Raw genomic sequence first — 72,089 nt, forward strand, 5'->3', positions numbered from 1 at the left:
CGCTTACCTATAAAAACGTGTCCTAACCCTCTGTGTTTGTTCTCAACCCCCACCATCCCCATCTCCCTCTTTTCTTTTCTTTTCTTCGTCTTCCATCTTTCATTTCAGGAACCTCTGCCATTGCCAGGCTACACGTTCTCCCTCTTCTCATGTCTTCCTCTCGACTCTTCTATATAATTCCCTTTTCATCCCTTTTCATCCCATGCCCTCTGATCATTTTCATCCATTCCCATCGATCCTTTTCATCCCATCCCCTCGACCCCTTTTCATCCCTTTTCATCCCCTGCCCTCTGATCATTTTCATCCATTCCCCTCGACCCTTTTCATTCCATCCCCTCGACCCCTTTTCATCCCTTTTCATCCCATGCCCTCTGATCATTTTCATCCATTCCCCTCAACCCTTTTCATCCCATCCCCTCGACCCCTTTTCATCCCTTTTCATCCCATGCCCTCCGATCATTTTCATCCATTCCCCTCGACCCTTTTCATCCCATCCCCTCGACCCCTTTTCATCCCTTTTCATCCCATGCCCTCCGATCATTTTCATCCATTCCCCTCGACCCTTTTCATCCCATCCCCTCGACCCCTTTTCATCCCTTTTAATCCCATGCCCTCCGATCATTTTCATCCCACCCCCTTCGACCTCTTTTCACAACTCTCCTTTGACCCCTTTCATTTCTTCTCATCACATCCCCCGAACATTTTTCCTCCCACACCCTTTGACAATTCTCATTCATTTCACTCACGACTTGTCTACCAATAAAATTATTTGCATCAGTTGAAGCGTGGTCTTTCTTAGACAAAGAAAGCTCAGAGGGATTGACTCCTTCTTGTTGAGGGTTGACCACCAAAGCATTAGCTGCTCGCTGATCTGGAGATATTCACTTTATCAACACTATTATAGCAACGTTTGTAGCAGATACAAAGCAAAACCAAAAACACTTGAAAGACTTGTTGGTGGGTTTCATGTCAATTTCTTCACTGGGCACTGAGAAGTGTTCAATCAGCTGACTGAAACACATGCAATTCTGCTGGCTTCTGAAAACATCTTGTTGCCTTTTGTTCTAAGATCGTAGAGGTGTAATTGTTATGAACCTGCTACCTGACTCAGAGAGGTAGAAACTCTCTGCGGCAACAGCTCATTAGACCAAAGACAGTGCTATAAATCCTACACAGGGCACTGAAGTATGAATGGAAATGCAATGTGGCTGGGAAAGATAGGCCCATCATTAACACTCCAGGATGCTCCAGCAGCGCAAGTGAGGCCCCTTACGAGACAACCGACAACCCGAGGAAGATCTCTTCAGAGTTTCCGAAACGTCATGTTTTTCTCCTTTCCCTGGGCAAGGAAACCAGCAGTGCTCTGCCTGTTTATGAGAGATATGTTTGTGGTTACTTTAATGGAGGAGGCCATAAAAATGCTGTTGTTTCGCATCTGCCACAAGCATTACAGCTGGGATTCCCTGGAAATTAGATCGCCTGCAAACCCCCTGGAATTGATTACACGGAGGGGAAAGCACTCTCACTCTCCTGGAAAAAAGTTACACCTGCGTGTAAAATCATGGATTCACCAACGTAAACGTTTCCTCTGCTTTAATAGAACAGCAAGAGGTGTGAGAAGGTTTCCCGTGCGCTACTACATCTGGAAAAATGCCATAAGGCCCTGGAACCATTGTAACATAACAAGCATTGCTCTTTTTGCGGTATAATGTTGTTGTTGTTTTTTACTGGGGTTTCGACAAAAAAAATGAAAAAATGAGCTCATATATTTACATGTTGTGCTCATCAAAATGACATATAAATCAGTCATCATATCTTGTTTACAACACACATGCTTTTCCTAAAACCTATAATCTGTCACTGCCAAAATGTTCATTTAACACAATAAATAGAGGGAGTGATCCATGGCCTTGGGAAACAGTGCAGGAACCGTTATGAACTCAAAGGCCAACATTCAGCCAGAGTTGAATGGAGTGGAAGGATGGTGCTTTATGGGGAAAGTATGGACGATAACAGAGAGGGGCATACAACACTTGAGTTAAGCCCAGAGAGACTGAGCAAGGGCCTCATAACTATTAGGAAATTTAACCAGAATCTCCGAGGGACCTATGTCTGTGAAGATTTTCAGTCATCCAGGTCATGGTATACCCAAAAATGTTAAAGAAGCAGCTAGACTTATAGAATTTCTTCAGGACGTTTCGCCTCTCATCCGAGTAGTTTCTCCAGTTATAAGGGACTGACGGGGAGTCCCATTTGCTGTTAACAGACACTAGTCGTGCAAGCATCTGGTTGTTAACAGACACTAGTCGTGCAAGCATCTGGTTATTAACAGACACTAGTCAAGCAGGCTTCTGATGGGCTACACCCACAGATGATCCTATTTAAACCTCAACTCCCCACCAGTCCCTTAGAACTGAAGAAGCTACTCGGATGAGTGGCTAAACATCTTCAAGAAACATCTACAAGTCGAGCTGCCTTTTCTTGAACGTTTTTGAATATCCTAGGAAACTAGTCACACAAGGAGTGAAAAAGTTCCCCATCATCAACTGGAAGGGGTCAAACAACGTCAACTGAATTACACCCATATAAAATCTCACGTGATTCAGGTCTCACATTTAGGGCAACATAGCTGATGAACAAATGTAAGGACATGAGTTATTAAGAATTCGCATTGTGTATGACAACGGGCCTGTCTCTATTACTTGTCTTACTAGAACTTTGAGCTGCATTCAGATTCACTGGTTACCATGTTTTACTACAGAGACTGGAACATGGGTTATACGATCTGCATTTGACTGATTTGAATCTCATGCCACTTTCACGTCTAGTTTGTTGTTCAGAAACTGGAAGTACCATTTAAATGTCGTTTCCTACATGTAGCCTAGATGCCTGGTCAAACTGAACCATGTTCATATACGGAACGTTGGTACACGACACACAGAACAGCAATAAATGACAACAACAATGTACACAGTTAGTTATTTCCTAAATTCCTGAAAACCAGTCCAAAAATCCAGTAAAGTTATATTCATATAAAGAGCACAAACCAAAACCAGATTAAATGCCACACTGTAACATATTATATCACATTACTCCTTGAATTGGAACAAAATACAGGTGTGAAATTTTCCAGTTTATTTATGTCAGTGATGATTCTTACACAAAAATTAATGACGGAGTTCCACAGGGCTCCCTACTAGTGTGCATACTTTTCACCTTTTACAGGCTGACTATAGACAATATTTTAGGGAACACTACAAAACACTGACAGGACCTAGAACGAAATATTTCTTTCTTACCCGAATGCCTGGTCTTTTTAGTGTGGAAACAACTGTGAAAAACTGTAATAATTCATCCTTCAGAGTTTGTTTACACAGATTTTAGGTTATTGAGGTGTTGCATCCTGGTCGTGTAATTAATTATTCAGACACGGGATGACAGAGCTCCAGACACAAAAAAACAAAACAAAAAATAAATTGAAATTCCGTAGAGCACTTTTCAATATTTATGTGTCACTGTTCAGTTCTCTCTTGAGTTCAGCGTCAGTCCACGCAATTGAGACAGCTCTGGTGTGAAGTGCTTGAAACATGTACAGTCCATAACATGCTTTTTTTGTACAATTAGTACAATTACAGTTATTATCTACCTTGACCGAGGAGAGCTGCACAGGCTTGCTGCCACCTATGCTGCAATATGTGCTGTGGCTGACAAGAATCAGTGCTACTGACACCATAAAACTATAAGCTAAATAAAACACGGCAAAGTATGCATCAACTCAACTCAACGTTCTGTTGGGAAACTTTTGGACCTGGCATTCGTGTGGATGTTACTTAGACATGTACCATCCACCTAGACCAGACCAGGACCTCACAAACACACACAACTAGGGGTTCAGTGTCTTGCTCAAGGACACTTATTCGAGGAATGAACCACTAACCCTCTGGTTCGTCGATACCTAGTGAGCTACTGCCATTCCCAGCAGGATGCAGCCTGACATGGCCTCCATATTCCCTAGATCCCAAACTGATTATGTATCTGTTGATCCACAGAGGCCCCTCCCCTCAACTCACAGGACCCAAAGGCCCCCCACTAACAACATTAGGTTGTCAGACACCACAGGACACCCTCAGAAGAATATGTACTTGAATGTGATGTCAAATATTCAAATTTAAAATAAAAAAATCTGAATAATTTTGTAGACTTCTACACTTTTTTTTTTTCTTTTCAACACATCGGAAAGTGTTGTCAATAAATCGCATCTGGTGCAGGCTTTGTCTGAGCTGTCAGTTGGGTTAACAGCAAAGGCTCACAGCATCCTGACCCTAATGTGTACGCCTAGATCTCATGGCTCCTCCCTTGGCTATATATATTTGCGGGTTCAGCTGAGCCTCCATCAGATTGCTCCCCACAGCGTTTTATTATTGTTTCACTCCTGAACACTGGGAAAAGAAGATGCTGACAAGAAGCAGCCTGGCTCCGTGGATTATTATTTTCCTCTACAGCTCCGGCGTGTGCGCCAGGAAGCAGCGCGCTGATCTTGATGGTGGTGGTGGTGGTGATGATGATGATGATGATGATACAGAGTCCTGGCCGGAGAGCGTTTACAGGGCGAGATGCGCATCGCGATGCCTGAGCTTGCACAGCGTAGCGGCGCTCTCCACACCTCTGCAGGTAAGGATGGCACCGGAGTGCGCATGTTTTGAACTGCTGCAGCTCAGTCACTTTTCCTCTTCCATCTCGTCGAGTTTGCATTCATTTGCATGACTCAACCTCAGACTTTAGAGACGCGAAGCTCGCTTAAACAGAAAATGTGCAGTGTTGTTGCGTAAATGGCGCTAAATGGTAAACAAGCAAAAAGAAGACATTTCTACTTTTTCAGACCTGTGAAAAGGAAGAAAGCAAACATGACTGACGTCCCAAGTAAAAATATATGAATCCTTCATGAGTGTGTTTCTGTGTTGAGCAACTGACTAAAATGATATAGAAGAGACATGTTGGCACAACTTATCAACCATGGCAGTCTCACAGTCTCAAAAACAGTGACATTATAGAGTTGATTTTTAATAATATTAACAACATTGGTGACTCACTCCTGTTTTGAGTAGAATAAATAAACCCTTGAGAGAGAGAGTCACTTATTTGCCGTCTTGCTCCAGGCTACAGACTGATTCCTATGCACTCACTTAGACCAATGATAACTGCACAGGATGATGGTCCAGTCTCCAAAAAAAAAAAAGAGAGAGAGAGAGAGAGAGAAACCATGCATGCATGCTGTGGTGCTGTCTTTTCAACTTTTTGACTTGTCTTCTGAACCAAGAAGACAACACTAAGACCAGCACCTCCTGGCTGTAACTAGGATTAATAGGATTTGAAAACTGTACCTCAGGCTGGCTGCGCCACCTGCCACTCTCAGCTCATTCGCGATTAGAAAAAGTCCCATTTGTGTGGGAAATAACTTTCACTTTTTAAAAGATATTTTTCTTAACTCCATGCAAAACCCCGTAAGCAAACTAACAACCCAAATGTTATTTTACTCAACGTCTTCTTTAAGCCCTGCACCTGCTGGGCATCCAACAACCAACCAGTGTTGCCAGATCCAGCGGTTTCACACCAAATTGTTCAGTTCATTACCAAATACCGCACTTCAGTTTATTGGTAGGCAGGCGGTGAGAGAAATAGATGGAGGGACGAGAAGGGCCGAAGGGTATGGGATGAAAGGGGGTCGGGGTTGCTTCTCGAGCCGCGAGAAATTATTTTGGAGGTGGTCATCACTGTGATGATGATGGACACAGAGGAACAGTTTACGGGATCTGTGTCAACTTCTCTTGCAAAAATCAGGTAAGAGCATTTTTTTCCTCTAACAAATTATTATAAATTATTACTTTACTTAGCCCTTTCTGAAAAATATTTAGTTTTTGACAAATAATTATGTGAACAAATGGAGTGAATAATGTTAAATATACAGTGTTTCATACAGTTTAGTAACGTTCACTGAAAATGCATGGTTGCATGGTTAAATCACAACCTAACCTTAAGTGCAGCCTTATCAGCTAATGTTACTGTGTGTTGCTCATATATGATAATATTGTCAGCTAGTTTCAAGCTTAAACAAACTCGTCACGAGGATTAAAGAAGCCTTGTAATAAGTAAATTTGTCCCGAACACAGAGGAGGACAGATGGGATCAGCTTGATCAACGCTGCTGGAAGGACAGAAGTCTAATCCAGTCACATCTTCTAGAATGTCCCAACAACTCATCCCTTCTTCATCATGCATCACGCACAGTTCCTCATCCTTCCACCATACTTCAGCCAACAACTCAAGCGATTTGTAAGTAATAAAGTCAGTAAGTAATAGGGTGTCAAGAAAATAATGGTAAATATCGGCATGGACATTCTAAATGAAGTTTAATCTTATTTGAAGGAATGTTTAAAAAGAAAGATTTCCTATTTTTTGAGAGTTTTGACTTTTTCCCCCCCAGATCCATCAAGGAGCATCTCATTACTGGCACTTTGGAGGAGGATTTTTCTTTATCCATTACGTCGCACTGCCACTTCTTCTGGTACAGATTTATTGAGCTTACTTACTGTATAGTTAAAATCTAGCATTAGAACCAGTGTGATACTTATCCACAATACAGTGTAGTATCAGAGCCATACAGACCATTCAGTGGACAGGAGATATTCCGGAAAACAATATGAGTTTTTGCAGATGGCAGCTGTTTGAAAGGTGTCTAACGTCAGCAGTGTACAGAAAGAAGAGGAAGGGAGCCAGAACAGTTCCCTGAGGGGCTCCCATGCTGGATATGACCACATTACATACACAATCCTGTGTCCTCACGTATTGTGGTGAGGTACTCCAATATCCACGATATGAGGTGGTGGTCCACTCCTCTGTACACCACCAGAAATGATACTCACAGTGCTCATAGCCTTTTCCAGGTGTGAGAGATAGAGCTTTCTAGGAAGCAGATGAACACAACTCACCTAGTCCAATGGCACAGTTACAATTTGTTGCTTTCTCCAGCTAGTAACCTGAAAAGACAAGACAGACACATGGAGAAGGGACATTTTTTATTTATTCATTCATTTTTTTGTCTGAACTGTTTGTAAATAAAAGGTTGATATTGTAAATTTACATTTGAGTATGTTAAAATAAGAGCTTTAGATAGACTGAATGTGTTGCTTGTGTCATTTTACAGTTTTAATCGCGTGTTTCCCTCTATTAAAGGTCTTTTATTGTAATAATTCTGAATAAATTTGTAAGATAAAGGTTTTCTCTAATAAAACTAACAAGTTTCTCTTGAGAGCTTTTAGTTCTATTTTTTTGTTAAAGTTTTTATGACTGAGATTTTAACAATACAGGAAAACTGTTAAAATTATTTTTTTAAATGCAAAACCTCAAATAGATATTTCTGTGAACGTATTGATTTTTCTAGATATTTTACTTTAATTTTATGGTATTAGTTCTATAGTCATTATGCCATTTTTTAAAGATTTTGTTTTTATTTTTTACAGTGTTGGCTACTTACTTTGACTTCACTGCTTAGATCTCCCGTATTATATATTTATTTATTAAGATTATTACATTTATAATTTTAACATTATTATCATAATATGATAATAATATCTATCTATCTATATTCTATATTTCACAAATCTATCACCCATATGCACCGATCAGGCATAACATTATGACCACTGCCCGAAGTGAGGTGAATCACTTCTTTACGGCACCTGTTAGTGGGCGGGATATAATAATAAGTGAACATTATGTCCTCAATGTTGTTGTGTTAGAAGCAGGAAAAATGAGCTAACATAAAGATTTGAGCGAGTTTGCCAGGAAACCTTGGGTCCTCCCATCCAGGTGGATGTTACTTTGACACGTAGCACCTACCAAAGCATTGTTGCAGAGCTTGTATACCCTTTCATTGAAACAGTATTTCCTGATGGCTGTGGCCTCTTTCAGCAATCCAATCGAGCATCTGCTGGACAAACAAGTCCTATCTATGGATAAACCTTGCAACTTATCGTACTGAAAGGATCTGCTGCTGACATCGTGGTGACAGATACTACACACACCTTCAGGGGTCTAGTGGAGTATATTAGGTGGTAGACATAAAGTGTATACTGCAGTGTATAACTGCTTGGGCAGGTTCAAAATTACTATTGACCAGGGGTTCATCAGCGTAGCGTGTTTTGTCCTACACGTGGGTCAGCATAAGTCACTTAAAAACCTTCGAGACTAAAGGCCTGCACTCTTCCTATCACTATGACATAGAGAACAGCTGTTCCTGCAATTAAAATCACTGAATACCCTTCAAGGTTTGTACATATTCATGAAAAACGGTGACATGCTGAATACTGAATGTAACCATGTGTTATCATTGATTTTCTTTGTGACGCCTACAGTGTCCTTGAGCGCATTGCTGACCTGTAATGACAAAGGCAATAGGAGCTTAGATTATTTTAGAGTCTGATGAAGACTGAGTGTTTTTTTTTTATATATACTTTCCACTGATAAGCTGTTTAAGTTACTGAAATACACAATTGTGTGTTTATTCCACACCAGTTGGTTTTTGGAGTCACGCTGAAAAATAAATCTACTGTACTACTGTCTCAGGGCCTGACCAGTGATCCTAGATCGACACTCATTATTTGCCAGCCTCAGGCTCTCAGCGGGGTGCCATGAGGACAGTTGCACAGACCGCAGAGATAAAAACAAAAAAACAGTAATTTGTCTTAATACAGAAAAATAACAGTTGAACTTGGAATGCTCTCTTGACAAGCTGTAATTATACTGCTCTCCTCTGAGCTGTGACTACTACTAACTGATAATTAGGGCATTAAAATGGTTTTCCTCTGTCCCCGATTCAATTAGACCAACTCATTCATTTGTGTTTGTCTTTTTTGTTTCCCTCTTTTTACTCTCCTCTTCAGAAAAACGGATCCTTGGGCTGGTGCCACAAGCATAGACAGTGCGCAAAGGTGGGTAACCTGCCGCCGTCGCCAGTTTGTCAAACACTGCAGCGCTTTCTGTTGCGAGAACAAATGACAGCATCTCTTGTCCCGGCAAATACCCTCCACATTTATTTGCACACTCTACCATATTGCCAATCAATTTGTTTCATATATGCAGTCTGTATGCACAGAAAGTGAACTAAAGTGCTTCATTCAGCTTTGCAGCCTAAATATAGGGAGCCACGTGGGACTGCTGCTGCTTTACAGTATAATAAATCACCGTACCGCTGTCTGAATTCACATTGTTCATTTGTGTGTGCCTCCTGGATGTGTATTTACAGGGATATGTGTAGGCCTTTCAGTGTGTGTGTGTGTGTTTGCGATTTTGCAGCAATAAATCATCCCACATGCAAACCGGTGACAGTGTGCTCCGTAGGTGTAGCTGTACATGTGCACACTCCTGCTATATTACAAATTCACCACCAAACATGGTTCTCTAAAGTCCTAAACATAATGAAATAGCTGGAATACAGCATCAACACTCATAAAAGAGGCATACTGGAATAGACGGAATGTATGCTTGGCAGGCTTTCCCTATGATATCATGTTCATTTCCAAGATTTCCCAGGGCAACATTTACGAAATGACGCTCAGATCATTTTATTTCACATCCGCTGTGAAGCTACTTTGTCCCGATATTTTTAGATATTTAACAGCGCCCGCGAGGAACATTGTCTGTCTTCCCGCCTTAGCAGCCTCTCGCTTCTGTCACCATGCGATCCTTGTGAATGGTAATTGCGATGACATGTTAGGGCATTAGACGTCTCACCAGCTGCATTATTAAGAGCTTCTAAAGGCCGTCTAATGAGTGATCACAGCAAGGAAATGTTTTCATGTCAGCAAGAGTTGGCTCATGATACTGAGAGCTGTCATGTTTTTTTTTTTTTTTTTTAATTCTGCTGATGTTGACGTTCATACATGTAATGGATGTATGAAATAATTGTACAATAGATGATGACTTTGTGTTACAGCCTTATGCCACCTCCTCTGACATTCTACATCTGCATCTCTTCCTTTGTCATCTATATAATAAAAGATGTATTTGGACCAATCTGTTCTGGGGACTCTATCGCATTCCACTACATGCTTCATATTGTAGCACAGTCACAGTCTCCATATTATATTCACTCGAACAGTATTATTTTACCAGCATTCAGCATTGTGTCCCTAGAATATTCAAATGTGGATCTTTACAGGTTGCTTTTTAATGTGACACATTGTTTTGTTTTTTTGTTCATTTTGTTTTTACCACACCTAGCTTATATGGTTTTAAGTCGGCGAGAAATTGTGTTTTGATTGAGTCGGTCCAGACAAAGTAAAAAAAAAAGAAAGAAAGAAAGAACTACAGACTTCTGTTTAATTCAATTTTAACTTTGTGAAATGTTAATGAAACGGGTCAGTCGTGTGCCAGATTGTATCTGCTGTTATTTCATACGTATACAGTACGTGCCGCTGCAAGAGCTGCGATTGGTCCGCTTGGTAGTAGTGTATTTCCGCTTTAGTATTTCCAGCTGCTTCTCCATCTCCGCAATTTTTGAATTGATGGTTTTGGATCAGTAAAGATGGAACACATCAAGGGAAGGTTAACTGAGGAGGTTCGGAGATACAAACATTTGTATGGTTATTCTTCTGCGAAATTTCGGCAAACGTTTCAGTCGCCATTGTTGAAAGTGAAGCAGGAAGTGAAAAGTGAAGCAGGAAGTAGTAACAAAAGTGTGAATGGCTCACACTGGCATAGGTTACGTGCGTAGGTTACACCAATGCGCTGCACCTTTAAATAGTTTGTTATTTAAAGGTGTAGTTTGCCAAAATCACTACTGTAAGCTTAAATGGATAAGAACACATGTTAAAGCATACGAAGATATCTTAATTTGAGCACAACCGCTGCTTAATCAGGTTATCTATCTAGTCTAGCAGCACCAAAAGTACCACATTTAGGTGGAAAAAGAAAAATCACATTTACCTTATTTTGATATAGTGAACTACTTCGGACATAAATACCAGTTTGGATATAGACCAATCAGGCATAACATTATGACCACCCTCCTAATACTGTGTGGGTCTCCCTTGTGCCTCCAAAACTGCTCTGACTCATCAGAGAATGGACACGGTCCTTCTAAGGATGGCCTGTGGTGTCTGGCAACAGAATTTTGTTAGTGGGCGCCTTTGGGTCCTATGTGTTGGGCCTCTGTGGTCCAGGCTTGTTCCAGATACTTGATCAGTTTGGGATCTAGGGAATTTGGAGGTGTTTCTGGTTTCATGTGACTGCTCCCATCAAAGAGTGTCATAGCATGGTCTGGTCCAGGTGGGTGGCACATGTCTAAGTAACATCAACATGAATGCCAGGTCCAAGAGTATCCCAGCAGAACATTGCATTGTCACAAGATGTTTAATGTTATTTACCCTTCCTGTCAGTGGTTTTAATGTTGTGGCTGATTGGTGTATAAACACAACGGCACAACTGCAACAAGTCTTACATCATGAAAGCAAACTAGCTAACCTGTGCGTTTGATTAGAAGTTTTGTTCTGATAAATGGGCATCATCTTGGAGTTGATCTTTTGGAGTATCGTTCTCATAATACACACATGGTATCTGGCTGCATGGGCTTATTTCACTTCTTACTGCCTTCCATCCCTCTATATAATGTGTGCGAGGCAGGTCAACAGGCAGTGTCATGGATGACTCACTGCAAACCTTGACAGTTAACAGAAAGAGGATCAAAAGATCATTTAACACAGCGAGGTCACCAGGAACCCCAGATACCTTTACCCCTTCGCTATGACGAGAACCTGTTGTCAGTATAAAAGCAGTTCACTGCTGCTACACTGTTGTTCTACACAGTCTATGCATGGCATGGATACTTCCAAGCCACTAAGCTTACAGGGGCCTGATAAGAAGCTTGTTGATGACTGCTTCTGTGAAACACTTTGGCTCGAGGTCGTTTGGCCCTATCTCGTCCTCGTGGATCCTGGAGGTAATGAGTGCATGTTAATCCTTCCGTCACTATTTCCTCCAGGCAGATCCCCATTTGCAAGTGCCAGGGTTGATTAGCAAGACGCTCCCACACAGTCCGCTTCGATTCAGCTCTTAAAAAAGGGATTAAAATGGCACTGTATCATTGGAACCATGGAAGGACGTCAACTGACACTGGTGTCCCAGACAATTGGCATTGAGTGCAGTGTAACGACCCTCTTTCAGTAGCACTTGGCAGTCATTAGTGGACTTCAATACTCCCTACAGTCTTCTATGATGTTTGACTGTGAGCCAGACATCCTTTTCTTTTGCCCTTCTTCTTGTCAGACTCATATTTTCAAGCAAATGAAACTGCTTGTGAAATAATTTGCTTGCAGTTTGTTTCTTGGGAAAGGCTGATGTTTGTCTGTAGATGTTTGGAAGTCTGGAACGCTTTCAAAGACAATGCTAGCCGTTATATCAGGAAGCCAGAGACAAACATGGGGTCTGCTTCCTCTCCGAGGGGTTTGTCTGGGCAGCAAATCAAACGGTGTCAAGCCCCAGAAGAACGGCATTTCGCGCGGTCAGCAGAGAAGTTGTCTGCTCCATTATCTCTGGTTGGAGCACGTCTACTGCAACAAACCAGACACGCACACATGCAAACATACACGCCCGTGTTTATATGGCTGTCTTTGTGAGTACATTCATTAACGTAATGCATTCCTAAACGTCTAAACTAAGTGCCTAACCATCCCTAACCATTACTCTAACCCTAACCATGACCAAATTTTAACCTTTACCCTAAAACCGAGCCTTAACCCTCATGCAGCCGTGTAAAGATGTGAGGACCGGCTAAAATGTCCTCACTTGCACAAACGTCCTCACGCCAATGGTTTAAAACTGGTCCTCAGAAAGATAGCTGGACAAGACCACACATGTACACACTTCACATGGCATTCATTTCTGGGGTAGTCGCGTTAACCCTAACCTAAACTTTAAACCAAGACCTCTTCCTCAAATGTAACGATTTAACCTAAAGGACATGTGTAAACTCATTTTTGTAACAACTCATCCACTACAAGTACTTACACACAGTCCAACACATTCAGCTTTACATTATAGAAAACAAATACATGTCATGTTCTGGAGCTAAAGGCTCGGATCCCAAACCAGTTCGTTTGGTGTTGAATCCTGCATCGCAGACAACACATATCTCCGTTCTCCTGGTTGTCATTGGGGACTTAGGTGCTTTTTTAAAATCTCTCTCAACCACGTCTAAAAGTTCCCCCGAGTCAGCTTTATTTGGGGCGCAGTGAAATGGAAATGCTTGATTTGAGCTTGAAATGGGGCAGAAAAACTAACCGACGATGAGGCAGAAAGGGAGTGGCGTGAGAGAGGGAACGTCAGCCTGGATTACTGGAGGAGTCCTCTCGTGGAGACCAGGGAAGGGAGATGGGAGATGGCAGGGCTGGGACAGGGCTATCAGACATGCTTCAAGACATTCTTCAGTGCATACCAGGAAGACTTGAACTCCATGTACACTCAGTAGTCCGTTTAGCAGCAACCTTTTCTTTCCCTCCTCACTCTTGCTGTACACACTGGCCCTGAGGCAACACTGGTATATAATAGCATCAATAGCAGCGTCAGTTTTGTTGGATATCACGATGTTTATTAATTTCATAGTTACTTGGTTACTTCTGATCTTTGTGAATGGGATCTGACGACTTTTGTAAATCTTGTTGCTCTTGAAAATTTCAGTAAGTACAGTAAGTTGGAGTTGAATCGGGGAGGGTTTGCCCTAGCTTTCAAATGAGTTTGTTTAACCTGTAGATTTGCTTAGAGCCTCTCCGATCTTCTTGTATTACTTGCTTTGATCGTTGTACTTTTGGCAAAGGTGCTGCATCCCGAGAAGTCAGTGATTAAGTGGAGATCATGTCATTTCATCCTGTTAACTGATATATTAATACTATGCATTACCCAGTTTGTTTGCATTTAATAAATATGTATGCAGTTTGACTTGCAAAGTAAGATAAGATAATCTTTCATAGTTAACATTATTTAGAATTGACAGCGGTCTCTATTACTACTGTGTGGTGATGTTCTAAGTATAAAGTGGTTTGCCATTGGTGGTATTGCTGTAGCCATAATATATACAGTATGTACAGTAAGTATAAATGCAGGAATGATGCGTATAAACATGATTCAAACATGTGCCAACTATGCCTTAGTGGAGTGAACGAAAAGCAGCAGCTGTCTGGAAGAATGTGAAAATATATTTCTTCCAGACCCTACAGGCAGGAAAAGGCTCCAGGCTTTGATTGGCTGAGCACTTATATCCCTGTTTATGTATAATTTAGTGTGTAAACGAAAACATTTAATCCACTGCAGTTGTATTAGTACTCAAGAGAAATGTGAGGTTTGCATACGATATTATGATCTAAGAGTTGAGTTCACTGTACACACCATGAGACATTAGGACGGGCTGGGTGTTTATGGTAGTGAACAACCAGACGCTGCTCTTAAAGGAGGGCCTCTTCCTCCAATTTCCTCAATGTTTTCGACGACTAGTATTAAAGGACCTTGTCTGAGTTTGGTTTCTGTCAGCCTTATAATCGTTACTTGTTGTTTAGAAGGCAAATCCGGTAAATAAGTAACAAATATCCAAACTGCTGAGACATACAGTACTCTCTCCAGACCTCACTAGGTAAGCATTTACAGAACTTTGTGTAACTTTCAGATGACTTGTCATGCCTTTGCGAAACTGTACATCGCCCTCCTCCCCGCTGTTTCTCACTACAGCATGAAATTGCATTCGGCGTAGAGTTTCTCCCTTGGACAGCTTCTGCTTACTGGTGCGGGATTCAGCTTTATGGTATAGCGGGTCGCGCTGTTAATTCCTGACATGCTCCAGAAACAGCCTGTGAACCCAGGGCAATATTCATTAACTTTCCTTTGTTTTTGGGAGTGCCTACGTGCACCAAGTCCTCTTGCACTGGGCCGCTTCATTTAACAAAATAAAATGAAATGCCACTTTTTGAGCCATTTCTGACTACAGTGTTTATCAGAATGCGTCAATTTGATTGGCTGAGTAGCATCATGTCATGTGATGTACGGTGCACATGTTTAGCCTATGACTTTTTTGTGGTTGCTAATTCAATGGCAAAGACAGAAGTGCATTCAAAAATAAAAAAAAAGTTATCCAGGATCAATTGATTGTTGGCCAGCAGGCTTTTGTTGGTATTGGAGAGCAGTTGGGGGGGGGGGGGTAACTTATTTTATCCAGGAAATGGCTCAGAACTGTGACTTAGTTCTCAGTTTCATGTTAAAGAGCTGTTCAATAGATTTGGTTCATTCGCAAACATCACAACTCTACTATAGTCCTTATTATGACAAACAGAACCCTAACCCCTCTACCCCTAACCCTTCATATCCACCTCTAATCTGTATCATTGCTCACACTCGCTGCTGTCTTCTCCACAGTGCCTGAGGCCCTGCAAAGACTCCTGGGACATGAAGAGGAAAAGCAACTGCCGGGAGCTTTGTGAGGTATGCTAAAATGGTAAAGAAATATGGTTTTGGTGAAATAATAGAATCATCTGTTGGTCAAAACACAATACGATTCAATCAGCCTGCAAAGTGACACAGTTGAATTAACATCCCTTTCATAACCTTCATGAAGCTATGATTTAGTGAAGGATTGTTATATTGGAAGGGGTTTGTGTTCTCTTGTATACCTAATAAACTGGCACATGAGTGTGTATTACTTTTAAATGCATTTACTTCATGCAAATATCTCTGCTGGGGCAAATGATCAATAATGTTTTAGTGTAATTATGACAAGAAAAACTTTATGTCAAAAATGTGAAATCAGCATCCAAAAACATACTCATTATCAAATAGCCATGAAAACCAAAACAGGCCATATTACCAAAAACAACTCCCTCCAAGTCCTGGCTTCTGATGTTAACTGTTATTTTCCGCAGCGGGTGTTTCCCAAAAAACACTGGGAGTGTGTGACCAGCTGTGAATTCCTTCATTCGGTGTTGGCGGTGAAGCAGGGCAGTTGTCCACCTCCAGAGAGAGCCAGTGGCTTCGCAGCAGCCTGTGTGGAAAGCTGCGATCACGACAGAGAATGCTCGGCTCGGAAAAAATGTTGCTCCAATGGCTGTGGCTATACCTGCCAGTCTCCCAAAGACCTCTACAAGGGTAAGTCAAGCCAGAAGAATAGGAAGAAATTTAACATGAATTAGCTCAATGCCGCTAGCTGCACTCCACATCTGTAGTTGAGGGTCGTTTAGGTTTATAAAAATGCTTGCTTAGGGTTTGTGAAACAAATTGTGTTGAAAATGCTTGGTGAAGAAAATCCACTGTGGCTGACAAAAGCCCAATAAATTTAAGAGAGTGTTTCCAAACTAATAACAGAAATTTAAGAGTAAGAATTAAACAGTGTTGTGAAAAGTCATATCTTTAATGCCCAACAAAACAGAAATCACATGCGAATTAGCTCCAGTGAAAAAAAAATAGAGGGAAAAGAGCACAATGGTCCCTACTGCAAAATATATAATAACACACGATTGCTAAAAGGTAATAACCTTGTAGCCTTGCAACAAAGAATGAAATCATCAGATTTCTCAAGAGAAAGCAGAGTTTAAACTTCATGATGAAAATATCCAGACAGGTTTTAGTACTCAGACCTCATCCTGATTGCTGACTTGGAATACTTTTACTTTGTGTTTATCCAAAACACATAATTAAATCAGTATTAAGACAGCATCATTCTTGATGTGTCATGACTGATGGCATTTAACGAGTTGAAAAGATAGCTAACGAAAAGATATACATTGTAGAACTTCTTGTTTAAAGGTAATATCAGTATTGAGGTTTCAGTGGAATGTCATCAAGTAGAGATGTGGACTTAAATATTACTTACTGAAACTTTATTTAATTATGTATTTTCTAACAAAGACCACACCTTAATTGATACAAATAAGTTTACTGCTGGACAGGTCATGAGATGAATGGATGGAGGGATGAGAAGGGTCAAATGGTATGGGATGAAAAGGGATGAAAAAAGGTCAAAGGGTATGGGATCAAAAGGGTCGGAGGGAATGGGATGAAGAGAGGTGAAAAAGGGTCGAGGGCATGGGATCAGAAGGGATGAAAAGGTGTTGAGGAGACGGGATGAAAGGGGTTGAGGAGATGGGATGAAAAGGGGTCGAGGGGAAGGGATGAAAAGGAGTCGATGGCATGGGATGATAAGGGGTCGAGGGGATGGGATGAAAAGGTGTTGAGGGAGGAATGTATAGACTGATGATGGTAGAGGAACCCAGGGAGTGAGACTCGGGTGAGGGGCACATCTCAGGAATCTTCGGGTCCTTGTCCCCTGGTTCCTATAATGAAAGGTGGAAGAGGAAGAAAAGAAAAGAGGGATGGGGAGGATGGGTGTTGAGAACTGAGATGAAGAGAGGGTTAGGACACACTTTCATAGGTAAGTGTGGGAAATAGAATAGTATGGGGCATGGTTTAGCTTCCGAACTTAAGTTATAATATCGTGATTTATTTTAAAGCACGTCTTAATGCACCAAACTATATCATTAAACTGTATTTGTCAGAAAAGTATTGTGTTATTATTATAATTTTTACTTTCCGTGGCTTACTGAAAACTACAAACTTCTTGCTAAGTTAAAATCGATGTCATCTCCACCTCTCTCTGGCCTTCTACTCAGATATGAGGTTATTCCAGGTGGAGATTGTCTCTGTTAACAAACGGTGCGCTGCTGTGAGTCAGGTGAAGCTTGTCCTATTTAGGGCTCCATTGTCAGAAGACAGATCAAAGAGAGCCGGGGAAAAACAGATCCTGTGAGCTCGCAGCAGTATGTTCAGGCCTCGCTGATGGCAACACACGCGATATGAAGAGGAATAACGCGGGGAAACTCATTGTGCCTTTTCGCGGCGTCGCACTTAGCAAAGCTGTAAATCCCCACGTTCCCGAGGGAAGCTTTCTGAGAGCTCCGCGTCCTCTCTGCTCACACATAGCTAATATGAGCTGAGAATTACAGCGGAGGGTGGATTCTGGGAGGGATGCAGGAAAAGACTAATTCTAAAAAATTAACAAATATATTAGGTTCGTGATTCACTTTTACTTTTTAAATAAATTACGAATATATCTCATTGACTTTTCACCTATGAACTACAGTCACAGCCACTGTAGTTTTAATAAAAAGAGAAGAAGCAAGACATTAGCAGAATTCTGAGCAGCAGTGCATCGTTTTTATAAGAGGATATTGTCGGTCCAGGTACTCCTCTGAAGCCGAGGAAGGAGTTGGGCTTTGAGGAACTCTCCCTTGGCCAGCTGGAGGTGCGCTGGTCCTCTCGCTTCAACATCTCAGCTGAGCCTGTGGTCTACGTCCTGCAAAGGAGGTTTAACTTTGGCATCCAGCCCAGTGAGGACACTGCCACCCCCTGGCAAATGGTTGCACAGGTTAGTTCACTGCCACCAATGTAGAAAAGTTAACTGTGTCAATTTTCTATTAATAGTGTTAAGAAATCAAGAAATAATTATTTTCCTAAATATCCCTGGATTGCTTTCTTGATCCTTCATAGACCACAGAGCAGGGAGCGAGGCTGTCTGACATCAGGCCCGGGCGCTGGTACCAGTTCAGAGTGGCAGCCGTCAACCTCCACGGGACCCGAGGTTTCACCACGCCCAGCAAGCACATCCACTCTAGCAGAGGTCAGACAATGTGTGTGTGTGTGTGTGTTCATCTGTGTGAGAGAGTTTGTTCTTGGACAGGGGTGCCCACACTTTTTGTCTTGCTGTTTGTTCTGGAGGTGCAAAAGATAAATGACATCTAAAACATATTTTCAACGGCATGGATCGACGTATTTGTGGATTTAATTTTTTATTCTTTTATTTAATAAAATCATCTGATGCCAGCAACAAATTGCACCATACGCCACAAAGATAATTCAATAACCTTTCACAAGCAAAGATCACACCTTAATCAATGCACATAAATTTACTGGTAGACAGGGAGTGAGAGAAATGGATGGCGGAATGAGAAGGGTTGAAGTGGATGTGATGAAAAGGGGTCGAGGGGATGGGATGAAAATGGGTTGAGGAGATGGGATGAAAAGGGCAAGGGCAAGATTGGGAGGGGTTGGACGGAGCAACAGTGTAATCAGCTTGAGAAACACAGACAGAACTACAACTGGACTGAACGCCGATATAAATAAAATGAAGGGAAAAGTACCAATGTGCACTTTAGCACATCCAGAAATCCAGCTGCAGCAGTAGAAATGGTTGGGTAGTGGTGGAGGCTTGTTAGCATTAGCATCAATTAGCTTTGATACTGAACAGCTTCTAAACTTGTTTAAGTTGAGATTTGACTCGCCAGTCCAAGGGGTGAATATGAAAGGAAAAGTCCAGTTTCCTTGACTCTCCAGTTTCCTGCTTCCAGTTGGTTTATGGTAAAGGTTTTCCAGTGCTGAGTATTGTGGTGTGAGCCTGCTGGTATCAAGTGGCTGCTGTGTGTGTCTAAATCAGGGGGTGTCAAACTCATTTTAGTTCAGGGGCCACACACAGCCCAATTTGATCTCAGGCGGGCCGGACCAGTGACATAATAACGACAACTCCAAATGTTTCCCTTTGCTGTTAGCACAAGGAGCTAACTAGCAACAGTCTGCATTGTGGTCACGGTTTAGCATCCCGGTTTAGAATTCCCCACGGAAAAAGGCTCTCATTGAGTGTCCATTCTCTCCAGCGGGCAACTACACTAAGTCGTGCAGGCAGGCACGTAACTAAATCACACTAACTTAAATAAATATAGCTTGTTGAACTAAGTTTTAGCTAACTGGCTAATGAAACAGATTTACACCTTTCTATACCATTTGCGACACAAGACTATGGTGCGTTCAGAAACCATGTTGAACATAGGACATTCCATATACTTGATGAACCTTCCCAAATACTAGTAGTCTTCTATGTAATTTTAATTTTGGGGCAGAGTGATTAGGTTACCAGTGCTACATTAGCCTACATTTTTAGTAAGTTCACTAAAAAAGACCTGTGGATTTCAATTCCTGTCATATACCATAAGCCATTGTCCAACATGTCACCTTTCAGACCCCTCCAACCCTCCAGCTCCCTCCGATCTCAGAGTGGTCAATATGAACTTTGGCCCTGGTCGGACGGTGTCAGCCAGGATCCATTGGAGCATGCCCGTTGATCTGGATGTCCCTGTCCACCACTACAAAGTCAGCTGGAGCTGGACCGCAGATGGACACTCCTCCGCCTCGTCTCTAACAAAAAGGAGGAAGACAGTGAGAGAGGTAAGGACTGACAGATAGTGGTCTGAGAATGTCCTGACGTAAATGTTAGTAGCTGGTGTGTGTTTCCTACGGTGTGTGTGTGTATGTTAAAAATGAGGAAACCACCTCAAGGACTGCAAATAAAAGCAATATTACTTTATTTAAAAAAAAAATTCTAGCAAAGCAAACTAAATAATGTGCCATAATGTCAAATATCCAGGTATTTAAGACACTTCTAGTTCATGAAAGTAAAACTGACATGGCTTTGACTGTTGTTGACACACAGTTACATAAAAATGTAATTATACACTGATATCTGACATCCAGGAATGGATGACGGCCATGGGAAATGTTTTGAAATTTAAAACGGCAGGTGGTGGTTTATCACTCTGACACAGGATGCAATTTTCAGGGTTGGTAAAAAAAATAAAATAAATAAATAAAGCAGCGAGAAAAATAAAATGCAAAGAAATGCATATTTGGGAGAGAACTTTCTTTGAAAACAGTCGTATGTTCTCCCCTTTGTGATGCAGAATCAGGTGGAGCTTGACAGCATGCGAACAAACAGGACCTACAGCGTGGAGATCCAGGCCGTGTCCTACTGGGCGCAGACTCAGCTCAAAGGCCCCCGAGCTCTCCTCCACTTCACCACACGGCGTAGTACGTCCTAATGCACGATGAATGCATGAAATTAAGACTGTCGAAGGGGTCTACTTGCATTTGAATTTAATTTTACTCTTGTAGTATGACCTTTTCACGATATATCTTGGGATGCTGAACATTTGAACCTCTGTATCTCTGAGCTTCACACCTACAAACGCATATGCGTGACAGAGCTGAAAGATCTTTTAGCTGTTTACTATTCAGTAGAAATAAGGTTGACTGATGTTCAAGGGGAAATACAACGTAGCGATATCTGTTCAAGACATTTCGTCACACTGTGTATTTTGGTCCACTGAAAGTCATCAACTGCGCCAATTGCCATGAATTATTTTATAAATACTACCCAGAAGATGATTTATTCGTTTAAAAGTTAAGTATGCTTTTCATACACCGATCAGGCATAAAATTATGACCACCTGATATTGTGTCGGTCTAACTTTATGTCCCATGGGTTGATTGGAGGGGCCTCTGTGGATCAGGCTTGTTCCAGTGCATCCCACAGATACTTAATCAGTTTGGGATCTAGGGAATTTGGAGGCCAGGCCAACACATTATGCTGTTTTTTCTGCAATTATAATTAATTAATTTGGCATATTTTCCATCTAATAACACCTCAGTTTGCACAGTGTGCTTTGAAATGAGGATATCACTTCACCAAAGATGAACTCTACAGACTGTGCATGTTAAAAATGCAAATGGAGATTGTACTGAGCCAGGCGAACAGAGTCTGGAGGCAGGAAGTGCTGCTAGGACTTCAGCCCTCGATTAAATTCACTTTATTGGATTTTTTGTTTTGTTTTTAAGCCTCCAAAGCTGCTCCGCCAAACTATCCGGGTGACATTCTGGACGTGGGGACGCCGTTCTACCAGGATGGACAGCTCCAGGTTCATGTTTACTGGCAGCGCAGCACAGGTACACACAATATGTAAGAGGGCTATCTGTTGTGACATCAGTTGATAATCTGAAGTTACATTGGAACAATAGCACATTAAAGTTATTTTGCACCGTGTGTTAATCGCAAAATCGACAGTGTTGTAATATCTTTCTGTTTGTGCAGATCCTTTAGTTGAGTACTACAGAATCCAGTGGGGACCAGAGAATTGTGGACAAAACCAGACCAGGCCTATGGAGAGGATCAGCACACGGGTAAATCTAAAATAAAACCGTGAACATGCCAACAAAATGCCAAACCTTATCACTGGCATTTTGTACCAGTGGAAACCAACCATAATCCAGTCGGCCGCAATCTTTTTTTGTCCTTCTGTTCTAGGAGAACTTCATCAGCCTGCAGGGTTTGCTCTTCTCCTGCAAGTATAAAGTCCTCCTGCAGCCATTCAGCAAGAAGAGTCATCCTCCAGCAGAAAGCACAAGCTTCCTTACTCCATCCTGCGGCGCCATCCAGACCAAGAGTCCAAAACCAATCACGTGTCCTGGAGCCGGTGAGATGGGAAGCATCTATTTAAAAATACATGATATGATGTTGTCACCATTCAAGTGATGTGACAGATTGTAATTTTATTTTATTTTATTAATGTCTGCACCATAAGACTTCTCCTAGAAAACACTGGCTAGGTAAAGCCCTTGTGATGAAAAGTCTGGGAAACTCATCGACTTTCTCAATTCTTTCAGCCGTGTCATCCCAGAAGGTCCTGGTGAAAGCAACCAACCTGACAGCGTCCTTCCAGGTCAGAAGCAACAACCTGACAGCCATCTTTAGCTGGGATTTGCCTCCGTCCCACCAGCAGATCACTGGTTACCAGGTGACCTGGGCTGAGGTCATCCCCACCAACCAGCATAACAGCTACAAGCTACCTCACAGCCTCATCTCCCAGTCCCAGATCTTACCACCGGTCAGTAAATTGACTGTATTATAATGCAGCATAGATCTTGTGATTGCCTGATACCTGTATGTTCGGTTAAAACATGTGGATACCCATCAGTTTAGCTTGTCATAAGCTATGAGGTAACAGGAAATGTAGAATTACTTTGTTTGCAATGTAAAAAAAACAGATGACTTAATTACTTACTCAATATTTAAGAGACAACCAGTATCTTAGTGGCTTAGTGGCTGTGAGTATATTCAAATTGCACTGTAGCTTCCAACAACAATGGCAACAGCAACACTTAGCTATTTTAATATTCCTCCCTTACTTTTAATGCAATTAATTCATTTTATAGGCACTAAATGTCCAAAATGTTGACATAAGATTACTGAAATTACCACGTACCATGAATAGACAGCCAAATTTTATATTGAAATATAAGAAAGTTTGACTCTAAAAATAAGATTAATCTTTACATAGTACTTGGATTGCCATGTCATGATATCCATATGTCATTTTGTCATGAAATTTCCTTTTTTTGACTTTCATTTTATATTTGTCTGTGTGCTTACGTATCCAACTTTCACCTCTCTTTCAGGATGGCAATGTTCTGGTGGTGTCGGGGCTACACCCTGCCAGCCTGTACAGGCTGGAGGTCAGGGCCATCACAGCTCAAGGTGAAGGTCCTGCAACCAGCAGGACCTTTCAGACTCCTGGATACCAAAGCATCCCAAAGCAAAGTAAGACATTCAAAGGATAAAAAAATAAAACACAGAAAGAAAGGAAAACAGGGACACGGTTGGATTTTTAAAAGCTTCTACACATTCGTGTTTGTGTACTGTGCTCAGTTGATAATCTTCCTCACTTTTCTGGTTTTGTTTTACTGTTAGACAAGTTAAATCTGGTTAACTCTTTGAATTTCTTCTCCACTTTCACAAGATGTAGGCTATGGTTTTAGAAGATAAACTAATAGCTAAATTAACTTGTGTCTAGAGATGTGACATTCGCAAAACGAATCAAATCTTTTGACCGGCTCTTCAAAGCGAACGGAATCGAGTCGCAATTGTATTTTTGTTTTTTAAATGTGACAAATGAATACTCCTCACACCCTCTCTACCATAGACTGTAAATAAAGATGGACGATGGATCAGCTTCTCAAAGGGGAAGCCAAAGCGAGTAGAGCTCCTCTGGCTGCAATACAGATCATTAGCTCTATCCCCATGTTAGTGGATGGGACTTGGGCCATACTAAAACGTAATTTTTTTTTTCAAGGCTGGTTTCTCTCATTTTAGGTAGTAATAATGCTGATGCATGTCCGTGTTTCATTCAAGTGTAAGTTTTGTTTTAGTTAGTTATGACTATAATATCATTATGATAAAAGTAGTTACCCCCAGGGCTGGCATCTTAAAAATAAATGAATATCTAAATGAGCCAGTCTTTTGAACGGTTCTTTGAAAGGAACGGATCCACAAGATCCGGCTCCCTGCAAAGAGACAAAAATCACATCTCTACTCATGTCTTCTCCTCTCACTCAGGATCCAGGCTGAGGAAACATCACCACAAACAGCCAATCATTGAGAGGCACTGAGCCCAGAAAACACGACCCAAGTCTCCTAAACTCAGGATGATGAAGAATCTATAGCGCAGTGATGACAAATGACAGGTAGAACCTCACCAGCTTCGTGATCAAGATTAAAAATGTGGATTGGGCTGTTAAAGATCAATGAAACAATTATGATAAGACTGGCAGCCTTTATACTACTCTTCATTTTTCTGAGTGAGCCAGAGATTAAACAAAGGAGGTCATTTTTTTAAATGAAAATAATGTCACCAAAACAATACCAACACCTGAGACACTGCAAATCCTCAGCCATGGTCTCATGGATTTACACTAGCAATACAGAGTTATCACAGTTAATGATATTTAGGTGTGATAAATCAACTGCGTTAAAAATCAGAAACGATCAGTGCTTGAGTTAAGTTGTTCTTCGTTTTTGACTACAATCGAGACACGTTTGTGATCTGTAGCCGTCCATCGTGATAGCACGTCATTACTGTAAGCATGCAGTTTTAATCAAAAGGTACAAAGACCTTTAGATAGAATTGCATGCAAATACAGAAACGTGGAATAAACAGTGTTGTCATTGAGTAATACTTTCGGTATATTTTAAATCCTGAAAATTTTTTCAAAATCAAGAAGTTCAAAAAAAGAGGACTTCAAATATATTTAGTCTGCGAGTAGACATCTTAGATAAAAGTTAATATATACACATATTACAGATATTAAATCTAACAGTAACCGATTGCCCATCAATAAACACAGGGGGTGATGACATACATTAAGAATTAAGAATACATTAAGAAAATTATTATATTTAACCTGAAACAAATAAAAAAATCACGAATCATTGAACCTGGTTATCCAGTTAGTGCACACATAGTGTTAGCTTCTGATGACATTTACCCTCTACCTAAGAAGTATAGACAACTGATACCAAGCCCTAATTCCCTGTTTTTGATGCATGCAAACACACAAATGTGATGTCATTTAGTGGTGCCTTCAGTGTATTTCAAAACCCGAACACCAACTCCTGCAACTAATTCGCAATAATGATCCTAACCGATGATGTTTGTTGTGTTGTAAATGACATGTAGCTCTCCTGTACTCCTGTAAATGCTGTATATACGGTTTGTCTCTATTTATTAATTGTGGTATATACTGTATGTGTCTGTAAGCATAATACATATGTATGTGTGCTCAACCTTTTGTAAACCTCTAGAGAACCTGTGCAAAAAAATGTTTTTAACTAAAGATACATTCCATGTCAATATGTGTGCAGTTTTATTATTTTACATTTAATTTTATCTGCTCCTTCATCATATTTTAATTATTAGCACACATAAGTGTACTCGATGGGAGAATTCAGAAAGATGGTGCAACCACAGCTCTATTCCTGTGGGGAGAAGCAAAGTCATGAGAAAACAAATATTTGCCCTTGACTTCTGCCTCCCTTATTCTTCACTTAGTCTGCAAACAGAAGATTTCAAGAACCCCAGGGGAATACAGTATGTGGTTATAAGGATGTGTGCTCTCCTACTCACACACACCAGAGTTACTCATGGCAGAGAAGCGTTCAAAGCTCAACAGTGGTTGCATAGTGCCTCACTCCTATCTATCAACCCGCAATTGTAAATGCGGGTAATTTTTGAAATGTGATAAATGAATAGCCTACTCCGGTACCCTCTCTACCATAGTCTGTAAACGACGGATGAGCTGAAGGCAAAGCAAGTAGAGCACCTGTTATGGCCCCTGCCATTTCAGTCGGCCGCCCACACACAGGTGTGGCACATTTCATCTGGGAGATTCATCGCCACGCCCCTGGATGGACTGATTGGTCAGGAATCCTATTTAAAGACTGTGCCTGACACTCAGAAGCTGGAAGCATCCCCACTTATCGTGCAGGATAATGGTCTGCCCGTTTGGTGGCTTTCTGAAACTTTGAAACCGCTGAGAATTTGAGAATCTGTGCTTATTGACCCTAATAGTTCCAAGATACTTAGTCAGGCTGAAAACCTTTTGATTTGAGTACTTAGTTTTGTTTGTCTATGCTGGACCGCACCTCCACACTTACTTTGGTTCACTCTGGCTAGGTTTTTGGTTGTATAGTCACATATAGGTTTGGGGTGTTGTTTATTGATGTGTTTTGTTTGGTTAGGGAGGTAGACTTTTATTTGAGATTTAATTTCTTAGAAAGGACGTGGTCTGCATGTTTAGTTTCGTTTTGTTTTAGCCTACTAATTTCTTTGCTTTATTCAGCACCCCAGTGTCCAGCCTTATTGCTGCACCTTTTGTTCAAAATGCTTCACGGCAATAATCCTTACTTAAAGTCATTTCCATCTGGGTTTAATGTTGCTTCCTTCACCCTTACCAGAGCCGGGTTGTAACAGCACCTCTTGTGGCTAGCTGCAATATAGGGCCATTAGCTCCATCCCCCATGTTAGTGGATAAGACCATAGACGCCGCATGGACTGTGGAGGGACGTGCCTAAAGCGCCACCATCTTGGTACAGGGCTAGCACAGGCAGCGGTGCATGAACCTACGAAGGAAAGAGGTACTCCTCAATCTCAAAGTAGAATTATTCGCTGAATTTTTCCAAACGTATGATTTGTTAAAAACATCACACATGTGGCTATGATAAAATGGTTTTACTACCCAAATAGCCTACAAATTCTACCTACTTAATGTTATCAGCAGACTAGCTTCTGACAGAAGATTGTAAAGAAAAGATGCCGGACTTCAACTGAGCGATTTATGATCACTTTTATTGTGTAGAAACACCATTCCTCCAGAGATACGTAATGCACTGTAGGAGCGAGTGGCCCTGTTCCAAGATGGCCGCCCTGTAGGCACGCCGCTCCAGTAGGCAGCAGCGCTCAATGAGGCATAACACTAAAATACACATAAAATATTTTTTTGTTTAAGGCTAGTTTCTCTTATTTTAGGTAGTTAATATAATGCTGAGGCATGTTCAAGTGTAATTCTTTTGATAAGTTTTGTTTTAGTTAGTTATTTGTTTCAATCGAAACAGGATATGACCTCATGATGACTACTAGTTGCCATGCCAACCGCTCCGTAAAGCGGTCCAATAGGGCCGTGAGAGTAGAAAAAAATAAATAAATAAGTACAGTGTATAATCCAACATTTCTTTGTAACTGGTGGAGGTAAAGCAGAGTGCAGTATTAATCAAACTTAATTAAAATTAATAAAATTAATCAAACGCGAGGTGGGCAGGTCATCAATAATGCGGCTTCACTCTTCGGCCGTAGGCCTACTGTGCATAGCCTACTATGGCTCCAAGCTTGCAAGATATCCCCAGGAAACTAGTAACAGTTTGGCCAGTGCAAGGAAGTGGGGCCATATTTATTCAACAAGGTGATTCTACCCCCCTCGCACTTTTTCCTAAAGTATTAAACCGTTTGCCCGCCCTGGCAGTGTACCAGCGTACTGAAATGGAGCGCACCTCAGTCGCAGACATAAAAACCTATTGGTCAAGTTATAATGATTGACAGCCATCCAGCCAATCACAGCTATTTAAGCAAACCCACCTGTCCCCGCCGCCCGGGAAAGTAAACAAAGTAAGTTACACGCTAACACGGAGTTGCCGTCACTGGCTGCCGCAGACAGCGAACAGAGCAGAGGTATGAAACGGTTATTTAACTAGTTAATAATGTCAGTAAATAACTAAACTATGTCTTGCTTTGTGGCATGTCGATGTCAGCTGATATTAAGCAAGCCAAGCGGAAAACAAAGTTAATGCAAGCCCAGTAAAGTTAATGGTAACTGACAGTTTTCTAGAGCCATCCACTGATTTTGATGTTATTCAACATTATCATTATTCATTTTGTTAGGAATGCCAAAAAGAAAGAGGCAGCAGAAGACTGACTTCTTTTTCAAGTCAAGTTGTCATGTAAGTGGTTATGTGACAGGAGGGAAACAAAGCTAGCTGTCAGTCCATAAATGCACTAATTCAATTTTATAGTAGTACATATTCTTGCATTAATGCCATGTAGGTGTTCATTTACGTAACTTAAAGCTATTTGTTGGAGCTTAAAGCCTTCTTTTCCTTCTAGAACAACAAAATATATGTGAAATAATTAATAAAAAGCAGATAAAAGAACAACAAAAGAAAGGAATGTTTCCTCATCAAAATCAAGGCTGTAGAGGTTTGTTCTAAGTTTACATAAAATTTTTCAACACTTCCATGTTCAGGAATATTAACATTGGGTTCTTTATGTAGGATGAGGAAGGGAAGTCCAGGAGTCAGGACAAAGGAGAACATAGAGAAGATGAGGGAGAGAACACCCATGCATATTTTTATACAATCTATGCTCTCTACACACACATTTTGTTCCATCTCTTATCACAAAGTATATAAGTTTATAGTTGTTATTGCTCAGTGCCTGACAAGTGTCAGAACAGCTGTTTGGCCTCTGTATGTTAATGAAGCACAGATGTAGTTCATTTCTGCGACGGAGTATCATCTAAATCATTTGCCTTCAGTATGACATAGAGGAGGCTGCACGCACGAACTCTGCACACGGAGTCCACTTGGATAACGAATAGCTGAGCTTGGAGCATTAAAAAAAATGTTTACCAAGAATTTGTGATCATTTCAAGGTTTTTCTTCAGTGTTCCTGTATTTAACAATTGGGGAAGCAATCGAAAAAGAGGGACTCCAGAATAGAACAAAACAGAATAGTTGCTTCTAAAGAAAGACTTGAAATTTGAATGAACGGATCCCTTGATTTAATGTAACTTTGAGCTGATATGGATGATGGACCTCCCAACTTTGAATTTCACAGTCAACGCATCAGAATTTTGTCTTATGTCTCAATATTTCATCAAATCCAAAGACAAGGACCTGTTGTGGTCCCTTTGAGCCTATCTACATGATTTGCCATCAACTATAAACCACATGGTGACTTGCCTGTCAGAATCTGAGCCTATTCCCTTAATTTAATACATGGTTCTTTGCCTCCAGCTAGTGGGCTAATGGAGGTACTACAATAAAGAATAATAAAGAACACTGACATCTTGCAGTGAAAGTTAGCTTAGCACAGATATGTAACATGCCTTGGTGACTGATTTCCCTGGGGAGTTACATGCATGAGCGGAAACAGGGAGGAAGAGGAGAAGGAAAGAATGGAATATGGCGGAAATATCCACATTTTTATGGAATCTAAATGTGCACAATGGTACAATTTGATGATGTACGGGCTTAATAAAATGACCAAAGGTTGAATTGTTTGTAAATTACCTCATGTAGTGGGAATCAGAAGTATTTTGTAACCAGATTTCCTTTCAAGGTGCAGGTAATAGTGAGGATTATTATTTTTTGATCAGTACATATTTAAATCGATCAAGTAATATCTTTGCGTCACCAAACCTCTTCACAAGAATAAAACCAGCTCAGTCTGTAACCACCGGAAATTAACTGACAAACCACACAAGTCCTGTAATACTTGTGGGTGTTTCACATTGTTTTGTAAGTTTTGTCAGCCACCAATTCATAGATTCCAGAAGTGCAGTACGCATGACAAAGAAATTTGAAAATTATTTCTTGTCTCTGAATGAGCGACAAGACCTTGAAATGGAAATGTAGTTTGATGGAATGTGCCCTGCACCACGAAGTCCTCTCCTATCCTGTTTATCTGTTTATCTTTGTGTCTTTGCACACACAAGGTAAGGACAAACTAGTCTGTACACAAGTAGTACACTAAAGCTTAATTTTTAACAATTAACAATCCTCCAACGTATATAAAAACATGATGAACACTGGTATAAATTTGTCTGGTAACAACTTTATAAACATGCTTCATATATGCAAACTTCAAATATTTCAAACCAATAATTCATTCACTTATCATCTGTAACCGATTGTTCTGTGAAGGGTCGCGGGGGGGCCCTTCACAGGACAAGCGGGAGACAGACAACCATTCACACTCACATGCACACCTACGGCCAATTTGCAATCGCCAATTAAACTAACGAGCATGTCCGGAGAGAACCCACACAGACACTCCACAAAGAAAGGCCCAGTCGGCCTCAAACCAATAATTAATAAACTAAAAATGTGGCTTTCCTCTATATGAATGCAGTGTTATAGTGATGTGCAGGGGTGTAGATCCGATGTCAGGATTGAGGGGATACACAAAAGTGATTTTTGTTTTTTGTTGGTATGCAACTCATACCATGGCACCATACCAATCATTTCTTTTTAGATGTGAATCTAAAATGTGAAGAATGTGAAGTCTGAAAATACATTTGTTCAATTTCGAATAATTTTTATTGGGGGGGACAATTCATGTTTTTCACAAATTGGGGGGGGACATGTCCCCCCCATCCCCCCCCCCCCCCCCCCCCCCCCCCCGGGATCTGCACCCATGGTGATGTGTCGTTGGCTCTAAGAGCCGATTCTTTGCAGCGAACGAGAAGAGCTCTTCTGCAGCTTCCCTAAAGCCCTGCTGAAAATCCATGCCGTCAGGGGCGGGACTTTATTTTGAGGGGCACACCATGCGACCAATCACATACGAGCACAGACTAGGATCATACCATTATGTGCAAGAAGGAAGGGGGGCAGACGCTCCAAAGACAGCAAGAAAGTCGGGAAGAAATTAGCAAAAACTGGACATCCAAGCTGAGGCATCTGATATTTCTGAAAGCCAACCTTCACTAAAGACTTTTATCTAATGCGTCATTATATTTGGCCTTTATTTATTTGATTTGTTTGCTGTGGTTTCTGTGGTTCTGTGTTCAGTTGTTCATTTAAAGGTTTGATTAAAATAGTAACTGTGTTTTCTTTTGTTTTTTTGCAAAGAAAATAGTGCAAAAAAATAAGTCTTCACTGAAAACAGTGAATGAATAGTTACTTACCGGCACACAAACCATTCAAAATTAGGCTAAAATAGAAAGGCCAGAGTGATACTAAATGACGATCCATAAGGGAGCAGTTTGGGAACCATTTGGGAGTCATAAGAGCTGGCTGGTCTAAGGGAGCTGAGCCAAAACAACCGGATTATTGCGTCTACCTCCCATCAGTCTAGAAGGACTTTGCTTGCAATCAGTGGTTCTCAATTATTTTGTGTCATGCCCCTCCTAGGGGACAGATCGTTTTATCATTCAAGCATGAATAAAGACACTAATACACTATTTATACACTATAAATTTGTAAAGTATGTTACAGAGCAGCATTTGTGATTTAGATGTGGAATCGTGTCTATCTGTCCAATACTTACCCACCATATCTTGAGAAACATGTGGGTATCTGCTGCTAAATGTTCATGTATCGACAACTCTAGGACCCATCTATGTGGATTCATCTCTATAAATGGCACAAGTGACAGGTGTCAGTACAAGGGACACATACTACATCCATTGTTCATATAACCATGTTTATTTGCGCAGCTTTAAGGCCTTGCTCTGTGCAGCTTCGTAATGTCATTTTCTAACTTTCTGCTTCCGCCAATGCAGAACAAACAAACCAGTAAAGCCGGTCAGATATAAAAAACGAACAATAGAGTGACAACTTCCAGTCATTCCTCCTGTTGTTGTCAAACACAATGTCAGAGATGATTAACTTGGCTGTCAGCGCTGAAAACAGACTGAGATCAGAAGTTAGATACAGAAATGACTCATCCTCAGGATACACTGTCACTATTCAATAGGCACCAGAGGTGTTGACAAGCAGCAGTAGACGGCTCAAGGCAGCGTTCCGCGAATAAATGTCGACTTCTGTCATTCTGCATTCACCCTTGATCAATATATCACTGTATGGAAAACCTACAGAGACCTCTCTTCTCATTATTTGCATGTCCTCCAGGTGACTCAGAGAGGGAAGGGCTTTTGTTCAGAGCTGGAACGACGAAGAGAAAAAGCTGTGCATGCCTTAGTTCGCATAGCTCTCCAGCCATTGTGCGAGTCCTTGGCCAGCAGAGCGATCCTCAGTGCTAATAGCAGCCTTGGACACGCTGATCCGTGCATTTCCTTTGCCTCATGTAAGTGTGGGCCACTGTCGTTAGTTATTCATGAGGTGATGGTTATTGATTCTACAGCATAATTTCTCGAATCCTATTTTGTTGTTAAGTGTAATGCCTTAACTGGATCCCCATCCACATAAATATACAAAGTTCTGAAGAAGTGGTAAATTAATACTAACACTAAATTCTCCATTTCCCATCCTCTTCATGGGCTTCTTGCTCCAACACTGGCTGAAGTGTTAGGCAGATGGGTTGTGAAAAATAGCAGGGAGTGTATGATTCATAGAATGAAGACAGCAACTGCATGTATGTTCAAATGTCCATTAAAGGGCACAAATGGAATGCACAGATTTTGCATGCAGTAATCCCCCACAAGATCAAAAAGATCTTTGAAGAAGTGCCATCTGTCAGTTTTTTCCTAATGCTGATTTGTGTTCGGTGCCCCATCAATCTAACAAGGCTTCACATCCTCCGGGATGCACAGAATTGTCCACCACTTAGAAACAGGATAGAGGCTCCTCGTTTTTAGCAGAGAATCGATACTTCTCAGCTAGATTTCAGCTGCACTTTTGCAAAAAGTCTCCAAATTACCACCTTGTTACAGGAGGAATGTCATCGTTTGTTTTTCATTTAACAAACCGTCTACATGAATCCAGCTCATTCCTACCATTAATTAGTGATGTGCTGTTCAAGCCGGCTCTAAGAGTCGATTCTTTGTAGCGAACAAAAAAAAAAAGCAAATCCCGTCGGGGAGAGCCGAATCATCTTCCCGCTCAGCTCAGCTGAGATAACAAGAGTGAGTGTTGAGATGGAGAGTGATGGAGAGTTGGGGGAAGACGGATTTAAATGCAAGCGTGTCAGGAAAAAGTTAAGAAATTAGGGAAAATGGACATCCAAAGCTGAGGCATCTGGTATTTCTGACCTGCACCAAAGACTTTTATCTAAAGTGTCGTAATGTTAAGACTTTGGCCTTTATTTATTTGATTTATTTACTATGGTGCTGTGTTCAGTTTCTCATTTAAAGGTTTGACTAAAATGTTACAATGGTAACATTGCATTTTTTGTAACAAAAAAATGCATGAAAATAAGGCCTTTATGAAAACAATGAATGAAAAAATTCTTACTAACACAAAAGGCATTCATAATTGCTGAATTATAAATAGAAGGTTTCGAGTGATACCAAATGCCCTTGTAAGGGAGCCAAGCCAAAAGAGACGAATCTTTGAAAAGAGCCCTACTTCCCATCACTACCATGAATTTGATGAATGAACCGATCAAAGCTACTAAATGCAAAGATTTTTCTTTGGCCCTCCCTCTTTCTCCTCAAACAGTCTGGTTGAGTTCCCAACAGCACTTGTCTTCAAGCGTCCAGACACATTTTGGGGCTCAACCGCATTTCTAACTGTCACACAGCGGTGAATTGTTTTCGTATTGTCTCGTGGTTTCCTGTTTTATTTTGAAAGTGTAACTCTCCTCTCGTTTCAGGTCACTTGCCCTTCCTCTTGTGTCACCGGTCTGATTGTCTTCCCGATTCCTGATTGTTTCCACCTGTTCCCCATTACCCTCCTGTGTATATATGGTCTGCGTTTCCCCCTGTCTTGTGCCAGTGTGTCACGTCTCGTGTTGTCGATTCCTTGAGCATACCAGCCCTCGCATATCAAGTCATAGCTAAGTTTTTCGTTCTTGATAATTCATTGTCTCGTTTTTGCCTCCTTGGAGTGGTTTTTTGTTTGATACTTTGTTTTGTTTGTCATAGCTTTGTGTTCGAAAAGATTAAATTATCCTTTGCCTTTTGCTACCTCTGTGCCTGAGTCCTCCTCCTTTTCCTGGCGTGTCACTAACTTGCAAAAGACAACTATACAGTATATGTGCAATATATCTACGTATATCCATTCAAATCAAATCAGAACTGCACAATGACTCACCTTTCTGTAACAGATAACTGTCCATATATTTACACCTTATCATTTGTCATTCCAATGTATCTACTGTATATTTACTTCTATTTCTTGTAGATATGCAAATCTTGTACATTTTATATATTTTATGATTTTATTTTTATTTATTTTTATTTTGTAACTATCTTACACTATTTTTCTTTTTACACGTAATTTTCAGGAGTTGTTATTATTTTAATTTTTTTTTATGTACAACTGGGCCACTGTGACCAAGCAATTTCACTTGTGGATCAATAAAGTCAAACTCTAAGTCTAAAGTCTAAAACTGCATTACCTGTAAATCTGAAGAGCCTTTGCTGATTGGACACTGTCCATTGTCATGGGCTCTCTTCCCTTCTGTCCATTTGGAGGAAGCTGTTGTGTATTTCTACCCTACTGCATGAAACTGCTACAAATCAGTAAAATTGTGCATACAAATAAAGATTCCAGCACAATGGGAAAGCTTTCTAAGTTGGAACCTGCCATTGGCCCAAAGCATGCTTGAAAAAGCTCCAAGCTCCCACAATCCTGAACCAAATATGTGGGTTCAGAAAATAACAGATGATGAATTTCTGATTGATTTAAAATGAATCAACACATTTGTATGTAGTGGATTGTATTTTATTGTTATCGTAAATTACACTGCAACAATATATTGTTGTACTGGAACACGGGAACATGAAATGTGGAATTCAAATCCGCCCGTGGAGATAAACGCTGCCGACAAGCCGTCCTAATGAGGTGAATCTTGCATCTGCATGTGTGGCGCACAGTGAATGCATCACAACTGTCAGGAAGGGAAGAGGCAGCTGCCCTCATTCCCCAGGTTCTCTCCACCAAAATGCTAATGCTGTGTTCTCTTGTAGGTCTTTTGAATTACAAACTGTCCACTTCATTTAACCTCGTCGGACACATTGGTGGGATTACGCTGTCAGAGCTGGCTCACATCACAGGTTTCGTCAGCTGTTATTATGACTAATATAATTTCCCTCAAGTCTGAAAAAGAAAAGATGCCAAGCTGTGTTGTGGTTGTCTCTTAGTCACTGATTAAAAGCTTGTTGGCTCCTGATGGAAGTTGATCATAAGCCGCGGATATTTCTGATTACACAGAATTCACTAATCACCAAAGGAACACAAAGTGCTTTAATGAAATGTTAAAGCCGATGATGGTTCTTAATGAAGCGTCATGGGATTACAATCACAGCCTGTCGTGAGTGATCCAAGCATCGCAGGCATCCAACTTCCAAGTACATGTGCGATTAAATGCCACATACGTTCGAGCCACCACTTGTGATCCGATCGAACTGCGCTTTCACACATTCAGTTCCAGAAATAATGAACCTAGCTAAGCCTAGTTAGGGAGGGTGGTCTCAGCCTGATTGCTGCATATCCGATAGAGGTTCATTGTCATTGACTGCTGTCAGTAGTCACCGACAATGAGCAATGTCAGTTTGAGTCAGTCAGTCAGTAGTTCTAAGTGGAGGATTACCGCTGCAAAGCAGGAGTATAGTGAAAGCTGACTGCAGATGTGTTGGCCGAAGAGCCGAGCCTCTAGATGAACACTCTTAACCTTTGCACGTCCTTCACGCGGCCAAATGAAATCAACACGAGTCAAAATGCCAGCGTTGAACAGCCATCTAATTAGTTGGAGTCTGACTGTCTCCTGTGATCTGTGCAATCAGCATATGCAGATGAGCACAACCAGAGAGAACAAACTGTCGTGAAGGTTGACTTCATTTCGGAGTCTAAAGAAAGATATTTCAGTCCTATTAGATCTTTGCTCTGCAGTAAAGTTTCTTTGTAAGACATAATTCAAACAACTCTCCGCATGACTGAAAACCCAGAGGGCCAGGAGTTTTGATCAAGTCTGTTTCATGTTTTTTTGATTTGTTTTGCTTGATTTTGTTTTACTGCAGTGCCGTATTGACTCACGTGCACATGCGGCTGCATCTCCCTGCTGTCACATGCACACTCTGCCCCACTTCTGCTGTCAGAGTTGAGTACGTGCAAGCTCTCCCAAACTGCTGCAGGCTGTGGATGCCTTTTATGACTGTGACCTGGTATGTGTGTGAGTTCCTGTACAGCTAACTTTCTGGGGACATTCTGGCTGGTCCTCACTTCTATACGAGGCTGTTTGAGGGTTTAAGGTTGCAATTAGGTTAGGATTAGGGTAAGGGTTAGGGTTAGGAACTTAGCTGAGGTGGTTAAGGTTGGGTTAAAGCAGTGCTTCTCAAATAGTGTGACACCCCGGGGAACATGCTTTTTTTTTTTGCCGTACTAGAATAAAGTGTAATTGCACATCCACTACAGTAGGTGGCAGTGGCGCTCGCATTGTCAGAGTGTGCGCAGGGAGTATTGGCTCTAAGGTGTATGTTTTGTTTTTTGATTTTTTTGCACCGAGCATGCGCACACATGCATAGAGCGGGAAATATGAAGTGCAGTGAACAAACCCTCAAGAATCACCATGGAAAAATATTTTACAGGGATGAAAAGAAAGGCAGAGAGAGACAGAGATAATGAGACAACCGAAAGTCTCCCGAAAGCTAAGACGAGGAAATGTGACAAAGCGTATGTAGCGCTTGGCTAGCGCTATGCTTTATTGTTAATCCCTTAACGCGTGAATTGATTTTTCAGTTATATAAAGAAATTAATTATTTGTGTTTTTGCTTACCATTTCGACCGGTCCTACGAGAAACTAGTGCTTGCAAAACGTTCCTACTAATTTTTTGAATGTGCACAAACCGACATTGGAGTATTACATGCGTTATTTCGGCGACAGTCTGAGCAGAAACAGTGCGTCGCGAATTCGCGACACTAGCATTTCGGTGGCGTTTTTACGGAGCCAGCAAACTAATTCTCAGATAGCTGAACAAGAGCACACACATACACACACATACACACACAAACATGTTTGTTAGTTACCTTTGTGAGGACATTCATTGGCGTAATGCGTTCCCTAGCCCTTTAACCCAGTGCTTCTCAATTATTTTCTGTTACGCGCCCCCTAGGAAAGGGGTTAATAAGGATACAATGTTATGCAGAGGTGTACTTATAACAATTTTATAGATAAATGATACTATTTATAGTCGCGGTGGAAAGTCGGGGGGGGGGGGGGGGGCGCAAAATGTTCTTTTTCCTAGGGGGCGCGTAACAGAAAATAATTGAGAAGCACTGGGTTAAAGGGCTAGGGAACGCATTACGCCAATGAATGTCCTCACAAAGGTAACTAACAAACATGTTTGTGTGTGTATGTGTGTGTATGTGTGTGCTCTTGTTCAGCTATCTGAGAATTAGTTTGCTGGCTCCGTAAAAACGCCACCGAAATGCTAGTTGGCGGCCTTTTTTGCCAGTCGAGTTAATTTTTGTCTCTACTGCTTTGCTTCACTTTCAAGAATGGCGACTGAAAATTCCGCAGAAATTTCACTGAAGACGAGTCATACAAATGTTTGTACCTCCAAACGTTCTCAGTTAACCTTTCCTTGATGTGTGGGAAAGGTTGCGTCCATCTTTATTGATCCAAAATAGTCAATTCTATTTCTATACTAAAGCAGAAACATGCTACTACCAAGTGGACCAATTACAGCTCTTGCGGTCTGCGTCACTGTGACGTGTAGTTACATTTCTAGGGAGATGCACTTTAGTCTACGGCATTAAGGTCTCCTTAGGGTCTGTGCAGAGTCGGGGCTGTTGCTTTAGCTAGAGCGTCAAACTGACACGGAAGCCTAAACCGCCTATTAGACTGTTTGATCTATCTGACAGGTAAGTCAAAGCCCTCAACCATCTGATGTAGTTCATTAAAAAAAAAAAAAAAAGGCATTCATGCGACACATTCCTGCAACACATTTGGAGCCGGTTACCACGGTTCAAGCATTAGCTAAAGGGAAAACTTTGAAATCCCAGCCATTATGTATTGTGTGTCTCCTACGCTCCCACCCTTCTCATCTCTTTCTTTGGTATTTACTACACTGAGGTGACAGACACAAAGCTGTGGGATCAGAATGAAAAGATCCCAACCTCCTTTAAATGTGGTTTTCTTTTCCCAGCGCTTGGCTATTTATGAAACGGAGAGTTTTAATGTGAAGCAGCTGTCGGAAATGATGTCAGCTTTGACGGTAACTTATGCTAAACTCTGATACAGCTGTAGGAAAGTGAACAACTGAATATTGATGTGGTGTTCATTTTTAGAACAGTTATACTGAATCATTTACTGTCTGTCCATGCGCTGTGCGAATGACAGCAGGACTGTCACACTTGCGAGTAGGTAAGACACAAACTGCTGCCATCAAGGCATTGCTATGAAACCTCAGACTGTTTCCCAACAGTCTTGAAGGAGTTCTCAGAGGTGTTGAGCACTCAGAGGTGTTGAGCACTCATCGGCGGTCACTCTGCGGTCATCCCAAACCCTCTCAATTCTTGTGTTCGGGGTCATTGTCAAATTGTAGTCCCACTAAGTGCAAAAACCAGACGGGATGTCTCATGCCGTTGCTGGAGACCACTGCAGTAGCCATGCCGGTTAAGTGAGTTAAGTGAACAGTGTCACCAGCAAAGCACACCATCACACCTCCTCTTCTATGGATCACAGTGGGAACCACATATTTTAACAACAATCTGTTCAACTTTTCAACGAGCCTGTTCAGACCTTGCATTAAAATCTGCTCTGGGCCATCTGATCGGAAGTTACCAGCTTGTCCCTTAGTAAAAAGTAGTATACTTGAAGTTCATTTTATTAAGTATACTTGAGTATAAGTAGAGTACAGACCATGTACTTGCAGTGTACTAGAAAGTATACTAATTTAATACTTCTTCCGGCTAAATTGGAACATTTTAAGTATATAAAAGTATACTTTAAGTTTACTTATAAAAGTATACTTTAAGTATACTTTTATAAACCAAAATGTGGACTAGAAGTATATACCTAGTACACTAGTAATATAGATGAGAATAGTTGTGGTATACTTGAAAGTATACTTTAATAAACTTAAAAATGTTCCAGTTTAGTCTGAAGAAGTATTAAATTAGTATACTTTCTAGTACACTACAAATACATGGTTTGTAGTATACTTCCTATACGTATACTTATACTCAAGCATACTTAATAAAATGAACTTCAAGTACACTACCTTAATTTTAGTATAAAATAAGTATACTTGTAGTACACTTGAATAAACTTCTTTTTGCTAAGGGGTGTTCAGACCTGGCGTTAACTGTTAAATGTGACTGTAAATGTGTCCAGAACTGAGAACAGCGCTGCTGATGTGTATGCTACATGACCCTGGCATACATGTTCAGTTATTATTTACTGATCCCTGCCTTGACGTGAGTTAGACTTGCACAAAACTCAACCAGGATCACCCAAATCTGTGATGGTTGTGCTCCTGTGTTCACATTTTGAGTTTCGTTTGTTTCTTGTCTTCCTGTTTCCTGTTTTATTTTGTTAAGTTTTTGATTTCCTGTGGTTTTACTCCCTGTGTTTCTGTGTTGATTGTGTAATTGGTTTCACCTTGTGTCTCTTGATTTCTGTCACCTGTGTCTCGTCACCCCTTGGTTCCTTGTGTGTGCATATATAGCCCTGGCTTCCCCCTTTGGTCCTGTCGCGTCATTCCCAATGGTTTTTTACTCTGAGTCTCGTGTTTTTTTTGCTCGTCTCTGTTTTTGCCACCCTGATGTGTCTCTAGTGTTTCTAGTGTTTTTTGTTCCTCTGTATGTTACCAGTGCCCTCAGTGTTTTCTAGTGTTTTTTGCCTGAGTCTCTTGTCTCCTTTTGTTTGTCTTTTGAGAGTTTTTGATTTTAGTTTGCCGGAGATCCTGCCTTTTTTCTGCAGCGCCTTTTGTTCCCTTTTTATTTTATTAAACTCCAGTCTTGCTCAATCCTGCCTCGCCGCTTTTTGTCCTGCGTTTGGGTCCTACCACCTCCCCCCTCGGATGAAACCGTAACAAAATCGGACCTTAAAGTAAGGTCTGAGGCCAAACTTATTCAACGTAGCAGTGGTCACTCTAACTGTACTAGAAGATACATTCAAAGTTCTTAAAAAAAAAAAAAATAAAAAATTCCCGAACTGTTCTTTCTCTTTGCTTAGTGTAGTTGAGTGGTTCTTGCCGTAATGTGGATTAGAAGTGTGTAGGTCGACTCACTTTAGAGAACGGTGTACCAACCCTACCTCTGCATAACTGATGGTGTAAAATGTATTAAGAAGGCAAGAAACTCGCGAATTCCCTCTTGCAATGCACTTCTTTTAACTGAATACCATTCAGGTGACTACCTATGAAGTTGACTGAAAGAATGTTGAGAGTGCACAAAGCTGACCAAATGGAAATATCCTTCATGTCTCATATACGCACTTCCCCCAAATCCGGAGGGCTGATTAAAGGTTTACATGCAACACTACAATTAGGCTTGTTCATTAAACCCACCTCAATGAGCACAACACAAAGAGTATAATGTGCTTTAGGGATCACATTCTCAAATTAAGTAATTACTTTGGTTGGACTCCTCGCCTGTCTGATTCTCCAAATGCCCTATGGGATTGCTTAGCAACACTGCTCCCTGCTGGTGTTACTGCAGTTCCCCTTGATGTTCAACTCACTGGGCTCCACCTCTTTGGTGCACACATTAAGTAAGGAAGCAAGTTTTATTTATTTTGTACCTTTCTAGATCAGACAAAACGCCAAAATGTAACCATAAAATGAAATGTTCCACACTCCTGTTCCCCTTAGCCCAGTTTGTATTATACCTTAAGTCCATAAGGACAGGCACCTCTTGTGGTATTCACAACCTATTTCCATGTTTTCATAAACGACTGAGGGGAATGGCAATTTAATATGTTGTAATTTGGCTGTACAGTTTTATACATGTCATTTTAAAATACTGATATTACCCTTTCATTGTGCCATCACATTTCCTACACTGAGGTACCCTGTCATTAGCTTGCTAAACGTTTGCGGCTTCAAGGCCGCATCAGTTGCCTAGTAGCGGCTTTTTCATCACCACATGAATGCCGACCATTTTGTATACACAGTTTCCATAATATAGCCACAGGCTCATGTGTTCTATATAAAGGCAGTATTTGTATAGTTACCCCTATTTACTTATGTCCTTCTTGGAGTTTATCCTGCAGATATGAATGACCCTTGCCGTCTTGTCTGATGTCTGTATCTGCTCCTGTGCCTGTAGCTCTTCCTTGTTACCTTTTCCTCTAGTAGCTTCCCTGTGCCTTACTGTTAATATAATAACAGTAAATAAATATGAGTCAAATATCAGTGTTCGGGGCTGAGAAATAATAAAGTGCCAAAAATCTGCAGCTTTTTGAAAGGCCGCTTGAGGCTGGTTCCAGAAATAAAACAATACCAATAGACATCCAGGTTAACATGTCCAACTTTACATTTGGAATAAACACACTGAAAAAAGACTTGTAAGCGTAGTAAAGCTTAACATTTGTGAAGATATTAAATAAATGTTCCTTAGATGTGTTTAAGTCATATTTCGTAATTTAGTGTCTGTGGAACTGTTGCATGTAGAAGTTTATTTTGATAACTGTAACCACAAATCACACATCCAAAAATACAATTGAACTATTTATGTATGCTAAACAGCATTTAAAAGGTGCCCTTAGTAAAAGCCTCCAGGAGTCCTCGTATTAAACAAATAGTACTTCTCACAAAGTGGTTTATATAATCTGGATAAGGAGTTCATTTGTTTGAACCTGACAAAACATCTGATTACACGTTTCCTGTTTCCCAACCACCTATCTAATTACATTTCACTAACAAAGACCACACCTTAAGTGCTGCAAATAAGTTTACTGGTCGACAGGTCATTAGAGAAATGGATGCAGTGTTTCCCATACAATGTCAATAGTATGGCAGCCCGCCAGGGTCTAATTTACACCACCATGGTCTCATAATGAATCGGAAACATTTTTGCACGTCTGCAAGTGTGTTAAGAATACACGTTGCATGGGAAGCTATTTGTGTTGTTCACTAATATGCTGTGTGTGCATATTAGTGCACACACAGCATATGAGCGGTCCCTCCATATGAGCTGGGTTCTGCTCAAGGTTTCTTCCTGTTAAAAGGGAGTTTTTCCTTGCCACCGTTGCCTTCAGGCTTGCTCTGGGGGTTTCAGGCCGGGTTTTTGTAAAGCGTCTTGAGACGATTTGTATTGTTATTGACGCTATATAAATAAAATTGAATTGAATTGAATTGAATTAATAAAAATTTATTTTACCTCCACTCAGTGTTGTACATGAACGCGTTCAATGAATAGCGTTCAATGAATAGCCTTCAATGAATAGCGTTCATTGAACATGTTCATATTTTTGTGAACTGTGAACTGAACGGATCATTTTTCCAACTGTGGGCGTAGATGTGAGTTTTGCTCAATCTGGAGGAAAATAACGACGTTCACCTCGTTCAGGAAAAAAAAAAGAAAAAAGTTTCACGACAGCTGCGATTTACAGCATACAGCATGGCTGGTGCAGCTGAAAGAAGCAGCACAGATCGAATGTATGTACGGTGTCCTTGAGTGCCAAGAAAGGCGCCTTTAAATAAAATGCATTATTATTATTATTATTATTATTATTATCCTGGCGGAAAAAAAATATATGACGGAGATGGATGGGCAGGTTACTCAGAGATTCTATTGAACAGGAATAGCTCGAAGCTGCTCATTCAAAAAAAAAAAAACGAAAAAATTAACGTGAACTGTTCATTTTGGAGTCTATGAACTTAGTTCAAAATCAAAAAATGTGAACTATGAATTTACTTTTATCTGTGCGAACTGAACTTTACTTGAACTAACGTTGACTATTTTATAAGCGCAAGCTATTAAAGGTAGATTGAAAGTCAACTGTTACTATAAATTAGATTTATTCGCTGATTCTTTGATCTTACATACATTTACCCATGGAATGTCATGTCTCAAAAGCGTTATGTTTAGTATTCATGTAGATGAATACCGACAGACTGATGAACTCATGACTCATAATCTTATTCTGTGTGCCATATATTGTATAAGTAGTTTTTATATTTACAGTACATGAAATGATGCCAGTAATCTCTTCAATCAGCATTCCCCAATAACTGTAGTGCTGTTTTAAAGGGCTTCACCACAGATGGCTATTATCGGCATTCGTCTGATGCCCGAGTCTCATGTCCCTTCTGTCTTTTGGTGTTCAGTGACCCAGACTGCAGTCAACGTGTGTGCTGTGTTGTTCGGCTTTTGTGCAAGGGAAGGCTGACAACGATGCAGTCTTTGAAGAGGCCTTTATAGAAACAAAAATGCGTTAATGCATCAGAGAGCACAGGCGGGAGATCAGTGTATTAAGAGCTTTGCTCTGTGGGAGTCGAAGAAAGCTGAATTGACTGCTCATTACAATGCTTAATGGTTTAGTTTGTGGCAGATGGATTGTGGTAAAGTCTGTTATGTGCACTGTATGCTATGAAGTGGTCAGCATTGCCACAGTACAGATACACAGACACTTAGGCAGCAGTGAATAACATTATTTAGACACATACTATACGCACATAATACTAAATTAAACATGTAAGCCTTCAACAACAAGTCCAAAGTTCAGAAAAATCAAAAAACAGTGTTTATTACATTACCTTGATATTTTTAGTTTTCTCAACTTTTTTTGTTTTTACATAGTATTATTAATGCTTTCTAGTGATAATTGTAAGAATAAAATCTTTAATTTTAAATATATTTCCTTGAGCCAAGCTCACCTCTACGGAATCTCTCCTTGGGTACAGAGGTACAGGTTCTGCAGCATTGAACCCAAACAACAGATGCCAGTATTTCTCCACACCAAATCCACCAAGAGCAGGTGATGAAAAAATCAAAAATGATTTAGAGAGGGATGTGAATAGTGAGGACAGCGCCCAGTTGGATGGTGCGGAAGACAAGCTCAGGCTACATATGTCAATACCCATGAATTAGCAAGTTAGTACTACAACTATTGACAGAGTTTTGCAGTATGTCTAGAGGACACAAAAAGGAAACCACATAAAGATTTTAATGTTTCAAAGTTCATATTATGTTGGATTTTTTTTTTTTCAGATAGTGAGGTGTCACATGAATGGAATTAGTCTTTTTAGAGCTTAGAATAAGAATTACATTCTTAACAGCAGAGACGTCTGAAGGTCAAAGCAGTGTGTAACCTGGGGGAGATGGTTGGAAGAAGGGGCTGTTGGCTGGCATACATAATAATAGCAGCAGGCCCCTGCCCTCAACCCATAGGACCCAAAGGCCCCCACTAACAACCTTCTGTTGCCAGATCCCACAGGACACCCTCAGAAGGTCCATGTCCATTCTCTGATGAGTCACAACTGTTTTGGAGCCACGAGGGAGACCTACACAATATTAGGAACAATATTAGGAAGGTGATCATAATGCCTGATTGGTGTATAATGGAATATGGCCCACACATGGAGCTTGTACTTGAATTGAAGACTTCTCAGTTGCATGTGATGAGAGCACAGATTCCACAGACACTACACACTGCATTAATTCTTTATCAGGAAGTTGATAGCTTTACTTTGCATTGCAGAAAAGCAGGTTGATGTCAAATAACAATGAGTTTAAAAAATATATTCAACAGTATTCAGGTGTTAATAAGTCCAATTACTTATTAATATAACAAGCTTGAAAAATAAGCCCAGCGCATCGTATATTTAGCCGTGTGTGGCCCTCTGTGAAGAAAGTTTGGACACCCCGGATCTAAACCTTGAGGAACACCTCAATAAAACTATTTGAAAATTCGGCTTGGCTTGTTTCTGTAAGTGACCAACGTTTCAGATCTGTCAGAGGCATCATGTTGTTTTCTATCAATAGGGATAAGCTCCCCCCCCCCCGCCGCGACCCTTCACAGGACAAGCAGTTACAGAAGCTGAATGATGAAGAAGAAGATGGTTCGCTCCGCACCAAGAGACGAAAGTTGTTCTTCACATTCTTGTACTCCTGCTTCTGCCCTTCCCTGAGAACATCTGCAGGTGACATGACTCTGTGTTGTGCTTGAAGTCCAAGGTGTACAGGGTAAATAGGACAGGGGAGAGCACAGTCCCCTGTGGTGCTCCAGTACTGCTGACAACAGTTCTGGATGTGCAGTTCCCTAACCTGACATACTGAGGTCTCCCAGTGAGATAGTCTGCTATCCAGGAAGTGAGGTGTGAGTCTACTCCCATCTCTATTAGCTTGTCTCTCAGCAGCAGGGGCTGGATGGTGTTAAATGCGCTGAGGAGGAAAGAAACCATGATCCTCACCTTTTCCCGGAGCGTGACGGACCTGGAGCCTGATGTGATGGAGCAGCAGCTGCTCCATGGTCTTCGTGACGCTGGATGTCAGAGCAACCGGTCTGTAGTCGTTTCCGTCCCTCGGGTATAGTCAGTCAACACGTAAAAAGTTGCCAACTTTTTTAATGTGGATATTATGTGCAGTTTATATGGTCCAATAATTTCCTTACTTTTATTTCAAATAGGAGAGCAAAAGCATTTACTTTTCTTACAGCTTACTGTAAACTGATTGCTCCTTCACTGCAAGCAATGAACTACCTAATATAATCCCAATCCTTCAAAATATCTTCAAGTTTTCATATTTGCTATAATTCAATTCAGTTCAGTTATATATAGCATCGGTGACAATGCGAACTGTCTCAAGACGCTTTACAAAACCCGGTCTGATACCCAGTCTGGAACCTGAAGAGTTAGTATGAAGGCGACTTTTAACAGAAAGAAACCTTGAGCAGAACCCAGCAACTATGGAGGGACATATTTACCTAAGGCTGGCCGGGTAGAGACAGAAAAGAGAGAGAAGAAAGCAGCGGCAGTAATGAGATAAACATGCATCGGCCATAGATTATCAAACTGTTACATAACAGTTTGATAATGAATATAAATAAAGCTGTTTGTGACAGCAGTTGTTCTATCACAGGTCAGTTAGCTTCTATAATGACTGAATATAAGCAGTGTCATAGGCTGTAGAACGTTTAGATTCCAGAACATTTATAACAGAATGGAACACTAAAATGTTCAACATACTGTATTATACACTGCAAAAAGTCACAGAGTAGATTTCGAAATGTACTGTCATGTGTTTTCAGTTACTTATTTTGATTAAGGGTGAGGATAACTTGGTAGGCTTGTATGGATCAAACTGTATCCCATGAGGGAACAGCCCTTTGATAAAGATATTTTATACAATTTATATTGAATGTGTGCTAACTCGTTTGCACATACAGCCTAAATCACATTAAAGCTGTGAGATCAGTTTCCCAGAAAATACAAACCGATAGAGAAAGTAATCTCCACCTTAGCTTTATAAGTCAGTTCAGTTTCAAAAGATAGATAAATATCGAAATTGGTTCCAGAGACCCAAATTGTATTGTGAAATGGGTGACTAAAGGTGATGGTGGTTCTGAAAGTGGGAGCTTTAATCCTTTGGTTCAGTTCGTTCGGGGTAGTGTGAACACAGAAATCACATTCTTTCTGAAACATATGAACTGGATAGAGAAGGTGGTCTCGATTCTAATCACTCCTGGTTCGTTTGCAGTGTGAATGCACATCACTCATGGACTAATAGGACGACTTTATAATTATGTAACCAAGCATAACAACTGACGGAGGCGTCGGGCAGCAGCAGTGTGCATTAGAGATGGGATTTAAGGCTCTTTGAACGGAGTCAGATCTTGTGCATCTCATTCCTTTCAAAGAGCCGTTTCAAAAGACTGGCTCATTTTGATATCATTAGGAGGAATGACAGAGTAAGATTTAGATCATTCAAACTTAGACACTCCACCAATATATAATCAGGGGCAACCTGAGTTTGAATTATTCTGAAATTTTGATTCTAGATAGACAGATACTTTAGTCATCCTGTTGGAAATTCAATAATGCCCTTTGCAGTGACTGGGAATGGAACCCGGTTCAACTGCTTGGAATGAAGCAATGCCCACCATTACAGTGGAAAGGCAGTGTGAGTGTGGCATCATATGATTTGCATATCAAATAAGCGCAGCACATGTACCCTCCCCTTGTGCCTGTTCTACTTCTTATGTGTACATCTGTGGGAAACACAGCAAAAAAAAAAAGTAAAGAATCGCTCATTCTGAAGAACCAGTAGATTCGGTTTGTTCGCAAACGTCACATCTCTACTGTGCATTCTCATTCTCTAAAATGCTGTTTTCTACACATACCTTGATAATGATTTGCATGCTCAGTTTGATCAAACTGAGCATTATGTTTATATACAGGATATTGGTACATGAACCACAGAACGGCAATAAAGCCAGACCCCACACTTGCTGTTTATTCTTCGTTTTTGATTTGATTATTTCTAGATTTTTTTCTGAAGTTCAATTTGTCAGGCATAATCAGGACGACTCACAAAACTGTTAGCAATAATACAGTGTTTAGGTTCGGTCAGAACTTTGTCTGAATTGACCTGTGAACACCGAACGAAAACCAAGGTTAAATGCGACATGTAACAAATATTTTGCCAAAACATTATGACCACCTTCCTAATATTGTGTAGGTCTCCCTTGCGCCTCCAAAACAGTTGTGACTCATCAGAGAATGGACATGGGTCTTCTGAGGGTGTCCTGTGGTGCCTTGCAACAGAATGTTGTTAGTGGGGGCCTTTGGGTCCTATGGGTTGAGGGGAGGGGCCTCTGTGGATCATCCCACAAATTCTTGATCAGTTTGGGATCTAGTGAATTTGGAGGTCAGGTCAACAACTTGTCCTGTTTTACATGTTCCTAAACCATTTTTGTGTGCGTGCCTGTGTCAGGCTGCATCCTGCTGGGGATGGCTGCTGCAACTCCACATGAATGCCAGGTCCAAAAAGTTTTCCAGCATTGTCACAAGATGATTAATGTTATTTACTTCTCCTGTCAGTGGTCATTATGTTATGTCTGATCGGTGTATATACAGAATGAGTGTTATTTGTGCTTTGATGGTTACTGATGACAGCGCTGAAGAGTTCAAATTGCCGCAGACGTTGCACAATTCGCCACTTACATGAATGTGGCTTGTGCAATGTTTAGGAGTTTGTGGTTCTATGGGAGTGGGTTATGCATGTGTGTATTAATATTGGGCGGTTAGTGAGTCTTTGGAGCAGGGAGAGTGGGGGGGTGTTCAGAGTTCTCGTGGCCTAGGGGAGGAAGCTGTTGCTGGGTATGAGTGTTTGGAAGATCTCAGTGCTAATAAGTCATTGTTATGTGCCTAAGTCCAACTCACATGCTAGCATGAGGACATAAAATAAATTATTTTGCCCTGTTATCAAGGATGCATGAAATGTTGGCAGGTTTCACAGAATATGTTTAAATAATAAAACCATATGTTTTCGCTCAGTTTCTCGGTGTTCGTTTTGTTGTGAAATTCAAGACAGGAAGTGTTGCTTTGCTAATCTTCGCTAGCCTACCGAAGAAACCAAGAAACGCGTTCGAACGTCAAGTATCGCGAGATTCGTGACTCGAGATAAAGTTAGGGTCGTTCCGCGTTAGATTGAATATTAGAAGAACGAAGGGCAACATCCGTCACATTACAAAAAAGCGTCTTTTACGCAAATACGAAGATAGTGACAGTTCCAAACCTGTGATGCTGCGTATGTTTTTAATGCTAAAAGACCATTCGTGAGGTTGGTGGGGTGAGTGACACTTCTGTCTGCTGACTATTATCGATGCATTAACTATTAAGCAATAGTATTTGCAACTCGTGTGCTATTAAATCATACTTACTGCCGACATACCGCTTACTATTATTAATTTTTTTTTAACTGTAAAAACATCACTGTAGAGTGAAAAGTTATAATGATAGTTACTTTGCAGCTCTCGATAGTGGATCTGTCTGCTGAGATTAGGTATTGACTGAAGTTGTAACTTCCGCGCACGAACCGAATCTATTGACCGGCTCTTTAAAACGAACGATGGGAGCCGAGTCGCAGTTGCGATCCGTCCTTTTTCCAAACTTCTGCTTTGCTACTCAACTGAGTGAGACGGTATTGGTGCCGGAGAGGATATAGTGGTGGATGGTTGAAGTCCATTGATGTTGCGGAGGTGGAAGTAAGCAGACCGAGTGTTGATGTGGGCTTTTAGAGATAAAGTGCTGTTGAGGATGACACCCAGACTCTTAACCTGAGAGAAAGGAGGTACAGTGGAGTTATCAATGTTTAGTAAGAAACTGTTAACTTTGGCTAGAGTGCACTTAGAACCGCTGAGTAGGACTTCAGTTTTACTACTGTTCATTTATAAGAAGTTGCAGGAGAACCAGGATTTAATTTCTGTTATACAGGCAGAAAGGGCAGGGGGTGGAATAGTGGAGGTCGGCTTTGTAGACATGTAGAGCTGGGTGTCATGTGCATAGGAGTGAATACCTTACACATACTGTATATATACTTATATATATATATATACCATATATATATACCATATATATATACTATATATTTAGGAAAATATTGCCAAGAGGAAGAAGGGAAATAATGAACAGTAGTGGACCCAGGACAGAGCCCCAGGGGACTCCTCTGGTGACGGGTGAAGGGTGAGATTTGTGGTGTTTAAGTTGGGCAAACTCAGTTCGGTGGGATATATACCACAGGGGCACATACAATATGCTCTCAATACGTGCTGCATTCATTTCCCAATGCTCTTCTTCCTGCTTTGTCATGTTTATTATATAAAGACTGAAAAAAAATCCAATAAACAAATCTTAAAAAGACACCATCGTAATCAACTTGTCTAATTCATATCACACTGAGTTTCTACACAGTGATTATTACTACTTTAATCAGGTATTAGTTACGAAGTCAGGTCAATGTATATGCAAAAAAAAAAAAAAAAAAAACAAGGCAAATGGACTGTTCGAGAAAACTCAGTTGCCTTTTCTTTTTGGAAACACTACATTTCCAGTGAGTAATAGTGACAGTGGAACCTCTTGAAACTATTAGCTCAGATTATGCTGTGACTTAATATCGCTGTGAATTTGGGAATTCCAAAGCTTATGGCTACAACTGTTTCAGCTTTGGGTTTGATTTCTTCTCCTGTGCTCCTGTTCCGACAGCATGAAGTTCACATGGCAGCATTTGCCTCTACTGCTGCTGCTGTTCTTGGAGATGAGCTGCGTCTCTCTCCAGGAAAGCAACAGGCCCAATTTCGTCTTGATGATGGTGGATGACCTGGGAATTGGAGACTTGGGCTGTTATGGCAATAAAACACTGAGGTAAGACCATGCTTCTGCTGCTGTTTTCACTCTGTGAGGCTGGAGGGATAATGCATAGCTTCCTCAACTGTGATTCACATTGAACAGCCATTCACATAAATTGAGCAAACACTGTATTTCCCATGAACGCTTTATTTCAACTTTTAAACCCGTAACCTGTACGCTTTCCGAACTGGAGTGGATTTAAATACAGTATCTTTGACTGTGGTTCTGGTTCCAACTTCACTGTTGTCCTGGAAACAACGTAAGGGCCATTCCACCAAATGGGTGCCATTTGCTTGTTGAAACTTTTTTTTACCCTTTCAAGGCACATTTTTTAAGAAAAAACAATTAAGGAAGCCCTCTCTAGTTTGGCCCATTCCTCATTTTCACTTTCCATGTAGCGACCTGTGACTGGCCTCAGGGGTGGAATGATTCACAAAACGTTGTCAAAGCGGTACTAAAGTATGTCTTGCCAGAAAAACCTGTTGACCCCAATTTTGTGCATGCAACTAGAGTGGGGATGGGTAACAAATGTTATTTTTTTCTGTGTTCTAGGTAGTTTTTATAAATCCTTTTAATTATATACCCTGCATTTGCAATCAGATAAATGTGTAGGACATTTCCTGGGGACAACTATGGCACCCATTCGTTGAAATGGACCGTGAAATGGACCATGTCAGGCTTGCATATCTCCAGGCAGGCATCCTAACCAACCAGTGAGACCAGCCTTGCAACACTACAGTTGCACTTACTTACACCCTGTGCATTTTCTGATGGGAAATGTTAACTTGTCTGCCATGAAAACGTCCATGAATTCATTGTTTTTGCCATTCCAGAGTTTTTTTTTTTAATAATCTCTTTGGGTGTGATTCTTCCAAAAAAAAAAAAAAAAAAAAAAATGTTGATGATGTGATTTGCAGGACTCCCAATATTGACAAGCTGGCACAGGAAGGGGTGACGCTGACCCACCACATCGCTGCAGCTAGCCTCTGCACTCCCAGCAGGGCAGCATTTCTCACCGGACGATACCCGATACGATCAGGCTAGTACAAAGACACTGACATACATAGTGCTTAATGTTGGTCCACAGGGGATGTCTCCACACAACAGTACTATGAAGCACTTAGAGTTAACTGAGCTGTACTATGCTCCCTGTTTTTATGGCTCCGTAGACATACGGCCTGTTCAGACTTTGCGTTAAGATCTGATCTGGGCTATCCGATCGCAAGTGACCAGCTAGGTATGTGTGTTCAGCCCTGGCATTAGCATGCATCTCCAAATGCGTCTGCATGCATCGCCCACATTGGATCAGAATACAAGGTCTGAACAGGCCCAGAGCCATGGCAGAGATATTTCTTGAGGTTGTCATTGTTTCCAATGTTTCAGGAACATCAAAAAGTGTTACATGAGTCTTAACTGGAGTTTTTCCTTATTTTTTCTCTCTGACAGGTATAGCTGGCTACAACAGACCTGGAGTCTTTATATTTAATGCAGCGTCTGGAGGTCTTCCAAGCCAAGAAGTTACCTTTGCTAAGATTGCCAAACAGCAAGGCTATGAAACCGCTCTCATAGGTATGTTGCAAGTATCTCGCAGCCTTGCTCCTTGCTGAGATTATGTGCTGTAGTTAAAAGTAGTTTTAGGCTAGTAAAAACTTTTTTATTCGTCTTTATTTTTGCAACACATGGGGTTTTCAAAGTCCTTCACACTGATGTTTATGAGTAGACGTGTGATATGGATTACATCTTCTTTCACATTCAGGTAATATCTACAGACAACATACCCTTTAGTCCAAAGCCTGCTGCTCAAATCTGTGGTACAGGGCCGTCCCTAACAATCATTAAAAGACAGAACAACTGACACAATTTAACCATAAAACAGTAAAAGGTTTTTATGTAAGTGTGCGGTGTTGAGGTGTTTAATGAGCCTTAAATCTAATTGATTTTTTGCGAAAAACTGGACTTCCTGAAACAGGTCTCACCTGTTCTTGTAGCAAAATGCAACGCAGCTATTTGCATTTTTAACTCCCTAAAAAGCTTGGATGATTTGTAACTTTCTACTTTTAAACTCAGACAAAACAGAAGTCATTTTACTTGTCTCTAAGCACTTCAGAGATTCACTGTGTAATTGCATAGTTATTGTGGATAGATAGATAGATAGACAGACAACTTTATTGATCCCTTAGGGAGGTTCCCGCAGGGAAATTGACAATTTACAATTTATGGATGGCATAATGTTGTCCTCCAGTACTACTGTAAAAGAACGAAGAACATAAGTTATATTTTAATAGGATATGTCCTTTACTTATGGTTATGATCAAGTTACCAGGGCAGCATTCCTTCACTTGCACAATATTGTCTCAATTGAAAACATCCAGTTTCAAAGTGACACTAGGTTACTTCTAGGCTAGATTACTGTAACTCATTATTATGTTCCAAATAGTTCTCTAAAAAGCCTCCCAATTGCTACAGTGTGAGCAATGACGAGAATTAGTTCATATTTCTAACTTATTAGCTTCTCTTCATTCCAGATGGCTCCTGTCATATGAGCTGGGTTCTTCTCTAGGTTTCTTCTCGTTTGTTTTTGTTTCTGCCACCTAAGTGCCTTTTTTGACGTTTCTGGGCTCGGAATTTGAGACACTTTGAAATCGTTACTGACGACGTAAAAATACAACTGAATTTATGTATTCATATTGCTAATTGGTAGTTAATGGGTTTTCGATATAAAAGAAAATTGCGGAAGGGCCTTTGACCTCCATCAGATCATTGAAGGGTTTCATTGGTTTCTACAGAAGATCACTAACATCTTCCTTCACGGTCCCTAAAAAGCACTTTCAAATGCAGTATTGAGTCTGTTTTGTGTTCAGATATGGACATAAAAACCCCAACAGTCACGTAGCAGTGACTGGATTATCACAAACTTTGGCTAGAATTACTTGATGTAGTGGCTAGTCCTGTACTTAGCCGCTACCGGCTGATAGTGGGCTTGAAGCTGTGTTGGGACGTATACTCAGTTTAAAAAAAAAATAAAATAAACCAATAGTTCGTTTTCTGTAATTTACTTAAAATGTCCTTTTATTTCTCGTGATGGTGCCTTTGGTTACAATGAAAACAAATGGTTGAAAAAATAAACTCAAGCACAATCGAAAACCACTGCATGATGCTTTCGCTGCCCCCTGGTGGCTTGGAGGCAAACAACCCTCTTAAAGAATATGTGGCTCTTACACTTGACATTGGTGAATCTTGGACTCTGTTCCGGCACAGTTCTAGCGTAGCTTGCATAGAGTACAGATACTTCAGAGATAGAGTAGCACAAACTTTGGTGCACTCCTTTTGATTTTTTTTCTTTTGTGTCTTCTTATCTTCAGGAAAGTGGCACCTAGGACTTAACTGTAAGAGCAGTGACGATCACTGCCACCACCCCAGCGTGCACGGCTTTGACTATTTCTTCGGTATCCCTTTGACCAACTTACGAGACTGCAAGTCTGGAGGTGGCACTGTCTTCCAAATCCAGAAATATTTACCATACGGGACGATGGGCATTGTCTTGGTTACTGCAGTAGTACTCCACTACATTGGGATCATCACCATCCGCAGAAGGCTGATTCTGAGCGTTCTGTCTCTGTTGCTTTTGGTCACATGTCTGATACTGGGATTCATCAAGATTATACCATACTTAAACTGTATTCTCCTGAGGGACCACAGTATAGTGGAGCAGCCGTTCACCTCTGATAACCTGACGCAGAGGATGACCCATGAGGCAGTGGACTTCATTGAAAGGTATATTTCAGTTTTGATTCAGGTGGATCAGAAAGCTGTTTCGCATAGGGTTCATGTTTTAATCAAAATCTTTTGTTGAGTTTTTACTCAGAAATATTACTTCCTAACATAATAATGTTGTAATAATGTTGTAAATGAATGGTATTTTCTGTGTCTGCAGGAATACGGGCAGGCCTTTCCTGCTGTTTTTGTCTTTCCTTCAAGTACATACAGCCATGTTTGCTTCAGCGGAATTCAGAGGAACGAGCCGCCACGGGATCTATGGAGACGCTGTCCATGAGGTGGACTGGAGTGTAGGTGGGTCAACTGGGGAGTACTTAATCGGTTTGCCCTCTGTTAGTCTATGTTTTTGTGATTGCCAACAAATCCCATGAAAATACCAAAGCCAACTACTTGTGAGATCATTCACAGTGCTCTCTTTCTGTGGCTCTTACTGTACCTCCAAACCTGTTTAAATCAGGAGACACTATTGGAAGTGAATAGTATTTGGAGATTAAACCTGTGCCCCCATGGAGTAGGTAGTAGTGGTGGTGAAGTAGTAAGAAAAGTGACAATGGTTCCTGTTCAGACCTTGCGTTAAGATCCGATCTGGGTGATCCGATCTCGTAAAAGACAGGTGTGAACACATGTGAGAGATCCGATCTCTGACAACATCTTGTGGTCCAACACAAAAGTCATTATTTAACACAAAAAACTGCTCTGTTTTCTGTTCTGGAGCAGCGGTAGAGATCCCCAGATGATTTCTGGGTTTACTTGCATACTGAGATCAGATGTGGAGACGCATTTGGAGAGGCATGTTAATGCCAGGTCTGAACACACATACCTAAACCTGGTCACTTGCAGTCCGATAGCCCAGATCTGAAAGCAAAGTCTGAAGATGCCCAATGTGATGTAGGACTTTTGATGAATCAGTGCAAGGACCTGTGAACCTGTGATTCCTCAGATTGTTGTGGAAATAACCAGCTGGTTTAACTAGAGGAGCCATCCGTCAGACCATTGAAGGGGTTCATTGGTTGCTACAGAAGCACATTAACCACTTATTAGACCCAACCAAATAAAACTATGTGGGCAAACATTTGTATTTCAGGCTCACCAGCTTTTCCTCCATTATTGCAAATCATCCCATTGTTCCTATTCAGTCTCAAGCTCGGCCTCCGCACAAAAAAATCCAATGCGCTAATTTAGTGGGCTTTTCTTAATGAGCAGTAATTACTTACTTTAACTTGAGTAGTGTTGTGTCAGCACAAAGATTGGACAATAATTACTTTGTGTTTTGCTAGCTGGATGAGAAAAGAATTGTTACACTCACAACACTCAGAACGACAAAAACGCTAAAAACGATCGGTGATAACACTCCATTAATCTCTCTATGGAATTAAACCATTCAAGTTTACTTCTCACCATAGCAAACACCACTCGCATGTTTGACTGTCTCACAAACAAAACCTTTGAACTTTACTACCCATAGAGATCAGTATGTTAGCTTAGCCTCCTTTAACCATTTGCTTCGATTCCTGCTTTTATAGTTTTTTTCTTCTGTCAAGATAGTGTCTGATAAGAGCACTAACTCATCAGTAGAGTAGATATACACAGTTAGAGACTAGCTGGTGAACACAGTGGAGTATTTAGCTGGTGAAGAGCCTGATAGTTGTTGCTCATCGGTAACTGGTGGAATTGAAATGAAAGGATTGAAATGAAAGGAACACACCCACATGTTAAGCAAATATTGTCTGCTGCAGTACTTTTTGTGTCCTTCGTCGTAAGTCCTCATTAAACTAAACGTTAATATTTAATCCAGTCCTTGGTTCCTTGTGTGCATGTGCTGCATTTGGGTCCTATGTCCCTGCCACACCTGTTATGTTGGATGTTTCCCACCGTGTGGGATTCATTCCTATAAATTAAAGAAAACTGCAGGAAATGGTTGCAAAATTAGAGCGAACTCCAACACAAAACAGAATGGGGACTTCTCCAGGCCTTTCCAGGCGGTACCCCCACCCCATAGTAACGACACTCCCTAATGGCGGCAGCTTTTCACACCAGGAAAAAACGCTTGAGAACAACTCGAAAAATAGCCTTAGCTGTTGACTGGTCTTCCAAACTCCCTATACCTCAAACTGATCAAGTATCTGTGGGAGGCTCTGGAACAAGTCTGATCCCCCTTCCCCCAACCCACAGGTCCCAAAGACTCCCATATCAACCCCTTGGTTAGAGATGGGATTTACGGCTCTTTGAAGGGAGCCGGTTCTTGTGGATCCGTACCTTTCAAAGAGTCGTTCAAATCAGTGGCTAATTTTTTTTTTATACATATACAGTATATATATATATATATATATTTTTTTTTTTTAAGAAGGCAGTCTGAGGCTAACAAATTTATTTATTTATTATTTAAAGTTTATCCAGGAAATAATCACTAGGAGGAATTATAGGGTAAGATTTGCTTCAGAATCATTCAAACTTCGGTAAACATTCGGTAAAAAGCGTAGACCAGGCATAGACCAGTAATCAAACCTTGAGTCAGATGCATACTGGGACACTCACGTATGGAATAAAAAATAACTGCGACTCGGTTCCCTTTGTTCGTGTTAAAGAGCCTGTCAATAGATTCGGTTCGCTCGCAAATAGAGTCACAACTCTAGTCCTGGTGGCAGACACGATACGTCCACCCTCAGAAGGCCTGTGTCCATATCCCGGTGCACCCAAACTTTGCGGGGCTCAAAAAGGGGAGAACTAAACAATGCTAGGCAGGTGGCTGATGAATTTGTAATGTCCATACAATTACAAACTGATGTATTGTTTCTGTTCTCAGGTCAGATCATGCAGACACTGGAAAGACTGAAGCTGAGCGAAAACACTCTTGTTTACCTGACTTCAGATCAAGGGGCACACCTGGAGGAAATTTCTAGCAGTGGGGAGGTCTACGGAGGATGCAATGGGATATATAAAGGTACAACAGGAGGATAAACAGAATATCTACATCACAGAATTAATTGTAGAGAAAATACTATACAAAACCTTCTCTGCCTTTGGGAAAAAATAAACCATTCTTTTTCCCCCCCTCTGAGCAGCAGGGAAGTCCACAAATTGGGAGGGAGGGATCCGGGTTCCGGGAGTTCTACGCTGGCCAGGGAAAATCCCTGCCGGCAGACAGATAGATGAGCCCACCAGCAACATGGACCTGTTTCCTACAGTGGTGCAGCTGAGTGGAGCTGCAGTCCCAGAGGACAGGTGAGGCTGCACAGCAGTGAGACAGGTCCCCCCCTTGCACGTGCCAGTCAAACCAAGCGTGCCCTGAAATCTAGGTCGCATTTAAAGATAGGAGTGACAGGAACTGGGCTCATTAACATCCAACCTAGGCAGTGTGATTGCGCGTGGCAGTAGGACATTGTAACACCTACGTTTTCAATGGATCTGTACCGCTGTATCCGAACCATTAAAATCTGTTTGTTGCGTGTGTGTGCATCATGACGTAGGGCAATTGTACATATTTTGGAACAAGCTGCGTTCCTTCCCACTCAGTAATCTAAGGCCAAAGATTGCTGTTTGAGGCGGTGACAGACAAAATTTATGGTATCAAATGGGCCCTGGACAGAGAATGTAGTTTGCGTTCGAAAATTTGATGTTGACTTTCTGTCCGTAGGGTGATAGATGGTCACGACCTCATGGATTTGTTGCAGAGGAGAGTCGAAAGGTCGAACCACGAATTTCTGTTCCATTACTGTAATGCCTACTTGAATGCTGTCAGATGGCATCCCCAAAACAGTAAGTCTACTGAATGTCCGCAGAGTTATCCACAATATAAAGATAAAGATAAAGATAAGATAAAGAGCCTTTATTTGTCATTATATCATACAAGTATCATATAACGAAATTGCATGGTCAGAAGTTTGACCTTCATTGGCTCTTTTTGAGTTAGTTATTTACTTTTTTTCAGGTACCTCCGTGTGGAAAGCCTTTTACTTCACGCCAAACTTGTACTCAGGGGCCTGTTTCCACACGCAAGTCTGCCTTTGCACTCCGGACCAAGTGACCTACCACGACCCCCCACTTCTCTATGATCTCTCGAGGGACCCGTCGGAGACGACAGCGCTGACTCCCGACACCGAACCGGCCTTTCACTCCATCCTCGCCGCGATGGAGGAGGCGGTGGAGACCCATCGGAAGTCGGTGGAGCCCGTGGAGAGCCAGTTGAACGCAGGGCACCTGGTGTGGAAACCCTGGCTGCAGCCCTGCTGCTCCACGCTCACGCAGCTCTGTCAGTGTCAGCAGGACCAATAGACTGATTTCTGTGTGTGTGTGTGTATGTTGTTTAGTCGTTTGATTTGCTGCCATCTGAACTATTCCGCCTTCTTTTTCTACACAGTCCAACATGCGTACTACAAAATGGACAAAAGCTTAAAAATCTACATGGGAATGTTAAACAGAGAATGATCATTGGCCTAGACCTAGGTCAAAGGCCTCAACAAAAGTGGAGACAAAAATAAACGGTTTATTGATTAAAAAATGTTACAGGTGACAGGTGTTGTATTGTGGTGTCTTCTACCCTTATCCACACCTCCTCAGTGTGCACGGTTCGGACAGTTAAGCCCATGAGCCACCAAAAGGCATACAGTGGGGAAAATAAGTATTTGATACACCGTCGATTTTGCAAGTTTCCCCCCTTATAAAGAATGAAGAGATGGTTACCATTAGTAACACACTACGCTGCCATGGATTAAAATCCTGCAGCACATGCAAGGTCCCCCTGCTCAAGCCAGCACATGTCCAGGCCCATCTGGAGTTTGCCAATGACCATCTGGATGATCCAGAGGAGGCATGGGAGAAGGTCATGTGGTCAGATGAGACCAAAAAGGAACCTTTTGGTATAAACTCCACTCGCCGTGTTTGGAGGAAAAAGAAGGATGAGTACAATCCCAAGAACACCATCCCAACTGTGAAGCACGGGGGTAGAAACATAATGCTTTGGGGATACTCTTCTGCAAAGGGACCAGGACGAGTGCACCGTATGGAGGAGAGGATGGATGGGGCCATGTATTGTGAGATTTTGGGCAACAACCTCCTTCCCTCAGTAAGAGCATTGGAGATGAGTCATGGCTGGGTCTTCCAGCATGACAATGACCTGAAACACACAGCCATGGCAACTAAGGAGTGGCTCTGTAAGAAACATTTCAAGGTCCTGGAGTGACCTAGTCAGTCTCTAGACTTAAACCCAACAGAAAATCTTTGGAGGGAGCTGAAACTCCATGTTGCCCAGCTACAGCCTCGAAACCTGAAAGATCTGGAGGAGATCTGTATGGAGGAGTGGGCCAAAATCCCTGCTGCAGTGTGTGCAAACCTGGTCAAGAACTATAGGAAACGTTTGATCTCTGTAATTGGATCTGTACTAAATATTAAGTTCTGGTTTTCTAGTGTATCAAATACTTATTTCATGCAATATAATGCAAATTAATTATTTAAAAATGTGATTTTCCGGATTTTTGTTTTCGATTCTGTCTCTGGCATCTTCAAAGCCTTCCCACGTCATCAGTTCGTTCTATCGAACCCTATTTGAGTGCTTCTACTGCCTATGTATTGCCAACTGATTGAATGATTGAACTGTATTGATGATGTGGTAATCTTAAAGACAAGTAAGTCACCAACCAGAAAGCCTGAGTGAGCTATTGCTGCCTTTAGGTCAGGTGACAAGGAAAAATACAATAGCACCAGAGCAAGACTGGAAGCTGTCTTCGAGGCAATGTGGGGGCATCGGCGGAGATTTATAAAAGATATCCACGCGAACAACACCAATGGTATGTGACAGGCCCATTAGCATCACAGCCTACAAAGGCAGGAGCGCCCCGGTAGTGTGTGAGGCCACGTTTCCAGATGAGTGAAATACATTTTACACTCACTTTGATCCCCTCAACAAAGCATTAGCTTTAAAGTCAAGCCGTCTTCAGAGGACCTGCCACTGTCAATAACCGTGCTGAGAAGAACCACGCTGTGAGTTAATACGAGTAAATCTGCTGGGCCTGATAACATCCTCGTATGTTATTGCTGACATTTCCCATCGTATCACAGAAGAACGTTCTCGGCTGCTTCCAGACTGTCTCGTCTTTCCTGTACCTTTATTAAAGTCAACAGTGTTCGGTCTAAAAGACTGCCACCCAGCATCAGACTTCCTTTATGCAGTCTTGATATAACTGAATTGATCCTCCACACTCCACCAATAATACGGCAATAATATGACAATATAGTTTTCACACCTAGCTATAGTCCTGTATTGCATAGTGAGAGCAAGTATTTGTTCAGCTATATCCATGCCAATTTTGTCTATACAAAAGCAGGATTGAAAGCATAGTATAACCTCTTAAAAGTGATGGAAACATGGACGCAAACAAAAACGCCATTTAAACTTGAGCTTTGCACATTTTTTTACAAGAAAATGCAAAAACAAAAGTGAAGTTTCTATTCACTCCTTACGTGCATGTGTTTTTCACTGAATCTGTGCTTTGCAAATAATATCAGGTGAATGACTGTCGCCTCAACTACAGTTCTGTGAACGCTGAGAATATGAATTCATATACTGCAATGCTGTATTCAGTGTCTTTTAACACTGTGTTGTTCATAACTTGAACAGTTTCCTGTTTACTGTAGTGGTGGAATGTCCAGCTCTTTTCAAAGATTCGTTTCTTTTGGCTCGGCTCCCGTAGAAGAGACTGCTCTTTCTAAGGCTTTGATTTTTTTCCTAATTTAGTGTTTATAAATGGTTTGTGTGTTGCTAAGCATTTTTTTCATTTGCTGTTTTCATAAAAGCCTAATTTTTGCATTTTTGTTACAAAAAAATAAAAATGTTATTGTTTAACATTTTATTCAAAGCTTTAAATGAACAGTCTTAACATTATGACATAAAAGTCAAGTGCAGGTTGGCATTCACAAATACTGCATTCCTCAGTTTGGATGTGCAGTTTTCACTCATTTTCAGTTTTTACTGCATTTAAATCCAGCTCCCACACCTCTCTGATGATCTGTGTGTACATGCCCTGTACCACTACACTTGCTGTCTTTGGAGCGTCAGGCCCTCCCCCTTCCTTTTTTAACACAATGGTACAATCCTCGTCTGTCCTTGCATGTCATTGGCCGCATGGGGTGCCCATCAAATTAAAGTCCTGCCCCTGCCTGCATGGATTTTCAGGAGCAGCTGAATGGGAATCAGCTCTTCTCATTCACTACAAAGAATCAGCTCATTCACGAAAGACACATCACTCGTCCACTGTAGAACTCAGATGACTGAGCCGGTTGTTTGACATGTGTCGGCTGCTCGTATCTTGGGCCTCTGATTGGAAATCTGATCTGCTTTCATTGAAAGTATTTGGTCAATATTTCTTCTCCGGTTTGAAGCAATGATCAATAGTTTTCACATCAACAGTGGAAGAGTTAAAGTCTTTCTTGCTAATAATGGCAAAAACATCAACCTCTGCTCCCATCTGCTTTTCCAGTAGTGTGAAGCTGCTTTCAGAGAAATACTGTAATTCTAAAAAGCCACCACACTACTTTCTCAGCGGTAAAGGGCAGACACTGAGAGGAGCTGGTGAACTCAGAATTTAACAGCTAAAGGGCTGAAGAGCTCAGGAGACAATTGAAACCAGAGCAGAGTGTGAATCAGGCAGAATATGAAGCTGTTTGGCAACATGTTACCCAAAACTGCAGGTTTTTAACATTTCACAGGTGCAGAGTGTTGTTGTGTGAAGAATGCCATTAGTGTATTATGAAAAATTTAGAAGGTTTAGAGCTCACTTCAAAACTGAATAAAAGGCGGGAGTTGATTGTGATCTTTGATCTTGTTTCTGCAGTATTTTTTAAATTGACAGAATGCAACTGAAATGTCAAAGATTCACACAAGCACCTGTATAAAGTGTTCTACAGAAAATAATACAATTTAAAAGGATGAAATCCATCATTCTGATCAAAGACTAAAAGAACAAGACAAGTCTGATTGCGCTTGCAGCTGAACGCAGCTGCGGACACAGTGATCAGTGATGTTCTACAATAACTTGAAGTGCAACCTAGTATTCTAATCCATGAACTTATTATTTTGGTCCTGTCTCTGCAGCATCAGTTGGACTGGATCTTTTGCATGACTCATTGCAAGCCTGATAAATTGGAAACTTCTGTTCGCGGGCTGTGTGGGTTTTACGTAAAGGTTCTGCGGTAACAATTCAATCCCATTAGACCACAACATACGACAGAGAGTGGAGAGTCCACCTGACCCTGGTGTTTAGACTCGGACCAACAGCATACAACGACTGACCTCCAACAAATGAGAGCTGAGGAAGAACAGCAGCTAAATCACAGCTGTCTTTTTTTGTTTTTTCAGCCATTCCTCGGTGGATTTGCTGTGCGACCTCAGGTTCATTATACTGCTGGAAGGTCCACATGATGAAATCAGATCAAAGTAAAGGCTATCTCTAGTCTGCGCTAGACATGTCTGATTGCCCTTGGTGTCAACAGTTAAAGTTGGTTTGGGGGTCTTGGGAGACTACTTCTTGAGTCAGACAATCTGTTTTGGGCTTTGATATGTCTCTTTAATATAAAATCAAATAAGTCCGACCGATCTCGCAGCAGCACTGTGAACCCTCTACTGTATTAAGGTTGATACAGGACACAGCACAGACAGTAAATAAAGATGGACAACGGAACAGCTCCTCTAACGTGAAGCCAAAGCTTTTAGAGCTCCCCCTGGTGGCTGGCCGCAGTATAGGTCATAAGCGCCACCTCCTCCATGTTAGTGGATGGGACTTGGGCCAAACAAAAAGTTCACGTCAAATAAAATAAAATTCAAAAAACGTTTTTTGTCATTTTAGGTAGTTAATATAATACTGATGCATGTTCAAGTGTCCATTTTTCTGATAAGTTTTGTTTTAGTTATTTGACACTATAGAAACAAGATGTGACATCATGATGACGACAAGTTGGCATGCCAACTGCTAGTGAAGCGTTCCGTAGGACCATGAGAATAGGAAAAAAATAAATTAAAAAATAAAAGTAGTGTATAATCCAACTATAATCCAAATTTCTTTATAACAGTAGAGGTAGAGCAGAGCGCAGTATAATTAAACGGAAATGCGAGTGAGTCTGGAGAAAGTGTGGGCGGGGCATCGATAACGAAGCTCCGCGTGGCTCCACTCTCAGACCGCACTGCGCAGACTCTGGCTCCAAACTCCCAAGATGTCACCACCCGTATCCATGGGATACTAGTGTCAGTTTTTCAGTGCAGTACAGTGAAGCCCACTACTGAATAATTACAGCAACAAATGAGTTCCTAAAGTTGGCCTGTGTCCAGACAGCAAGTGTTTTCCTTCGGTGTTTCATTACTGAGAGTGAGCTCAAACATAATGTAGAAAAAAAAAACAACACAAGCTGGGGAATCTTCTCCCAGGGTGGAAACTGTGATTTAAGTGAAGCCTTAATTGAGCCTCATTACCAGAACCAGCAGGAGGGCTTACACGATCCCAGAGTGGAAACGCGAGTGGGTACGTCTGTATGTGTGTGTTCTTGGTTTACATGTGAAAGCAATTTAAAAGGTCAGTATTTCTTTTTAGATGTAAAAATAAAATAAAAAAACACACATACATTTAAATTAATAAAAATTAATAAAAATAAATGTCCTAAGTGGTAACTATACAATAACTACATACTGCATAATACAAAACAAACTAAACCCACTATCCCTTTTCTTGCTTTTCCCAATACATTCCAGTGTACTATGCAGTCTTCATACATGTGTTAACATCCGCAGCACTTTAAGAATTCTTATGCTGATCAGCCATAACATTAAAACCACTTACAGGAGAAGTAACAGCACAGGACACCCTCAGAAGGCCCATGTCCATTCCAACTGTTTTGGTGGCACAAGGGAGACCTACACTATATTAGGAAGGTGGTCATAATGTTACGCCTGTTCGGTGTATTTGTTCTGGTTTCAGATGTAAGAAGACTCAAAGTTCAGTGTTGATTTTGGAAATAGTATTTTTACAAAATAATCCCCTCTTAAAGTCTCCTGATGTCCATTTGATACTAGATCGAAAAAGGGCAGGGAAAAACCAACCCAAGATAAGGGGGGTTTTAAATGTTAAATTTCAAAGCCTCAATTTTTAGGTATGTCATTTGATGCCCTGTTTAAAAGCAATGTAGGCTTTGATTTTATCTCAAAGAAAAAAAAAAAAGTTGATGTTAATACATTACACTACATTGAAATACAGAATGGATAAAACTGAAAAACGTTGACAGCATTTTCTAATGCCTCAATCATTGCCAGATTCCAAAAATCAAAACAAGTAGACTTTAACTCTTAAGATACTCTTGAGACTCCTACAGTAGAGTCATTCATCAAACCACAATACAGGTCAAAATCTCCTCAGCAGCACAGCAGCAGTTATAAATCTCAACAGAACGTGACTCTGTCCTGAAGCAGGAGCAGCAGCCGATGGAGACTCACATCTCCTGACACCGGAGGAAATCAAACAGTAACCCGACGGAAACGTTCTGCACTTCAAAGATCACGCTCCGTCCTCGTTTCCAGAGGGAACTCCTAACATCCATGACAGCGGCATGAACTTCCTGTGAAGTGGGTAATGGATGCCCAATATCTTTTTTTCCCCGCCGCTTCAAGCGGGAAATTAAACGCTTCCTTGGAAAATTGATGGGAGAGCCTGCGATCACACGAGAGCCCTTCATCATGTTCAGCTGTAGTCACGTAGAGGAAAAGACCCAGAATGTGTCTTGTGTGATAAAACTTATCTGACTGAAACTCACAATGATATACGCCTTCTTTCATGCCCTGCTTTATAAATATACACAGAGGCCTTGATCCTGGAAAAAAAAAAATCCCCAGGATTTAGCCAAACAAACCAACACAGATGATATTTACAGATCAGTCAGTCCACAAAGAGCTGCTGGATCAATGTGTTTGAAGTTTCTCAACAAATCGATGAAAAGTGATGGGAAATCCAGCTCTCTTCAAAGATCTGGCTCTTTTCGCCAGCTCCCTTAGAAGAGCCGGCTCTTACGGCTCCCAAACGACTTTGTTTCGGAGCCTTCGAATTTATCTTACTTTAGTGATTATGAATGGTTTGTATGTTGGTAAGCAATGTTTCATTTGCTGTTTTCATAAAAGCCTTATTTTTATGTATTTTTTACAAAAAAAAAACAAAACAAAAAAGTTACTATCGTTCGTGAATGACACATCACTAAAACATTCTGTCTTAATATTGTATTCATTTTATTTGAAAAAACAAACAAACAAACTGGAAATAAACAGAGCAAAATATAACGGTCATAATTTAGGCTTGTGTAAATTATACTTGGCTTCAGGCTTGGTTTCAGCTCATCCATGCCTCTTTCTTCAGGAACCTCACTGCATCCGAAAACCCTTCTTCACATAAAGAGTTCATTATAGGGGCGGATGGAGGGAAAAGAGCCTGGTTTAGACGTTTGATGTTTTCCATGGAGAACTGAAAAAAAACAAAAAAAGAAAATACATTTACAACATGTTTGAGTGATTTACAGTGGTGTGAGAATATTTAACCGACTATAGTTTCCACTGATTCCTTTCCTCTACCACTGCTCCAGCACCGAGAACACACCTCCCTACACTATTGTAAGAGTGGTATGACTTAGGACCCCATATCAACCCAATCTGACAATCCGTTACTCACCATTATGTTCATGTTGGCCAGTCTGAGTTGAGTGTTCAAGCGCCCGCTATGGACAGGACACACATCCTGCAGTCCAGCAAAGGGAGACACAGTGATGGTTCGTCCCACAGGCAGTATTGGAAGGCTGTCGGTGAATCCCCCATCAATCCATTTCTAACGAAAGAACAACAACAAAGGTATGTATCTTGCCAGTGTATTCAAGAATTGTTTTAAAGAAATACTTCAGGTAAACTGAGAACATTACCTGTCCTCTTAACTCCACTGGTTTGAGTCCAGCATAGACGGGCACAAAGCTGCTGGCTAGCAGAGCCTGGAGACATTTAGTTAGTAAATACTCATTCATTCTCAGTCACATAAAACAGCAATAAATCAGAAGGAGGTCGCTGGGCATTGGACACTATGGCCTTCTCTGCTTATGCCATAAGCAATAATTAATGTAAATGTCCCCTAGTGGAGAGACAGAAGTTACAGTTACACCCTCTGTTTGTGCCATGACTGATAAACACTATGTAGACATTCATTAAACAAGTATTGACTTAGTGAGAGTCTTTTTAGGGTCAAAGCAGTAAAAAACAAACGCTAGGCTGCAGACCGGAGGGAAACAAGGATGTAAAACAATCATAAACATTTATGACATGGTTGTTCTAAAATGAAACGATCAGCGCTATGCTGAGACAGAGGGGTTGTGTACCTTTATAAGATCCTCCCTAGAGGAAAACCTGGATACGATGTGGTTCTCGCGACTTTCCGAGTGCGTTATTGAGATGTGGAGACGGTCAGTAGCCAGACTGTGAGCCTCTCTGGGCAGAATTCCTTCTATCCCCTCCCTGGAGATTATCCGCACACAGATGCTCATTTGTCAGTGTTTTAATAATATCCCCACAGGGCTTTTTAAAGCAACATGTAATTATTACTCAAGCTGCTGAATGTACTGTACGCACAAACACCATGACGGGCATACTAATGAAGGATTAACAATATAGTCAGCTCACAACTCAGAGCTTGCAGTCCAAATCTAAATTCAAAGTTCAAACCCTTACATCCATAAAACTAACTTGACATTGTTAAGTTGAGTTGTCTTTGTCTGCTGTTAGGACTTATGTGACAATCTGCTTAAGTTTTGAGTCATTTTCATACAGAAGTGTAGAAAATTCTGAGGGGCGCACATACTTGTACTGATGCCAGTAATCAAATACAGTGGGGAAAATAAGTATTTGATACAAGTTTCCCCCCTTATAAAGAATTGAGAGGTCTGTGATTTTCATCATAGGTACACTTCAACTGGGAGAGACAGAATCTAAAACAAAAATCCAGAAAGTCACATTGTATGATTTTTAAATAATTAATTTGTATTTTATTGCATGAAATAAGTATTTGATCACCTACCAACCAGCAAGGATTCTGGCTCTCACAGACCTGTTAGTTTGTCTTTAAGAAGCCCTCCTATTCTCCACTCGTTACCTGTATTAATTGCACCTGTTTGAACTCGTTATCTGTATGAAAGACACCTGTCCACACACAATCAATCACACGCCAACCGCTCCATCATGGCCAATACCATAGAGCTGTCTAAGGACACCAGAGACAAAATTGTAGGCCTGCACAAGGCTGGGATAGGCTACAGGACAATAGGCAAGCAGCTTGGTGAGAGGGCAACAACTGTTGGTGCAAGTATTAGAAAATGGAAAGGACTCAAGATGACTGTCAGTCTCCCTCAGACTGGGGCTCCATGCAAGATCTCGCCTCGTGGAGTGTCAATGATCATGAGAAAGGTGAAGGATCAGCCCAGAACTACAAAGGAGGACCTGGTCTATGACCTGAAGAGAGCTGGGACCACAGTCTCAATGGTTACCATTAGTAACACACTACGCTGACATGGATTAAAATCCTGCAGCACATGCAAGGTCCCCCTGCTCAAGCCAGCACATGTCCAGGCCCGTCCAGGTTCTTTTCTGCAAAGGGACCAGGACGACTGCACCATACTGAGGAGAGGATGGATGGGGCCATGTATTGTGAGATTTTGGGCATCAACCTCCTTCCCTCAGTAAGAGCATTGAAGATGGTTCATGGCTGGGTCCTCCAGCATGACAATGACCTGAAACACACAGCCATGGCAACTAAGGAGTGGCTCCGTAAGAAGCATTTCAAGGTTCTGGAGTGGCCTAGCCAGTCTCTAGACTCTCTAGAAAATCTTTTTAGGAAGCTGAAACTCTGTGTTGCCCAGCTATAGCCTCGAAACCTGAAAGATCTGAAGGAGATCTGTATGAAGGAGTGGGCCAAAATCCCTGCTGCAGTGTGCGCAAACCTGGTCAAGAACTATAGGAAACGTTTGATCTCTGTAATTGGATCTGTACTAAATATTAAGTTCTGTTTTTCTAGTGTATCAAATACTTATTTCATGCAATATAATGCAAATTAATTATTTAAAAATCATACAGTGTGATTTTCTGGATTTTTCTTTTAGATTCTGTCTCTCAAAGTTGAAGTGTACCTATGATGAAAATTACAGACCTCTCCATTCTTTATAAGGGGGAAACTTGCAAAATCTGCGGTGTATCAAATACTTCTTTTCCCCACTGTATATAATACAAGTGCATTTCCTTTCTCAATCAACACAAAGTCAAATCACACTTAACTCTGTGTTAATTAATGGCAGAGTTTATTAAATATGCCATTTCCTGATTAGGTCACCATAAATGAAACTTAACTTTAGTTTTATGATGAACAGTATCTTAGATAAAGTTAATGTTATTTAAATGTGTACCATTAAAAGTTTAATGGTAGAAGTTATTAAGTGGTAAGTTAACCCACAGATTGGTCGACTACTCAAAAAAATATTGGTAGAATGACAATTCTCAACAATTATCGATCGATTAACCCAATGAAATCCCTGAAGCCTACTCATATTCACATACTTATAATTATTTATTATTTTATTTTGTTGAGCGGCTGGCCTCAGTACATCTAGGGTACGTGCGTACTTAAAGCCCACTTGTGACTGGATCATCTAGGAAGCAAGTAAACACTAGGTTTCTAGTTTTTATAGGGATTCACACAAGGTCAGAAGCACATCATTAATTATTCATTTCAGGTCAATAACTATGACACCCTATGGAAATTTGATATTTTGCTTCTGTTCGGTTATAAAAGATAATAGTGTTTGCTCGGTTCCACGCGAGTCATTTCTGAATGATTACCGTAGCGCGAGCATGAAGTCGTATCCTGGTGTGATGGCTCCAAACCGTTGTTGTCTCACACTTCCCGCAAATCCGTAGGTGAACTCTTTACAGTGCTGGAAAAGGGAAACTGCATGTTATTCAGTTACACTTGGTACACGTATTTACGCCAATGAAGCAGGAAGTAGAAACAAAGGCTGTATAAATGGCTGTATAAAAGTATGATAAACTATATACAGATGATCTTCGCACATATATTTTGTGAATGTGTTCATGAAATATTATATATTATTGTGTACAACAGTATTATTTTAAGAGTGAGTGGGTGTTATATTCAATATGAATATTTACTTATATTCTTATATTTGACAGTGCTGCAGTAGAAAAAAAAAATTATGAAGACAATGACATTTTATTAAAATGTCTAGTCCCTTTGTGCTAGGCAGCCACACAGTTAACCAATCTCTCTTTTCATGTCTGGATGGAGTGGAGATGCACTCTACCTCTAACTTGTCAGGAGCAGTGATCATTACAGCAGCCACCAGGGCCCCAGCAGAAGCCCCTGCACAGGCCCTGAGGGAGCCCAGCAGTTTGCCTCCGTGGCGGACAAATGCACCCATGGCGCCCAAATGGTAGATCCCCAAGAAACCACATGCCGCAAAGGAGAGGTTAAGGACTGTCATCCTGGGCACCTGCACAGACACGATGCAGACATTAGACTTTCGTCTTTGGAGTCAACAAGGACAAGCTACACAGGTCTAGGTGATATGCCACTTTCATATTATGTTTGTCGGGTTGAATCATAGACTGCATATAAATATGGACAATTTTATGGCCATATTTATTTATTTTTCCTACTCTCACGGTCCTCCAGGACAGCTTCACGTATCAGTTGGCATGGCAACTGGTAGTCATCATGATGTCCCATCCACTAACATGGAGGAGGTGGAGCTTATGACCTATACTGCAGCCAATCACCAGAAGGAGCGGCTTCACGTTTGAGGAGCTGTTCCGTCAACTGCGACCATCTTTATTTACAGTCTATGGGCAAAGATAATTTTTTTCGGAAGCTACAGAGCTCTCACTTTTTGCCCCGACTGACTGTTTTGTGCTACTTCCTACAGTTGCAGAGATTGAGAACTGAGGTGAAAAGCACAGTTACTCTGACCCATAGCACCCCAGTAGCTGGCAAACACCGCAAGCTGAAGTGAAATGATCCTAATATGTGTTATGGGTTTTGTGTTGGAGATGTGACGTTCTCGAACGAACTGAATGTAGCGACCAGCTCTTTAAAACAACTTATGGGAGCCAAGTCACACTTGTGAGCCTTCTGGGTTTTTTTTTGTTGCTTTCTTTAACACGGATGAAGAAGAGAACAGACACAAGTGTTCTCTTCAGCAGAGAACACGCATGGTGCTTGTTTGATATGCAAATAATCGCATGACGTCATCTGAGTAATTCACGCTGCCTTCATTCAAGTGCCTCAGTAGGCAGCGGTCTCAGGAAGGGGGAGGACACGCTCCATTTGAAGTGAATGGCTGGCGACTCAAAAAGACAAAATGAGCCAAAGAAGACGTAGCAGCATCTGGATGCAGTTTCTCATGAAAAACACGGTAAATCAAAGTATAATATTTGACAATATAGTGTTTTAATAGTGAGCATATCTGCCTCCACGCAGTTGATCCGGGTTCGACTCCCAATCAACGTAAAGGTCTTTTCCAAATTTCCTCCTATCATTCTTCACAGTGATTATTTTCCAAATACAATGAGTTATCCCCAGGGTGGGGGCCAGATCTTAAAAATAAATAAATATCAAAACAAGCGAGTCTTCTGAACGGCTCTTTGAAAAGAATGAATCCACAACATCCGGCTCCCTTCAAAGAGCCGCAAATCCCATCTCTATTTTGTGTGACTCCTTGTTTGCATATTTAGCTCGACTCAGAGAGCTACAAAAGCTCCATTAATGGCAAATACAACAAACTGGTAATGCCAGTAAAAGTATTTCTTTATATACCGTCAAGCGTACACACATTCACACACCAGTGCTGAGTACTGGAATGAACTCAAGGACATTACAGCATGTGGTCATGTACTCGAACTGCTGCTTAGTAAGAGACACAAGTTGAGTGTGCCAGCTACAACAAGCAGTGCATACGGGTACTTTTATGTCGTCTTGACTCATGCACTCCCGGACATTTATCCACATTTTAATCGGTCTTGTGTGATTTGCATTATATGGATATAATGCAAAACACAGGCAAACACAGCTAGCTAACACTGCTCACAAACTCTTCGGTTGAGATGAGAAAAAGAAAAGAAACATACCGCGTTTCCATCTCAACACAGAGAACACAAAACTGTTAAAACAACGTCGTAGTGACTGATAATGGTAAATAAGTATAGCTTTGGTTATTGAGGTACCAGTAGTAGCGGCACTCAGCGAGAACCGGAAGTAAACAACACTCCTTCTTCCGCTCTTGGTTTTCAAAATAAGATCCATACCGTCGTTTTAGATGTAAGTCTGTGTTAGAACGAAAAATAAAATATATACAAATGAAATACAAATTATAGGTTTGCAAAAATGTCAAATTTGACCAAATAATTATTTTTGTTATTTTAACTGTAACTGTACATTTTTTTTCTACTCTTTTCCAATATGTTTAAGGTTATTATTTAATATTAATCACACTGTTAAATGATTTAGCTCTTGATAATGTGGCATCAATCAGAGATGGAATTTTTGTCTCTTTGAAGGGAGCTGGATCCATTACTTTCGAAGAGTTGTTCAAAAGACTGGCTCATTTTTATATATTTTTTATTTTTAAGAAGCCATGGAAATAATTACTGGGAGGAATGGTATAATATACTGAACAAATCCATCCCACCTCACAGGTGTGGCATATCAAGATGCTGATTAGACAGCATGATTATTGCACAGGTGTGCCTTAGGCTGGCCACAATAAAAGGCCACTCTGAAACGTTCAGTTTTATCACACAGCACAATGCCACAG

At 41.0% G+C, this 72,089-nt stretch overlaps 3 protein-coding genes across 4 annotated transcripts; 2 read left to right on the plus strand and 1 right to left on the minus strand.

The window, feature by feature from the left end:
* Positions 1-4,452: 4,452 nt before the first annotated feature.
* Positions 4,453-25,669, plus strand: anos1a (anosmin 1a; the record flags this gene model as incomplete). The annotated part of the gene is made up of 14 exons (XM_084574831.1): positions 4,453-4,671; positions 8,939-8,986; positions 15,453-15,518; positions 15,956-16,178; positions 18,269-18,453; positions 18,576-18,705; positions 20,098-20,303; positions 20,816-20,942; positions 21,750-21,857; positions 22,003-22,091; positions 22,216-22,384; positions 22,575-22,795; positions 23,367-23,508; positions 24,304-25,669. The coding sequence occupies 14 exons, from the start codon at positions 4,453-4,455 to the stop codon at positions 24,354-24,356; spliced, it is 1,986 nt and encodes a 661-aa protein (XP_084430957.1). The 3' UTR covers positions 24,357-25,669.
* A 22,618-nt stretch (positions 25,670-48,287) lies between these two features.
* sts (steroid sulfatase (microsomal), isozyme S) lies at positions 48,288-58,971 on the plus strand. The gene is made up of 10 exons (XM_084573998.1): positions 48,288-48,879; positions 50,292-50,450; positions 51,353-51,474; positions 51,882-52,004; positions 53,798-54,209; positions 54,370-54,506; positions 57,016-57,153; positions 57,275-57,434; positions 57,847-57,968; positions 58,141-58,971. The coding sequence occupies exons 2-10, from the start codon at positions 50,293-50,295 to the stop codon at positions 58,482-58,484; spliced, it is 1,716 nt and encodes a 571-aa protein (XP_084430124.1). The 5' UTR covers positions 48,288-48,879; position 50,292; the 3' UTR covers positions 58,485-58,971.
* A 6,506-nt stretch (positions 58,972-65,477) lies between these two features.
* Positions 65,478-71,520, minus strand: pnpla4 (patatin-like phospholipase domain containing 4). Of its 2 annotated transcripts, XM_084574288.1 has the most exons (7): positions 71,404-71,520; positions 69,582-69,770; positions 69,100-69,194; positions 66,594-66,729; positions 66,147-66,212; positions 65,903-66,055; positions 65,478-65,698 (listed from the first exon to the last, which is right to left on the minus strand). In XM_084574288.1, exons 2-7 carry the CDS (start codon positions 69,759-69,761, stop codon positions 65,567-65,569), a joined length of 762 nt encoding a protein of 253 aa, XP_084430414.1. In that variant the 5' UTR covers positions 69,762-69,770; positions 71,404-71,520; the 3' UTR covers positions 65,478-65,566. The 2 variants fall into 2 exon arrangements, with proteins under 2 accessions (XP_084430414.1, XP_084430413.1); XM_084574287.1 differs by lacking the exon at positions 71,404-71,520 and having other exon boundaries at positions 69,582-70,327.
* Between the last annotated feature and the right edge of the window lie 569 nt (positions 71,521-72,089).

Source organism: Chelon labrosus, assembly GCF_963514085.1.
Source record: "Chelon labrosus genome assembly, chromosome: 24".
In the NCBI taxonomy this organism is placed as follows: Eukaryota; Metazoa; Chordata; class Actinopteri; order Mugiliformes; family Mugilidae; genus Chelon; species Chelon labrosus.

Bases quoted from the DNA above. Each gene is read 5' to 3' on its own strand.
- pnpla4 (XM_084574288.1), bottom strand. From the start codon at position 69,761: ATGACAGTCCTTAACCTCTCCTTTGCGGCATGTGGTTTCTTGGGGATC. The intron at 66,730-69,099 runs GTAATCATTCAG...GATAATCTCCAG, and splicing joins GACTTCATGCTCGCGCTACG to GGAGGGGATAGAAGGAATTC. The intron at 66,056-66,146 runs GTAATGTTCTCA...TTCTTTCGTTAG, and splicing joins CAGTGGAGTTAAGAGGACAG to AAATGGATTGATGGGGGATT.
- sts (XM_084573998.1), top strand. From the start codon at position 50,293: ATGAAGTTCACATGGCAGCATTTGCCTCTACTGCTGCTGCTGTTCTTG. The intron at 51,475-51,881 runs GCTAGTACAAAG...TCTCTCTGACAG, and splicing joins ACGATACCCGATACGATCAG to GTATAGCTGGCTACAACAGA. The intron at 52,005-53,797 runs GTATGTTGCAAG...TCTTATCTTCAG, and splicing joins CTATGAAACCGCTCTCATAG to GAAAGTGGCACCTAGGACTT.